Source organism: Fundulus heteroclitus, chromosome 12 (assembly GCF_011125445.2).
Source record: "Fundulus heteroclitus isolate FHET01 chromosome 12, MU-UCD_Fhet_4.1, whole genome shotgun sequence".
Taxonomy (NCBI): domain Eukaryota; kingdom Metazoa; phylum Chordata; class Actinopteri; order Cyprinodontiformes; family Fundulidae; genus Fundulus; species Fundulus heteroclitus.
Window position 1 is genome coordinate 33,074,844 of NC_046372.1, and position 51,209 is coordinate 33,126,052.

A 51,209-nucleotide genomic window follows, 5' to 3' on the forward strand; every position below is an offset into this window, starting at 1 on the left:
ACTCGGTTTTACAGGGTGAATGTGGCTGCGCCTCATCCCCTTCAAAGAATTCTGGAGCAGCATACATCTACAACACGTTAGGTGAATATTGCTGATTCCTCGTGACCTTGTTGACATAAGTCATCCAGTGCTTAAAGCACCGCCTCTGGCGGTCAGTAGGGATGAAATAGAACGAAAGTTACTGCTGTAACTACGGTTCTATGAATCCCGGATGACCGCCAGAGTGCTTGGTCCCTCGGAATCTCTGCTTTTCACGAGAAGATTGAGGGATTGAACGCCGGGTGCCACGTGACTATATAGAGTCACGTGGGTCCCCGGCAGGTCACAGGTGACTTTGTTGTCATTAGTACTCGACCTGCGCATGCGCAAGAATGATCATTCAGTGCTTAAAGCACCGCCTCTGGCGGTCATCCGGGATTCATAGAACCGTAGTTACAGCAGTAACTTTCGTTTTAGATGGAAAGACAGACAGGTGTTGCCGGAGTTGACGCTTTATGATCAGATAAAAAAGATTAAAAAAAAAAAAATGTGCCAAAAAAAATTTAAACTAATATAGCAAACAAAGTAACATAGAATAAAATACATTTAAACTAAACAAAAATTAAATGAAAGAAAAAATAGCTGGATTTTTTTTTTTTTTTTTTTTTTTTTTGCAATAAATGTCGCAAAAATACATCATGCAACATCGGAACATAATTACAATCAAGACACAACAATAACAACAAAACTTTTATTTTTTATATTTACGTGGTGTACCAGTTTATGAATTTTATCTGCATTAGTCATGGGCAAACCTTTTCTTTTATCTTATCTTTCCCAATTATCTTCAGTTCACGGATGTTTGCAGACAATCATTTGCATCCCATATCAAACAACTTTATTTCTAAAGCACCTAAAAAAAACATGACTGCTGACCAAAGTGCCGCATAAAAATGTAAGCGAGAACAGGAATAAAACAACCATAAGTTATTACATGGGAGCTATAGAAAATTTAAGAGTTTAGGTACATATAAAGGGTAAAAGATTAAAACACAAATGCCAACTCACTCTGGGCAGCCCTAGCCAGGAAGACAAATTGTGTTTATAAAAGACTTAAAATGGATTTAAAACTGAAGGGAAAGCTAGTGAAGGGATGCTAAAGCCGGAGTGTTGTGCTTATGTTTACTTGTACCAGCTAAAAATGGTGCAGCAGCATTTGGTCCCCACCCTTTAACAACTCGTGTCACTTTCGATTTGAGTCTTGCTCAAATCAAAAGAGAGTTACAATGGTCCAGGCGTGAAGTTATAAAAGCATGGACCACTGTCTCTAGGTCACCTTAAGACAGGAAAGGGCTTATTTTTTAAAAACTGATAAAAAAAGGATTCAACAATAGCGCTGAAATGTGAGTCAACTTTTTGGTTGGGTGGTCCATTTTTACACCTTAATCAGAGGTGCAAGATTTTGCATGTGGTAGCAAAGAGGAAACATCAAAGGAAGGAATAAGAGCTGGAACCATTGAATTAAAAAAGCACAACCATAGTCCTTTTTTAGTAAAACCAAAGAAATTCAGTGCTAGTCATCCCCTGATGTCAACGAGACAATCAAGGAGGGACTGAACTGAACCATCATGTTTTAAGGGGAAATAGACTGGGCAGCCATCAGCACATAAATGGAACGGCACACAATGCTTCCAAAAAATAGCACAAAAAGGTAGTAAATCAAGACAGAGCAGGAGAGGACCAAGAATGGAGCCCTGAGTACCCGGCCAGCGGAGGGCAGCAGAGGCTGAGGTAAAATCCTCCGTTTGGACACAGAAGCTCCTGTCAGAGAGGCAGGACCCAAACCCCTGCAGAGCTGAGCCAGTGATTCACCCACTGGCAGACTTTATTGATCCCTCAGCCGGAAATTTTACCTGTTAAAGCATCTCACAAACGTGAATAAAGGCCGAGGAAGGCAAACACAAAATGGTCTATAAAAACAAAATTAATCAAATCAAGAGACAGACTATGAACATGCATAAATTTATTGTTCAACAGAAAAGAAAACATCTGAATAATTTCCGATTAGAATCGCTGGCTCGTTTCTTTGCACACACAGATTTACGGGAAATGCCCGCCTCCAGTTGTGGTTTATGAACAATAGGAGGGATTTATGATGGAAATGTTTTTTAAAAGAAGCCATTATCTACAAACGTTTTGCAACAAATCAGCCGCGCACTCATTCAGTCACAAAGACAGATTACATTTAAGTAGGCACACTCCAGTGGGATTCTGAAAGTAATACAGGACAGTTTATTTCAGTTTATAATACCTACTGGTGTAAAGTTATCTATGTAAGCATCCCCATTCCTTCTAACTGCAATACACCTCTGGACGAAACAGGCTTGGGTTGAGCAGCTGCTGCAACTGATCAGAGGTTTGAAAAGACAGAAAAAAAACACCAAAGAGAGCGCTTTTCAGAGGAAATAATATACAAATGTATTTAATTTAATAGGAGCAATTGCTCTGTTAGAAGCCCTGCCTTGGAAAGAAAATATTTAATTAGAGAATGAGTGGGTTAGTAAATCCTTGGGCCAAAAAACAGAGATCAAATATTTAGTCTCAGCAGTAGTTCGTTAGATGACTCTGTGGAGTAATGAGACACGGTCAAAGACACAATCACTGGACAGTGGTAAAGATCTGCCTGATGGGGGCATGTTGACAAAGCCCACGTAGGACACCTTTCTACTGTGGCACATTACTCGACGTTCTCACACAGACCTACTCGTTAGAAACGGGGCGGCTGCTGAACCTCACACGACCCCTGAAAGTATTTTTGTTTCTTTCAGTGCACCGGCACACTTCACTCAGGAGGATCTCATTTCCCACAGTCTGAGGTTGGAAGGCCTGCAGTACGGCAACTCTGAAGCAAAACAAGACGCCTTTATGAGGATATTAACAGATCGTGCCTATCAAATTGACAACAACAACATTAAGGGTGATATAAATCCACAACTTGGCAAACAGACTGTTTTTATTAATACATGTGACTGATTATGCTTTTCTAAGTTGCACAACCATAACCACAGATATAGCTGTAAAACAATATCAATGAAAATTATATTGAAATCCTGTAAATAATTAGCTTTTGTTTGGAGTAGATGACTGCCCCATTGAGCAGATTTAGTTCAGCACCTAATTTCCAATAAATGAAATGAAATGAAGGAAACACATTTCAAGAGCCCTTTAACACTCCCATCTATTAATATATGTGGATAAATATATAACATATTATTTCATACCTTAAAAAAAAGAGAGACGAAATTTGTTCCCAGTTTTCACTGTTTAAGCTCAAACACAAGATGAAAACTCACCATCACACTGCTGCCTGCCTGCCTTTTGTTTCAATGGCTCAGCTTTCATAAAATGGATAAGCTGCATGTTCACTACTGCTATACATCAAACGTAAATATGGCTGCAAAGACTAAAAATAACATTACTTTATCTTGCACTTCAACATGCACACATTTCTCTCACCTCACCATGCTGGACGCTTGCTCGGTTGACTCTTCAGTATGATTGAGCATTTTCATTGACCTTCAAAGTAATGTATCCAGCTGCCAACTCCTGATGCCCGTGGACACTTATCTATTCTACACTGTTCATGTAGGTCTTTTGGTAAAAAGGAGGGAAATGCCGGATGTAGAAATAACGGAGCTGAGGATGTTTGAAGTCGCTGAAGGTGCTTTCTTTTGTGTGTGTGCTGTGGACAATGTTTTTGTTGGTTTTGTTGAAATTTCCACAGTCAAAATACACAACTCAGCAGTGGAAAGAAGAAAGGGTCTGAAGATGTGAAGGATCAGGGAGGGATGATAGGAGCATGTAGAGAAAAGAGGTGAAATAAATAAATGCATTACTTAATAAAAGGTCAAATAAAAAACAACAATATTATTTTATATGTGTCTCTCAACAGAGAGTATTGTAAAGTTGTCTGTCCTATACACAATTGAAGTGGACATGAAAACGCTTTGAAAAGCACATGCTTAGAAAACGTCATTTTCAGTTTCCTCTTTCTAAAAAGAAAAAGAAATTAAACACTTAGGAACAACAGATCCCAAGTAAGGTTATAACAACTGACGGTGTGAGAGGTTGTCACAACAATGATCATCTCTGCAGATCTTTAAATAGCAGTGCAGGATTGCTATCCTATAGAAGCAGCTATGGAGAACATGTTATTGGCACATTTATCCCTCAGAGAACTGTGTATGTTCATTTCTGAGCACCTGCTGGCTGAATTTAATTGTCATTGTAGGGAATATTCATGCATAGTAGCTATGCTGCATTGCTTGTTGTGCAACACCCATTCAAAATGAGAAGATGGGGAAAATACTCTAATGAAACAAACATTTAAATAACCAGCGCTGAAAGGTAACACACACATGATAAAATCAAGAATGACAAGAAGGGGGTGGGGGAGGGATAAAAAAAACAACTTATGAAGCTAATTTTTAAATACCCAGCACTGAAAACCAGAGGTTGGAAGACCTGCAGGCTGAAACAGTTCGGCAACTTCGAAGCAAAACGAGTCGCCTTTATGAGGATATTAACAGATCGTGCCTATCAAATTGACAACAACAACATTAAGGGTGATATAAATCCACAACTTGGCAAACAAACTGTTAGCCTGTTTTTAGTGATAAAAGTGACCGGATCCTGGCAATTAAGGATAGTAAATGCCTTTTCCAAGTTTCACAACCATAACCACAGATATAGCTATAAAACAATATCAATGAAAACAGAAATCCTGTAAATAATTAGCGTTTGTTTGGAGTAGATGAGTGTCATGTTGGGCCACTTTAGTGCAGCAGCTGATTTCTATGAAATGAAATAAAATGAAGGAAACACATTTGAAGAGTCCTTTAACACTCCCTGTCACGGGAGCGACAGGGAGTGTCACTCCGGTGACAGGGAGCGCTTTTAATTTCTTATAAAACATATAACACATATTAATTGACCATTTCTTATTATTCAGACATAAATAAAAGTGAACTGAACCCACACATTCCAAATAGTGGTCAAAAATAATTTTGTTTCCCCTCCTGTTGTCCCACCAGACATTTGTCCAATAAAAAAAACTTCTCTTCCCACCTGGCATGCTCTCCTTCTTAAATAATGGCAGGGTCTAAAAGTTATTAAACTAATCACAGAGTTTCCAAATATAATAATTAATTACAAATTTTGATACCAAACTAATAATTATCTTCTTACCGTTTTAAAGCAAAAACAATAGTGGATAGAACTTAAAGAAAAACCTGTCGAGGAGAACTTTTGTCAACCCTGCATCTGTTCTGAAATTAATCAGGTCTCAGATTTCTCCATCTTTCAAAATAGTCCCAAATCTTTATCTTGTTTTACCCTGCCTTAGATCGGTTGCCCTTTTTGAGGATGCTGATACTTCTTAAGTATTGTTGAGTGTTTCTGGCCCGCTTCACATACTGGCCTCGAGGTTTGCAGGCTGCTGCTCTTTTGAAAACATAAAATGAAAACCAAATGCTGCGCTCTGTTTTTGGAATCGTGGGAACTCTCATATGATTGGCTCAGAAACCAGGAAGTGAACACGGGCTACACACTGCACCAAAGCTGTTCCACATGGTACCTCTATGTTTGAACGAAGAAAAACTTGACTAAGACGTTGTTGATGGAGAGGACCGATTATTTATAGAGAATGTAACTTCATTGGGGTGACATATGAGAATGATTTCGGTTAATGCTACAATAAATTTCTTATTTATTGCTACTTTGAATATCAACTTATACAGCAACCAATTTCATGCAGAAAGCCATGGCAAGGCCACTTTATTTTTATTACACATTTCAGTAACAACATCATTCAAAGTGCTTTACTTGAACAGCATATAAGCAAAGAAAACATACAGAGGAAAGTACATTGCAGTGGAATAGTAGCAGGAGGTCAAGATACATTGGATTACACACTTCATCTAATGATGTTTCAGTTAACTACACAGTTTGAATTCAATATTAACATTTAAAGGCAACTCTAAACAAACAGGTTTCTAACCCTATTTAAAGGACTTTACAGTCTTTAGAGAGCTTGTTCCAGATAAGTGGCGCATAAGAACTAAATGCTGCTTCTCCATGTTTGTTTCTGGTTCTGGGTACGCAGAGTAGACTTGAGCCAGAAGATCTTAGTGGTCTACATGGCTGATACACTGATGACAAGTCTGTAATGTATCAAGGTGATTTATAGACTAATTGAGGTATTTAAAAGTCTATTCTCTGAGATACAGGGAGTGTAGGGACTTTAGAACTTGGGTAATGTGCTCTACTTTCTTAGTCTTAAGGCTGGTTCACACGGCAGGATTTTAAAATAGAGAGACACCACACATAACGATAAAATATTTTAGCTAAAACAGGTAAGGTCATAAAAGTGTGTGGTATCTAGTCAGACGGCAAGATCAACACACCACACACGAACAGATTTCGCTTAAGATCATTCAGATGTCAGATGGGAAATCTTGCGAATCCTCTCAAGATCGAACGTGAGTTCAGAGTAAATAAACATGGACGACCAAGAAGAATAATGGCGAGAGTCAGTGGACTAATTTTAACAGAGAAAAAAACATTACAAACAGAAAAGGCGTTGGTTACAGAAGCGGAGATGAAAGTATGAAAGTTAGTATGAAAGTTTAGTATTGTTTGAAGGTGCTATGAGAAACCTGCTTCCTGGCAGTGATAAAGATAGCAAGAGATCAGTTTTGCTGAGGCTTAGTTTGTGTTCCTGATTTGTAATGAAAGATTTTTTTATGCAATTCATTTTGCACTGAGATTGCTTAGGACCCTGTTTTCCTTCTGTGTGTGTGCTATGGACCATGCTTTTGTTGTTTTTGTAAGAAATGTCCACATTCAAAATACACTCTTTCTAAAAAGAAAAATAAATTAAACACATTGCTTGTCATTGTAGGGAATATTCATGCGAAGTAGCTATGCTGCATTGCTTGCTGTTGTGCAACATCCATTCAAAATGAGAAGATGGGTAAAATACTACAAACATTTAAATAACCAGCGCTGAAAGGAAACACAAACATGATAAAATCAAGAATGCTTCTTTACAGCTGCCTGTGTAATAGACACCAAATTTGTCAAAACAGCTTATAGTGTCAAACAGAAAGTGGATTCAGCTTTTTTCTCAGCACACGTATAGCAAATCAGTAGCCAGTAAATCTTTCATGAAATATTAAACTCTGGATTAAATGAGGGAAACTCCCCGTTCTGGCCGACAGCTCTAGGTGCTGATGCAGATCATTTGTTGTAAAGTCAGCAACATTTGGGCTTCAAGGTTGAACACCTCGTCTGTGTTTTCGGTTAATTCAAACCCGTCTTGTTAATCGTTGACTTTTCAGCCATGATACCACCTGTTTGATAGTGTATCTGGCAAAATAAATGAAAAATAAGACCATAAACATGTCAGAATGAAACTGCCGGTCGGTTTCATTTTGGCCAAAAATCGGCAAAGGACTCCGAACAGTTACAGAGCAGAAGAGCGTTGGACAGGGGCGCCGCTTAATCCAAGATGTGAATGCAAGAAAAATCTTGACCCAGTTCTTTTAAAATGACTTTTCTTACATGACTTAATAGTAAATATTCTCCAAACACTAAACAATAACTAGAATGCACATGGAAATGGAAAGAAGGGGAAAACGGCTTTTCTGTTGAACTTAAGTTTTACTCCCATGCTAGTGCAGCATAACATGACCTTTCTGTAAATCTATCTTCACAGTTGGAGGTAAGGTCAACATTTTGACTGACTTTGTGGATAATGTTAGTTTGTTTCCTAAATGTTCCGCTCCTTTTTGGCGCTTTCTTAAATCGGACCGGCTTCATAATGAAATCTCATCTGCACAAGCACCACTGTGCATAACTCTTTGGTCTTTTAAAATCAACCTTTAAGGGTCTTCTCCACTAGAAGGCTGGTTTTGTCCTTGTACTGGGAAAGATTACGCTATTACAGGAAAGCCTGACTCCACCAAAGGAAAGAAAAACACATATTGTACACTGGGAGTGTGTACAATATGTTTACACCGTAATCCTGATTTTAAAATGTAGCTGTCTGATTTGGCTTTGTGTTGATTTTTTTTTAAATATACATATTCATTTTGTTTTACTGCCATGAATAATGAGGTTGCTGTATTAAAAACTTACTTATTCCTGTTTTATCCACAATTTCTGTTCATTATTTCATGATACATTTTAGTAATAGTGGTCTCTTGTTTTAACGCTCTCAGGATTTTACCCTCTACGCTGCTCAGTGTCTCACCATAATCATCATTACCACAGCTACGTTGTCCCTGTCCTTCAGACCAACTTTATCTCTGTTAAAAACACCTTTATGGACATTTTTCTGCTTTCCCTGCATACTCTTCTTTAGCTCTTTTTTGTTTGGTCATTGTTCTTTGCCTCCTGTTTTTATCTTTTATACGCTGTGATCTCTTCTGTATAGTTTTATCTTACTTCGCCCCCAATAAAAGCAATCTGTTGACACCTATAATCACTGCGCACATAAACTCATTGCTAAGATGAATGCTTTCAGTTTTGCATCCGTCGTCGTATGCCGGCCGTTTTCTCTGTCCAGAAAAAACGTATCAAAGTGCATCAACTTGATATTGATGCAGGTTTTTATTAGTATCATTATTATTATTGATTTAAAGAAATTAATTTATTGGGAATCAAATACATATACTGATATTTTTGTCAGATATTTAGTTGAAATTAGAACACCAAAGTACAAATTTGTGAACTGCAATGTGCTTTATTTTCATGGCCACAGTTTGCCACAATAATACAATTAATATAATTTACCACATACATGTTTTGCCTAAACATGAGTTTCAAAGCGAATAACATTTTTATCATATAAATAATGCAAATGAGTGCAAGTAACACTTACAAATAACAAAAAAATGCAACAACAACTGCATTTTCTTTTTTATACACAATGTAAAAAAACAAAAAAACAACAAAGGATAGTCACATAAGCATCTTAGAACCCTTACTCTTGCCTCATCTTCATGTTTAATTATTGCACAAAAAAAAGCTTCCTGGTTTAAATTCACTCAGGGAAATATTAGCTTTCAAAACTCTCCCTGATTTTTGCCTTTTCCACCAGGATACATTCAGTCAGAGCTGTCGGCGGTGTCACAGTCTCTCAGTCTGCATCAGAGGCTTCTGGCCTCAGCTTTACGGACCAGCCAGCTGAGGAGAGTCGCCTCCTAATAAATCAGGGTTTCCGCTACATGTAATTGATTGTGGCGCACCGCCACAGCAAAATCAGCTTCTCTTTCCTACAGCCAGGGTCACAAATGTATGAACAAATATGCTAAATAGATGATGACTTAATCTAACCCCCCCAAACCCTCCACCACAGTTTAAACAAAATATCCTAAAGGAAACCCTGTATGTTACTGTTTATCTCTTCTCTACACAGCGGGCAGGTACCGAACTGCACCAGGACCCTGTTGGTGCAGCGAACGCAGAGACATCTGTGGCCACAGGGCAGTGTGTATTCAGCCTCTCGTACCATGCACACCACGCAGCCGTCACCTGTGACCAGAGGGGGGGGAAGTTATAAGACGTCGGACTCAATCCACTTTATTAAGAAACAAATCAGACGACGTTGGCAGGAGACATACCTGGGGGGAACTCCATGCTCAGGTCTGAGAGACTGTCGTCAGAGTTTTCACTGAGTTCTGTATAATCGGGATTGATACTGCAGGGACGGCTGATGGGAGGTTCAGGTGCAGGACAGGACGCTTTGTTGAAAAGCGTTCCCTTTTTCTCAGAACCTACAGGAGGGAATCATTCGGAGAACTGTTGGTATTTTTAGAGTACGTTACAGGCTTGGTCAACAGAAAGCAAGAAAAACAGGCTGAGTTACACTTAAAGTAGGTGTGTTAAAGTTACCTAGGAGGAAGATGGAGCACGTCTGCCCGTATACATCAATCATGGCCCAGAGAGGCAGGCTGAGGTCCACTTCGATCAGTAGCTTACGCTTCCTGTCGTTGTGAAATTTCACCCACAAGCAGCCACGAGGAGAGACCCAGAACTCCAGCACCGAACCTTCCTGACAGCAGGACTCGGGCACAGGACAGGCCCAGTGCCCCTGGGTGTTGGTGAGGTTAGGCATGGCCATGCAGGGCAGAGGTAAAGTCCTGGCCGATGGCGGCACGTTGGTGAAGCCTACACGCAGCGCCCCTTTCCAGTGTGCCACCTTCTTCTGCACCAGCACCCGGACCCGCTCGTTGATGCTCACAGGGCGGTTGCTGAACACGACGCCGCCTCTGAAGGTTTCTTCAGTTCTCTCCGCACATCGAAGGCCCTCGCTCAGACGGATCATGTCACCCACAGCTTGAGGATGGAAGGTCAGGGGGCCGAGGCAACGGCGGCCACAGCTGTGCTGCATCTTTGGAGCTGCAGGGGAAGTAAACACCATCATTAGGGTATTTTTTTCCAGTTTAACAAGTATAACTGCAGATAAATCTGTAAACATAACAAACTAGCAGTCATGCTCTCTCTCTCTCTCTGTCTGTCTCTCTCTGTCTCTCTGACGGCATTCTTGGAACTTCCTGACAATATCTTGACCTCCAGAGTTCCTGTTTATCACCATTTCCTTATCTCATTATAAACAGAGGAAACAGGATGGAAGCACATTTATTTTCTTTAAGAAGCTGAATTGTGTCAGCGTTTAGAGCCCGTCCATGCTGCTTGTTGGGACATCTTTGACACACGGCGATTGTTAACGCTTTGAAATACAAATAGGTCAGTTCCGACTGCCTCTGTTTGACTCACCTTTTATTATGCACTCTGCTGCCGCAAGATCTAAGATTACCGGTTTCCTATCAAACACCTGGCTTCTGGTATTCCGCTGCCCTTTATGGTTTATTGCTCCAGACTGACATCATAGTTTGAAGCTAAGTATCATTTTATCACCTGTTTTTCAGCTCAGTCAGGCGGCTTCTGCTTTGTCCTCCTGCCATTCATGCTAAGCCTATAATGGTTATGCTTAAAGTTTTCAGAAAGATACTAAATCTATTTTTTTTTTTTTTTGGTTTGTTGATAAAATAAAATAAAAACATTTTGTCTTATTTGTAATTTTAGCTTTAACTTTTTAATTTTAAAACTTTTCTAAATTGATAGCCCACGATGTGTTTTTTTTTTCAAACCTGAATAAGATATTTTTAATTCATCATCCCAAATCTTCCATGAAAAAAGGTTATAGCAGTCTTACCTAATGTAATCTTCTCTCTTGTCATCTAGCAGAAGTCAGTGATCTTCCTTACGCTCATACAGGAGTTGTGATCTTGTCCGTCTTGTGATTTGGTTATAAGACAAGTGGGAGTGTGTCAGCTGGCTTTAAGGCATAGCGCACGTGGGATTTGGCAAACACAAACATCCAGTGACTCACAGGAAAACCGAAAGGAGGCGGGACAGAGGGAGGGATGAACCAAGCTGGAATTTTACCAACACTTCAGATCAATCTGTGCCAACTTTTCTTTTCCTTATCGTCCTGATGTGTACACTGCTTAGGTTTCAAGTTTGACTCTTGAGCACTGCAAAAACGGAACTAAAAATGAATAAAGTGTTCTTAAGATGAGTGTATTTTTCCTTGATTTGAACAGGTAAATAATATGATCTGCCAATGGAATAAGATTTTTGCACTTAAAATAGGAACAATTCATCTCCATCAACTTATTTCAAGTGCAGTATATCTAATTATCTTATTTTAGGGGTCAAAATACTCATTCCTTTGGCATATAATCTTATTTACCTGCTCAAATCTAGGACACAAACACAAATTTTAAGAAAATTTTACTTATTTTTAGATCTGTTTATGCAGTGAGATTTCTGTCAGAATCTTTTAATAAAGTTTGTAATTTATGAATTTGCCACTATTGGGCGAGTGGTGGATCAGTGGTTAGAGCATGGTGACTTCCTCCCAGGAAGGCTGAAAACTCTCCAGTTCAAATCCCACAGACTGCCACTGTGCGCCCCTGAGCAAGACCCCCTCAGCCCCAGACTGTGGTGATGCAGAGTGGCAGCCCACTGCTCCCTAAGGGATGGATTAAATGCAGGGGACACATTTCTTGGCACATTTCACATTTTTTGCAGTGACAAATAAAGCAGGTTAGCGTCAACATATTGTTTCCTATTTGCCTTCAACTTATTCTTAATATAATATTAAACCAACTTACAGATACATCTCAAAGTTCACCTTTCAGCTGAAATAATGAACTTTGACTTTGCTAACAAAATCATAAGACTTCCCATTTCCTCTAGTTTCAGAAAGTCCCCACATTTTTTTTCCAGTACTTTATATTGGTATACAGGTTTTAATTTAAGCAATTTTTTATAGGTATGAACGTAATAAGGCCTGGATGAAACTAAAGCCAGCTTTCAAATATATTTAAATTGTAACTATATTGAAAACGTTTTGAACTTTGGTATAAATGTTTCCATCAGATCATCTAATGATCTAAAACATTAAGGTTTGAACAAAAAAAACAAAAACAAAAAAAAAGACGGCAAAAACTGAAAGAAATCTGTAAGGGGGCAAATTTGTTCCTAGCACTGTTTATAGTATAGTATCATTCAATAGAATAGAACAGAATAGAATCCAGCACAATAGAAGCATGTTTCAGAGAGTCACATGGTGGAAAATCCCAGTAACACTGTACATAAAAAAACTGAAATAGACTCCATGCAAAGCTGTGTAATAACTGAGGCACATTCATTCTTTTCTTTGTGTGCAGCTGACTCAGAGCCGTTGACCCAGAGAGCATGCGCAGAAACAGCTGTGACTGGCTCAGTCCTGGTCAGGGGACTTACCGAGCAAATGATATGAGATCATAGACTCTTGGAAATTTACTTGCATATAAATGTATGTGCCATCTGCTACAGTATGGAGCATTATTTCCATTATTCCAATCATGCTGCAGGACTAACTCTGCAGCCACCATCATGCATAGCAGCTCTGCGGTGTCTGAACTTGTATAACAGGTGAAAAAGTCTTTCCATGTGTGCTTGTTGTAGGGGTTTGATCTTACGAGGAAACGTAGATTGTCTTCACGAGTTTTACAACTTTTTTATTCAACCACAAATCATCTCAACACTTTTACTGCAGGTGGTTCCGGGAGCAGCGAAAAACACCACCATGTTTATCTAAGTCACATGATTTCCTGTAATAAATGTCACGCGGCGTTGTCACTGTCAATGTTGACAGAAAATCTCTGAGGCCTGACTCAATGTGAAACTGAAAGCTACTTTTGGACTTTGTGCAGGGACAATAAATCGATGGCATATTTCGACATAGACAAACTATGTAATGTGACGGGGATTTATCTACAGTTGCCTGAAGTTGTTGACTTCAATGAAACCCAGCTTTTACTTGCCATTTCGCAGAACTGGACTCTAAACCTTTGATAGTAAATGAAACGGATGTTTTTCTGCAGTTCTTCTCCAACATTATTTATCATTTGACATTTTCAATGCAGATAGAAAGACAAACAATTGATACTGTGTGTTCTTATGTTCAAATAAGAACTTTTTCAAACGCATGATTTTCTTTAAATCTTCTATGTACTTAAGCTATGTACTTGTTTTTTTGACACAAGCTGATTTAAAAGTTTGTTAATTTTTAAAACTCTCAAGTTCTATCTTTCTTCAAAGCAGTTTTTCTTTCTGTTACATTCACAACTTTCTAAATATGGATTGTCAGGTTTTATCACTTTCTCAGAGAAAATTCTCTTTTACTTCCCTGGAAGCACGTTTTCACGTCTAACATGTCTGTACAGGCCCAAAGTGAGCTATACTCAGGCGGCAGGTTGCATTTTTTTCTTGTGAAAAACCCATTTGGGTTGACTTAATACAACTTCTATAGGCAAAACCTGTTTGGCGCCCTATGTAGGTTGTAACTGGTTCACATTTATGGTTTAAGATCTTCAGTTCGTTTTGTGCAACCGCTCTAGGGCCTGTATGCGCTCCCATGTTTTCCTAAGAATTGACCTGCTTCAATATATGCAGTTAACGCGTTTCCAGCACGTCACCAACGAACAAATCTCTGTGACAGTTTGATCTACGTGTGAACTGCTTTCTTAAAACTGTCAGGTACTGGACATAAAATAAAATCACTTTAAAACACTACAAGAATGTCTGCAAGCAAAGGTAAAGAAAAGAGACCCACAACGATCTGGTCAGTTTTAAAGGGGACATATCATGCAAAATCCACTTTTTTGGCCCTTAAATGCATTTTGTTGTGTACTTGGAGTCTCTAGTTGTGGTGAAAATGTGATTGTAGTCTGTCCAGGAGCTTCATAGATATCTTCATATTCTTTATATGTTTCAAGCCATTTAGTTTTCTCTGTTTTCTGAGGTTTTTTTTTGGACAATTAACTCACCGTATTTGCTGTGGAGCTGCTAAACATGGTAATGGACTTCCAGCTTACCAGTCTCGTGAATCAGCCATTTTTATTTGTCGGAGCGATTTTGTAGTCCAACCTTAAAGATGCCAAAGCGGACAAGTCATCGGTTGTTCATTACACTCTCCCCAAGCATACTACAAAATTGGCTGAATGGAGTGAAGTGGAACACTCAGCGACCTGGAGTGGGGTGTCGTGCCTCCTTTAGATTTAAAGAAACGGTGCCAAAACGAGTTGCTCTCAGACGCACCTCAGAACAGGGGAAACAGGGGGTTTCAAAGGGGGAAAACAATGATTTCAGACCAAAGAATTGCAGTTTCCCTTTATATAGACCACAACTGAATGATTTCAATTTGAAAAGGGAATATTTAAAAGCGTATGTCCCCTTTAAGGATGCATTCTAAAACTTTTTAGAGGTGGCATCACTATTTTATAAATAACTTATGACCAACGACTAACTAATGACGTCCAAAAAAATAAAACTGGATGAACAAGTTTAGATTTAGTGGAGATTTTCTCCAATCGACGGACTTTGTATTGTCAGTTTGGGACTTCTTTCGTTTATTAAACACATTTTTTAAATAATTTTACCTTCTCCCTGCCTGTGTTAGGGTCCTCAGGACAGTCTGACCCAAACTGTTGCCCTCAGATGAAAGGAAATGGGTTAGGATGCTCAGGGAACAACTGCAGCACCAGCGTCAACGCCCACAGTGAAGCCAGTTTTTACATTAGCACGGACTGAGAATGCGTCACGCAAGAAGAGATTCCTGCTCCAAAATGTACACCTCCATGTCTGACTGAAGTTTGATAGAGCCCACACATGGATCTTTATAAAGCTGGCTAACATCCAGCACCTGCAATGGGCCCAAACCTCAGCCCTGCTCAAAATGTAGGCACCAAACCTAAAAGTCGGGTCTGCCGAGAAAACCGACCAATAAAATGAGCTCTACCATTTCTGAAAGGTGAGGGGTTAAATGTCCAGAACTCTGTCTGGAGCTTGTTCATAGCTACAAGGAGTGGGAGTGGTGCTTCTGCAGCTTGCTTATAGAGATTAAACTGAATCTTACTGGGAATGAACGTACATGTTTGAATCTGTCCACATCATTTTAACCCAGTGGGAATTAGAGAACATTAGATTTCATATTAAATTCAAACTAGTTCACCCAATTCTCGTTTTTAAATCTCACTGAAGTTGTTTGTTGCATCACCGTTGCCCTTGAAAAAAAACTGAAGTTCTAATGCTTCATTAAAAGCCCATAATGATTATAATATTCATGCCCATAATGAGCCTACACAAATTTCTGGATAAAGCTGTACACATCATGAAATCGCTGTAAAAATATATGATTACTTATTTCGATTGAATCCAGGAGGGGACGCTTTCTCCTTCTCCTCCCCCTCCTGTGCTTGCTCTAGCAGAAACACACTTGGTCAGACATGGCAGGCCATCAAAAAATCTACTTGTTCCCACTCCATCTGTTCAAAAAACTATTAATCTGCTCCGGTCCAATACAAGGCTCGGCCCTCACCGCGGAGCCAATAGAAGCGCATTAAAGCTGTGAGACCCAGGCCAATCCCGGGCTGCATTCTAATGGGGAGCATCTTTATCAAGATGCCACTCCATTTTCACATTCTGCGTATTTATGATTTCTGAGGAGAGAGCCTGCAGGAGGCATGCATCTGTAGGACAATACTAAGGTCTTTATCCAAAGGGCTCAACCAAGACTTCGGATATGGAGCTATCCCGTGCAGAATTGTGGAAAAGAAGCTGGGTGCTGGGTGCTGCATGGTGCATTTTCAAGCAACTTTGAAACACTTCAAGATAAGATTGCCATGTGTGGACTAATTCTTTAAGAACCTAGGTGTGTTCCATAATCTAGACCCCGCTTGCGGCTGTCAAAGCTTTCCTTGCGGCCGCCAGAGGCCTTTCCCAGCTTGGATTTTATTGGATGTGTTCCTGACGCTTGGGGAAAAAATATATTTTGAGAACTTCCCATGGATCCGAACATCCAGGGGTCTTTCCTCTTCAACAACAGCCTGAACCAGTTCCCCGCAGACCTAAAGGCGCCCGTGTGCCAGTACTCCGTCCCCAACTCTTTCTACAAACTCAACCCGGGCCTGAACACCCAGCTGCAGCCGGGGACGCCCCACGGCATCAGCGACATCCTGAGCCGATCCATGGTGGGGGTCGGCTCCACCGGCACCACCACCCTCCTGTCCGGATACTCCCCCATGGGGGGGTTCGGGCCCTCCGTTACCGGTACGTCCATGTACTACAACCGAGACTACAACCCCTCGCTGGGGGGCTTCTCCAAAAGCGCTGCAGAGTGCCCGATGAAGGGTCGCAGCATGAGCTGCTGGGCAGAGAGCAGCTGTGACTGGCGAGGAGGAAGACAGCAGTGCACCAGCGGTGAGTCTGCAGAGGGTTTCAGCACCCACCTCATCAATGCACAGCAACTTTATGGAGTTCGCCACGAGTCAACAAGGCGGACCAGTAGGTTTATACTGTGGGGATGAGGAAGATTCCAAAAGGGTATAAAGATGCCTCAGTTAAAAAAAAAAAGAGATCTTTACTTACAATGCTACTATTTTATTAAAATAGTATCCAATTAAAAATTTTACATCACTTCATCTAAAGAGATATAAGATGGATTATTGGCCTCTATTTTGCATGATACTGGACAGAATGTAAAACTTTACCGAACGAACAAATAGCTAAACCTGCATTATGTTTTTTTTGGTTTTTTTTTACTTTTTAGGCAGCGGTCCACTTGGGGAAATGCCCAGCAGGAAGAAACACACCAGACCCACATTTAGCGGACATCAGATTTTTGCTCTGGAGAAAACCTTCGAGCAGACCAAGTACCTGGCCGGGCCAGAGAGGGCACGCCTGGCTTACTCTCTGGGAATGACCGAGTCACAAGTTAAGGTGGGTTTTATTATTCATATGTGATTAATTTAAGCTTTTGACCGAAGCGCATATGACATGATATTGAGAAACAACCGTTAAACATTCTATGTATTTTTTATTTTTTCTGTTTTTGCTATTCAGTGGTAGTTTTTTTGGGCAGTGAGCCCCCTGTGGCTCACTGCCCATGGGGCCAGTCTGTCAAGTTGCTATAGGCAGAATAATAATTAAAAACAAGTTGTGCCAGTTTTACCCCAATCATACCTGCTGGTTTTTAATAAGAGGAATTTTAAATTATAACTTGTTGTTTTATTGCACAATAATTGGGTTTTCTTATGAAACATACAGTTGTGGGAATTGGCCTGAGGTTGTGCAACGTGAGAGTGATGGGAGAGGGAAACTAAATTCCCTAGAATGCTCCTGACTTCTGTCGTTCTTGCGAAAAACACACACCTGTTGAGCAACATGTCGATGCATGTCAGATTCATGCCTGCAGAGCGCTCGGTAACGACGAGCCTGTCTGTGCGTCAGGTGTGGTTTCAGAACCGACGCACCAAGTGGAGGAAGAAGAGCGCGTCGGAGCCCAGCTCCACGCAGGCCAGCCACGCCGCGCAGAGCGGGGAGGCCTCGGAGAACGAGGTGGAGGACGAGGAGTACAACAAGCCCCTGGACCCCGACTCTGACGACGACAAGATCCGACTGCTGCTGCGCAAACACCGCAGGGCGTTCTCCGTGCTGAGACTGGGACCGCACACCGTCTGACACACGCACGCACGCACGCTCACTCCACGCAACAGACCCGCATGCTGTGATTAAAACATTTGTTTAAAGTTAGATGGGTGGGTGGGGACGGATTCAGCATGAGCAGATCCAGGTCCAGCGGGGGACATTTAAATAGATTTGATCTCATATGAAAGGATCCTTTTATTTAAAAAGTATATATATTATCCATTAAAAAAAGAAATACATTTTTTTAGTACCTCAGGTCTGTTAACTCCCCAATGCAAAGTGTGTGAAAGGAATACACTGTTATTTGCATTAAAACGTGTAAAAAAATAAATAAACGAAAGGTCAAACAATTAAGCCCATCTACTATGAGTTCATTCAAAATATAAATTGTCAAATGCTGATTGTTTTTTCTGTGCATTGATGTTTTGAAGTCATAAGATAATCTGTAAAAAAAAAAAAAAAAAAAAAAAAGTCCACTTAAACCTGTGTAACATGATTGCACAATAAAAGATTACGAGTTCGCTATCAGACTGTGTGGCTCAAATCAGTTTTTCCACTAATAAATAAACACTGTGTCGATGCACTCTTTTGATTCCTTTGTATCCGCTGTCGATTGGCAGTTGAAACGGCGAGCATAAGGGGACGGTGGCTCGGGAGAGGGTCAGAGGTCAAATCTTGTGTGATTTACTCTGCGGGGTGCTTTAATTGAAGACAATGGCCCCTGCAACCCAGCTCAATTGAAAATCAATACCGGCAGTGAAGGTTTGTTCACCACGTCGACCTCGTGTTTGTCCTCCGTGCGCCTCATGAAGCTGACAGCAGAGCAGAAGGAGGAAAGGCCCAGGAACGCCGCGGTGACACTTTCTCAATCGCAGCGCTTGCATTTAAAAGAAGAAAATATGCCGGACCGGGAACAGGGTCACGTATGCTCGTAGCTATGAACGCCAATCCTGCGAGTACATTAATGCATTTTTTTTTTATTAGTTTATTTATCAGGGACAATGCAGCGCACATTATTACATTCATAATTGTAATAGGCAGAGCCATAACAAAATGTGTAGATGTGTTGCATGAAAGGTTTCTAGCCTACAGGCTAATTTGCAACTCCAGTCCCCAGTCAGGCATATTGGGTATGTTTTAAAAATCTCATTCAAAGCCTTTTATTTAAAGATTTTTTTTTGCTTGTTAATCTAAGTCAACAAACCCAGAAACAGTAAACGAGCTGTGAAGTTGGGACTTAGAAGGTAACTCGATTTTTGCCTGGGAGTGTTTCAATCTGAGTAGAGCCCTGGTCTGAAAAGGGATCACCTTCCCCCTTCAGAAGGCCACCTTAAGGAGTCTGTCCTCTATGCCTGCCACTGAAACCATGAAAACCAGACTGTCGGCACATTCCCAGATATAAACTAACAGGAGAACCTTCCCGCTTCAAGGTCAAATTTTTTAGTTCACTTTCACTTTGCTTTACATTTCATCCATTCGATACAGTATGGTCTCTACATCTTATTGAGAAGGTAGCCCAATAATGTGGAATTACAAATGAAATAAAAAATATTTTTTTAATGAGTTATTTTAAATGTCAGACTAATATCGGCTCGGAATGTTCCAAACTGCTTTGTTTTCTTTAAATCAACAATAGTTTGAATGTTTTTATGTTCACAAAAGCAGAACAATGAACCCGCGAGCCATGAAAATAACAGTTTGAGCTCTGATTTAAAAATAAAAACTGAGTTATGTTCAGAGCACTTTATTTTTCCCTGAAGGGTGGCAATAAAATACAAACAACAACAGGGAGTTGAAAAATGCTAAATAAACCAATGAAGCCCCTCTACCTTATTTCATGTTCCTAAAAATAAATGATGTTAACCTTTATGATTGCTCCGGCACAAACAGGATTTGGTATGTGTTTTTTTTCCTGTCTTTTCAACATTTTTTCATATCCCCAAACAGACAGTATAGCACTAAATAATTGACTGAAAGCTTAAGTCGTCTCTGAAAAGGAACCGGATCTCTCCATCATGGGCAACTTTGCGGCGATAAAAAGTTAAGTCTAGATGGTGTTCATACAATCCTGCTCCTAAGAGGGTGAAATGAGCCACTGATTAGGTTGTTTCCTCTCAGAACACGTGCCGATCGTAAAGAGTAAAAAGGCCACTCAAAGGGCCAAGATCTAATTGTTTTACAGCCAAGGCTGAAGGAAAGAGGGAAGGTAAAAGAGTAATAAAGCAATACAAGGAAAAAAAAATATGTAAACAAACAATCTAAAAATTATGATACTGACATGAAAATCCTTAGTTTTGAAAAAAAAAATATGCTTGGGTACTGTAATCTGTTATCCAACGTTGTCAAGATTTAGAAATACTAAAAAACTCATTTCAGATTTTTCATGACTTGAATAGGAACCTTGTTTTTAAAAAAAAAAAAAATCAAAAATATACAAAAAAATATTAATAAAAAAGCTTTCAGTTACTGATATGCTTTTCTAATTATCTTCACATAGTTTCTGTTGTTCAAGTCTTTATTTTCGCCACACAAACTTTCTGACATGTAATCCTCCTCATGGGAATCCCGGCGTTGTCCAGGAAGAGATTCTCGGCGTGAATCTCTAAACATCACAGATGCAAACACAGCACGAGGGGACGACCCAAAAATAGACAGAACCACTTTGCTTTGGGTCTCACTTTATTTCCAAAAGTCCAAGTAAAACATGTAGTGTCTGACTAGAGGTAACTAAAAGTAATACTGGCCTTCCGACCGACTCCACTCCTGTCACAACATTACATTATATTACACACCGGTTCAGACGATGGAGTCGTGTGCATCAGTCTCTGTGCCTTGCTACCGTGCAGCAACAGGCCAACTGTACAAACAACATGAAATCCAAAACTTCGCTTCTGCAAACATGGAGAGAGCGCCGGGTCCCTCGGGCGGCTCCTCTCACACCACACAAAATAAGCAAAAATACGGCAAGCAGTTGTGAGTGGCAGAGTTATTGTTACTAAAGCCAGGTTAAAATGGGAACTGATCATTTAATACATCAAAAAAATATATATCACTGCACTAGAGCTACAGTATAACAACAACATGCATGGTAAAAATAACTTATGAAGAGAGAACATTTAAACAGTGCCTCATGCTCTATATGTATGTGCACGTGTGTGAGTGTGTGGGTGGGTGGGTGTATAAAAATATTCAATAACTCAGTTGTAAGTAAACAGAGGACACTAATAATTTCTTTTGATGAAAGAAGGTAAAGGTAGCGCGTGAGAGTGGACGGATGCGGCGCAGCGCAGACGTAATCAGGACCTTCCCCGGGCAGGACGGCTAAAAAGGAGGACAGGCTGCTGAGAACTGATGACGTGTACGATGGGAGATAAAGCACTTGGTATTTTGTACGGCTCGCACACAGAGAGCGCGCCACTGTCAGTTTAAAAAGGGGAATCCACATTGCATGAGAAAGTATCTGCCCCCCCTCCACAGGTTTCTTCTGTTTCCTCCTCTTCATCTGTTCAACTTAAAGGTTCAAGAGCAATAAAACTAACAGTAATACCAAACCAAGAGAAACCCAGAGGAAATACATAAATCTGTGTTTAAATCACTTATCAATGGAAAACATTACCAACATGGAACCCATCTAAAAAAAAAAAAAACGTATAAAAATGAAGTTTCATCGTGGATTAGCTGTGAATAAAACATCAGCCGCGCTCCGGCCTGATTACAGTGCTATCAGATCTGTAAAACTGAACCAAGATGTTTCTTTGAACAGAACCAGCCTGAGAACATTTAGACGGCTGAATATCTCAAAAACCAGCGTATCTTTCTCCGATCTAAAAACAAAATTAAACAACAGATGAGAAACTAACAGTCTGGAAGTAGATGCAAAGTCATTTGTAAGTCTCTAAGACTCCAGTGGACCAGCACTATGCACAAACAGAGAAACCACAGAACAGTGGAGAACCTTCCCGGGAGCCGTTGGCCGATCAAAATGAATCCAAAAGTGGATGAACGAATCATCCAGGTCATAAAAGAACCCAGACCATTTAAAAGCGCTGCAGGCCTCTCCTCCCTTAGTTAAGGTCAGCATTCACGATTCATCAATAAGAGGCCAGACAAAAATGGCTAAAACCTGCTCACGGTTTTCAGACAGCCCTAAAGCACTAATTCACAGCTTTTTTAGCATTTGCTCTAACTCAAATCAGACTTTCGGTGTTGTCAAATAAGGAAATGGAGTTTTCAAGGCTGGGCCCAGATTCATGTAAGTTTGTGAACTTTGGTTCCTTTCGTTTTTAAATTCCTAAAGACTAAAGCGTAGCGCTCTGTCTGGCATCCTAGAGCCAGTTTAAGAAGTTATCTACAGAACAAACAGATGCCCAGCCCATTATTGATTCGTGAACCGGCATTCAGTCTGAAAGTCAAAACCCAATATACTGGTTTGGAAAATATTAAAATCAAGCTCTGATGAGGAAAATCAAAGATAACGCATGTCAAATTGTTATGAATCAATTGGTAAAACGACTCAATTTCTTAAGCATTAGCTATTTGTCGTTTAAAAAAAGGATACAAAGTGTAGAAAATCAAATAGTTTTCAAAGCATGTTTTTCCCCTTTTCCAACTAATCCAGACATAGAAAATGATAGCAGCCAATTCCACGCTGTCATCTAAAAAGAGACTTTGTCTAATATAAAAAAAAATTATTATAATCCAAAAACCTGTGACTAAAAAAAATAAAAACTATATAAAAAAAACAAAAACAGAGAAATCTGTAGGGGGCCAATACATTTTCACCATTGCAGATAAAAACTACAGCAGCTGGTTTGCTGCTGCTATAAACCTTTCTGTCTGTCTAGTGTTCGGAGACATGCATGCGTATCTCAGGTGTGTGATTCTGAGAAGAACATCGGCCTGAACATTACAACAGGAGGGTGAATAAGACAAGTTGTGCCTCTTGTTTTTAAAATGCTACAGTGGGAGAAAACTACAGATGTCTGAAGTAAGTGGAGCGCGGTAAACAAAGGGAGAGCAGACGCGGCCGGTCTGTGGAGCTGATGTTCAGCACCTGATAATAAAGATGCGATCTGTCTAAAAGATGTCAGATTTTCATGCACATGGTTTCACCACACTTCTGGAGGTTAAAAACAACAACAACAACAAAAAAACAGCCATTCTGGTCATAGTTTTGCAGTAGCTACAATCTTAAGAAACAGTTTTACAACAATAGTGACGGTTGCCGTTAAAATATTAAGAACTAGTAAGAATTAAAAATATCTGTCCACACGGCTGCGAGCAGGAACTCCAGAGACAAGAGGAGAAAATCCAGCGCTGAATCTGAGTAGACCGGCCTGGACGAAGCTGCAGCTGAGAGATCAGATACCGGCGACACGATGGCTCAGGCCCAGCCAAGCCCTGCAGGGGGGACCCGACCCAGTCACAGAGGAGGAGAAGATCTAAGGGGGCCGGGTTATGGGGGGTGTGGCTGAACACCTGGAGAAGACACACAGGGACCCAAATATTAATATTAATACAATGATTGAACATGTCAAAAACATGTTTCTTTTTTCTCCTTCTCCACAATGATGCATTTCTTTGTGTTCCACTTAAAGCTCTCTGAAGGTTGTGGCTTCAGAACGACAAGACGTACAAAAGTTGACCTTAAATACTGAAAGTCCCGTATTACTGCCTCAAAATGTAAAAGGCAAAAACAAACAAGGGATCTTTGTAGGATGTTTTTTGTGTTTGTTTGTTTGTCTGGTTTTTTTCCACTGAGAGGAATTTATTTTTTCAAAGCCCTCAACAGAAAGACCATCATGATAAAGCAGTCCATCCTTAAACAAATAAATTTAAACAGCGGCAAAACAAAATCATGGCCGTAAAAACGCCAATATGCTGTCGGGGCGGGATGAATGCCTCTCCAGCCGACCGTCCAGATTGTAATTAATGAAACAAAGTCGTGCAATGCACTTAATGTGTAGCCGCGGCGAGAGACCAGAGGATTCAATAGACATAGATCAGCGGGAAGGTGCTGATGGCCTGTGCTCCTACTACACTGGACACAAAAGGAGCGCCCGTGTCCCTCTGGTACTTTATCTTAGTTCATATTCTGACTCCGCTGGGCTGGGTCGCTTATGGCTCTCCGGGGAGAAGAGCAAGATTACCCACAATCTCTCTCTAAGTCTACCCTCTGGACGGACTGCATTCTCACACGTGGCGCTTTACTTATATATATTCTTACCATTGAGCAGGATCAGAGTCAATGGTTATTTGTCTTCAGCGAGAAGGACAGAAAGACGGGCTGTAGGAGAACCAAAAAACATGAAGGAGTCACTCTGCAGCTGATTTATTGCCTTAGCACAAACATGTTTTTTTTTTTTAAGGGCTTACCTTATGGTCTCCCATGCAGACATTGGGACCAATTGTGTTGTAAGCAACACTCTGCCCGTCATTATCACCTCTCTGAAACAAACAAAAGCTTTAGGATTATGCACCGGCAAGGAACAACATTCACATTCAGCAATTACCGTCTAAGGTGTCTCCTGGGTAAAGGACTTGATGAATTCCCATATTAAAAATAATCAAATACATTTGAGAATCATGGACACAAGTTTGTGTTTTTTAAAGATGTAAACTGTTGGTTTTTCAGGGAGGACATGCCAAACAACAAACAACTTCCATGCATTTTATGGGCAAGGATTGGGTCCAAGTTTGGGTTTTATTTCAATTTTCTCCAATCCACACAGGGTCAAAATAAAACCCGATCACATACGCAAACCTCCACAGATATCTGGTCAAATGTCTCTTAGCCGAGTGCATCAAAACTACAAACGTCTGCAGAGCCAGGTGGCATTCTGAGGAGGGGATTCACCCATTTGAATCGCCTGCTTTTAACCAAGAACCAGGATACATTTAAAACCCCAGGACACCGGGCCTTAAAGAAGGAAGTTGGTCACCCCTGATTCAAAATGGCTTGCATGGATCTGGCCTTTAAGCGTAGTGCACAAATGTTATGTTTAATAGCTAAATATTATCCATTCCAGTACTAGACATCTGTAGTGTATTGATACCAGTGGCTGTAGGATGCTGCTACCATCACAGTGTTTGATGGCGGGAAACCGTGTTGCTTACTCTGAAATCCTCACATTGACTGCTTCAAGCATTCCTTCCCTCATTTTGGCCAAACAGCTCAATCTGTGTCCTCTATCGGATCCGCCAGACCCAAACTGTCCCCCCTCAAATGATGAAAACATGTCAGAATCATGTGGTATAAGTCCAGGAAACCAAGATTCAAGCATCACATTAGGAGTGCTCTGGAAAACTGTGCCAACTCTTAAACATAGTGGTGGTAGTACCATCATGCTGAGGGGTCAGTTTCACTTCTAGTGGTAGTTTTAGATAAAACAGCGAAGGAGGACTAGAATCAGATTCTTTAACTTCACCTTAAATCCACCACTAGATGATTAAAACTTGACCATATTTGGGTGTTTTAACAGGATAACCATCCCAAACACACATCAGAAGTGAATGGACGAAGCAGGCTAGCCTAACCTGACTCTCACCAGATGGATGTAGCTCCGCAGAGCTCCACATGGCTCCCCACATCCATCTGGACTCGCTGCCATTGGGAGGGATTTCAACACCACATAAAATGGACGAGACAATCAGGATCGCTGGGTGGGATTTTTGTAGATGTGACGTATCAGAGAAAGGACTGTTTGGATTCAGACAACAATGGCGGCTCGCAGTGTGGAAGCAAGCGGTAATATTGATGCTGCTACTTCATCAGTGATGTCCAATTTACCGAACATTAAGTCTTTAAAAGAACACCAGAGAACAGCTTTGAAGGCTTTTGTTAGTGGAAACGATGGTTTTGGTTTGCATGTTGGTCTCATTGTGAATGGTTGAAGTAGCGTGTCAATAAAGATGAAGGACAGGTGGTTTATCCAATCATATGCAAGGATTTTTAATAAGGCCCCTCCTTCTGAAACACATCTCCGATGGAGCGATCCCAGATGGACGTGTGGAGCTCTGTAGAACGGAATCCATCTGGCGAGAGTCAGGTTAGGCTAGCGTTGCGTTTTTTGATGAGCCTCACCTCGTCTACACTAAAACTTTGCAGGCTTGTGGCGGGAATCGGTTTCAAAGAACTCCCCCGGCTCTGCCAGGAACAGTGGACAAACACTCAGACAGCATTATGCCTCAGACAGCTGCAACTGACCCTGTTGATGAAATCGTTGGCGGTGTGAGACATGAGGATGCGATCACACCAGGCGGGACAGCGAGTGTTCATGTACTGCTTCGGCTGACAGCAGTCCTCGCTGTAGGGGTAGCTGAACGGGAGAGGACAAGATCAGATTTGGAGCTTCGGATAGATCCGGAGAGGCTTTTATAGATTGTCAAAATTGTTCGCGGCTATTGTAAAAATGTTCTCACCTGGGTGGAAAAGTGATGTCCTCTTCCCTGATGACGTCCTGAAAGGACGTGACTTCTTTGTCGTATTTCAAAAGCTGAGGGAACACAAACAGGAAGTGTCACAACTTTAAAAAGAGAAACACAAAGTAAATTAAAGGCCAATTCCAGGTATGTTTCTTTTTTTTTCTTTTTTTTTTTTCACCTGTCATTTTCTAAGGGCACAGCTATGCATTAATCTGATAATCGTTGATGACATGCCAGATTATTCAGCAGCAACCTGTATTTCCCGTTAGTGGGACCAGCAGTCTGGAATGTGTTCTCACCGCTCTGCCATTGTCCTTCCTGAAAACAGCCTGATGCACGTAGGCGAACAGCTTCTCCTCGATCTGCAGCAGCACCTGCCGTAAAGACCCGGGTGGGCAGCATTAGAGGCGGTCTGAGACAAATCCGATGATGGCGTGTGTGTTTGTTTGGTTGTTGCGTTTACCTGGTGGTCGTTGTCCTTTTCCTCAAATATGATTTTCTCCACGTCATAATTGCCGTCTTTCACAACATCTGCTTCGATGGTCAGATGCTGGTCACAGCAGCACAAACAGCAGTCGGGGGTAGGGTGTGTGTGTGTGTGTGTGTAAATATTAAGCTGATACACATTTATGACACAGAAGACATTAAAACAAACCTGGACTAATGCAAGTGTGTCCAAACGGAAGTTAAAATCTCCAAAGAGGAAGAAAGGCATGGCGGCGTAGCGGCTGTCCGACACCCTAGAAAGAAAAATACAACGTTCTTCATTTATTTAGTGCTGTCCTAAGATTGTTGTAATTTAGCAAAAGGGCAAAGATCTTTTCATTTTATCTAAAATTCTGTTTGTCATTGAGACAATCTGACACAGTTGCCAATGCAATCATTATTGGTTTGTTTTTATGTTGCAAACATGAACTGCCAAGTGTTTTATTGGGATTTTATGGGACAGACCAACACAAAGTACTGCATGATTTTCAAAGTGGAAGGACGGTGCTACCTTCTTTTCAACATTTATTACAAATTCAAATCTGAAACGTGTATTCAGCCTCCTTTACTCTAAAACCCCTAAAAAAAAAAAAAAAAACAATATATATATATATATATATATATATATATATATATATATATATATATATATATATATATATATATATATAGTAACTCTAGGAAGTTACCCAACTAGCTAATGCAGTCCACCTATGGCTGTACTGTCACCTCATTATAAATCCAGCTGTTCTGTGAAGGCCCCAGAGGTTTGGAAAGCAATAGCAGCTTTGTGAAGACCCTAACCCTAAATAAGCTTGAGACTAAATCGGACGTTAAACTTGGAGCAACACAGCAACCCTAAACACACGGCCAGAGCTGAAACGAAATGGTTTTTAGATCTGTGCACATTAATTAAAGTGTTCGATTGCCCCCCCTCAAATTGCACCACTGTGCACAGCTACTGATCCCACCTGTCAATGACGTATCTGAGGGCGTTCTTGCGGTTGGCTGAATAAATGGACGGACTGGAGTTGACGGCAATGAGGTTGGAGGCATCGTGGAACAGGTGGATGTTGACCAGGTCGAGACCCCTGTGAACAACACACAAGCGACGGCAAAATGTGACGACACGCAGCGGAGGGAGCAGGAAAGCAGGAAGAAGTCTGATATCAGATAAGAGGCCGTGTGTGCGGGCATCAGTGAGTAGATGTGGGTGTGTGAAGTACCGTAACCCAGGTGTCACCTCACAACTTTCTTATCAGCAACTAAGTCACTGCACAGTCCACATGATTATGGACTGTGAGGTAGCATACACAAACACACACATATTATATATACACGTACATATATATATATACATATATATATATAAAAACACATGCCAGTAGACGCAGACCTTGGAACCACCTGCAAAACAACCCAAGATATCTGCGTTTCTTTTAAATGCCGCCACAGTTGTACCATGGTGGCCAACACAGTTCAATGTAATACAACACCCCCAATGGAAGTGACAAAAGAATGGAAGGAGAAAAAAAAATACTGTATGTTTCCTAATACGCACATACGCAATGATGTTTGGGTGTGCTGCTCGGGAAGCGCTTACTTGGCGATTACAGGCAAAGGTAGATGATTCCTGAGAAAGTGACGACATAATGGAGTAGTTGTGCAGCTGCAACAGAGCGTGCGATCATGACTTCACTCAGATAAGAGCTTACCAGGAGCTCCAGTAAAGGTTTCCTGTTCTACTCAGTAACGTGATTATCCTCATATTTGTAATAGATAATAAAGGAAGGAAAAAAATGTTCATTTTAAAAATATCAAATTTCATAATCAATTAGGAAGTGTCGATATTAAATTGAAACCTTTTAAAAATAATGAGCTAAAGTTCAAATTTCTGATCATAGTAAAGCTTCACTAAGTAAAAACGGTGGGTCTACCACGGTATATTGCTTTTTCAGACTTCTGTTTCCAGGTGAAGCATAACTGTCCACAACAATTTCTACGCATACCTTCTCCATTTGCAGCTGCTAGTGACACAGTGCATTACGGGAAACCATGCTTTACCAAGCACGCAGATCGATGTATCACTGCGTCCTCAATAAAATGAGCAGCGCAAGAACACAACTTTGAACAAACTTGCCTCGATACGTACTTAGGAATAAAAAATACGGACAAGTATGCATGAGAAACGGCCAAGATCGTATTAATTAGTTTAACTTCCATCTTATATTACTTTCATTTTGGCTTTTCTCATTGGATTGTGAGTTTTGTATTTTGTTGAACCGTCTGGGCCACGGTACCAGCGAGTAGCAGCCATGACTCTCTTGCTTCTCTTCCAACTATTGAGAATAGCCTAAGTGCTTCAGATGGGAAAGAGGGCAAATTCTCCTCCTGGCTTTAAAACAGTGATCTTTCTTAGCAAGTATGTAAATACATATATAACTAATAACATCAATAATATTCATTAAAGCCATCAATTGTAATATTGCTGTTATTAAAGACCTTAAGTGTTTGTGTCGATTAGCGCCCAAGACTCTTTGGAGCAAAGTTGTTACTGATGGAAGAAGACTCAAAGTTAGAGTCAGAGAGGTGTTTAGAAATGGGATTTTATAAAGGGCCGTGTTAGGTAACAATTCTCAACTCTGACTTTTGAGAAAATTAATCTTGTTTCTTTCTAAATGTTTCATTGTGAAGACAAGCATTAGTTAGTTAGGAAATATGATAGAAACCGTGGTGTCTCTACTTTCAGCGCAGCCTCCCTGTATCAAACGCCGACCTATAAACCGGCCTGTAATTTTAAAACTCCTCCACAAACCGTGATTTATAAAACGACAAGAAACAAGAGAAGCTGAATGTTTCTGGGTTAAGCCCTGCAGCTTGTGATATTAGGCATGCGTTACGTACTGGTTGTGGATTATCCAGCGGGTCCTCATGAAGCCCTTTCTGGACCACTTGAACTGCAACAGAGACAAATGGGAGAGAATCTCTAAATACCAGAGAGCCATATTGTTAAAGAGCCAAACTGATAATTATTGATTCTTGCAGATAATTTGTCTCGTCTCTCTGGCAGACGACCGCAGCAGCCCCAAAGCCCCCCCCCCACCCCCACCCCACCCCACTCTTGCATACATACTTACATCAGGCCAGAAATCCTTTGGGAATTTTTCTTTCTCCACGGTGGCCACGCCGTCCAGTGATCCCACATACTTGGTGTGTCCCGCCACGGCTTTAAAATCCTTAACTGGGAGCAGCGGGAAGGCAGAGCGAGGGCGTTGACGTGGAAAAGAGTGAGAAAACATGAAACCGGCGATCAATAAACTGGTGTTAACCTCATCAGAGCGGCATACGTGATGAGAGAATCTATAAGCGGGAGCCATTAGACTTCGTTTGGCCAACGGCGATCGGTTTGGGCCACACAGCCAGTGGCATCTCCATGTTTATGGCTCTTCCATAAGCTTTTCTGCCGAGCTTTTTCACGCCTAACGTGACTGGACTATACAGCAGCCAAATAACAGCTCAACTTTAAATTGGAGTACTTTGCAAATACCTGCCTGGGCAGTAGAGCCATCAAACTATCATTACACAGAAACATCTTAAAATATCCTATAAAAAAATGACAGGAATTTTGCCAATCATATGCAACAACCTCCCTGTCCCTTATGGGGTGGAAGCAATTAATCAAAACAGCCAGTTATGCTGCTTCCGGATGGATTTTAATCTCTTATAGGAGATTAAAGGCCAGACAGCGAAGACAAAGAAATATTCATCACAACTCGATGCATTATAAGCCAATTAAAATGAAAGCAATTGTCACATTTGAATGTTTTCTTACCATTAAAGTCATACTGATGGATGTTTTTCAGTGACCTGTGGATGAAGTACATGCAGCCCAAAGCCTGCAGAGAAAGAAGAACAAAAGACAGTAAATAACCCGAGAAAAATGTGTAGAAACTGCTTAAGAAAAATATTTATTTTTTAAAATGTCCCAAAAAATTTTATTTGCTGCTATATTTTAATAATTGGTTAGTTACATTTTTGGGCATCTGAGGGAAGGATTTGTAAAAAGCCGTGTTATTACAGTAGCTTGATCTCACACTGGATAAATGAGAAATTAAGAAAAATTGGTACTAAAGAAAATCCCATCAAAAATATTTGTAAATGAAGCATTTTCTTTAGTTTCTGTTATTTGTGAAGTTAAGAGTTTCTAAAAAATGTTTAATCCACTATAAATTATTTTCTGTACTGTAAGGTGTAAATATAATTGTATATATACACACACACACACATTATATATATATATATATATATATATATATATATATATATATATATATATATATATATCACAGTGAATGTAAATAAGACACCATATGCCTATTCCTATTTCTTTTGTATTCTTTTGATCCATTGTATATATGAAGATACACTGTATATAACTGAATGCACCTTTCCTACTCTGCACCTTTTTGTATGAGCCGATATGGCAAGTGAATTTCTCCATTGTGAGATCAATAAAGCCTATCTTATCTTATCTTATCAAAATTTAACACAAAGGTTGAGTTCTTCGAGCAACTAACCATTAGGCACCAAGAGGACTCATGCTTATCTTGAGAGCACACACAGGGAGCAGGACGGTAACAGAGGTAAGAAACTTCATCTAGAAATATTAAGCCACATTGTTTACGCAATAAAAAAAAAAATCATAATAGTGTACCATTTCTCCGTGGAATATTTTAACTCCTTAAGGAATTAAGTGCCGAGTGATGGGAGTTGGGGGTAAGGTGGTGGGGTTACTAATGTCAGGGATTACCCTAGAAAAATTTAACTAAGCCTAACGTTTAGATTTTTGGCACATGGAACATTCTAGTTGTAGCTAATGTGAAATATATGGTGGAGGATCTGCGATGCTTGCGGGCCTGTTTCTGTTTCTCAAAAGCCACTGAAGCATTGGTTGACTCCATGGTGAAAACTTTGGAAATACCAGAGCAAATTAAACAAAAAACCTGGAGCCCCCAAAGCAGTGAACTGAGAAGGTTTGCAATAGGACATTTTAAGGTGTTGACAGTAATTGCCAATGCTGATTTTGTTTATAACTGTTCTTAATATGAGATGTTTTGTCCTTTGAAAAGTTCAAATAAATAAAAGTTGGAGTCTTCCATAATCTTAGTGAGATTTACTGCAGACTGCAGTAAAAGTTACATGTCATTAAGGCTCTTTACAATGTATCCACGTGGTTACATTTTAATGCTTCTGCTGCAGATATCCTAACATTACAAGCTACAAAAAACAAACAGCTGTCAGCTGAACACGTGCCTAACAAATGCAGTTCTGCAGCATTGCTCTTTACAAAACCAAAACTAAAACATAGACACAACCATCTCAAAGGTGAAAATAAAGCACCCCCAGTTATATATTAACTTTCTCTGCCGCGCAAAGAAACAACATGAAAAGTTTAAAGAATAAAAATGTTCAGCACCGACACTTTCAGCCCCTCCGTGCGCACACTTCAGGACCCAATCATCCCTGACACGGGGCTGACAATTTTTAATGTACTAACTGCCTGCTCCACTGATCTGATTAATCATGGCCCGTGAAATCAATAAAGACAGAAAATTAAAACCATTTAAAAGGTATTAAGCAGTAGGTCTGCTGTCTGCCATCGCCGGCGCTCTGAGCAGGGGCCCCGAAAGAAAAATAAGTGCGCGCGTGGAGGGGGGTAAGGGCGTGACGGGGACCTGGGCTACACACAAACAGATGATCAGCCAGAGAGCATGAGAGATCTCTCCCTGAAGAGATCGTTTATCTTGGCTGCCAGAGTCATCCTCGTTTGTTAAAAACAGAGCTGTCTGCATTGACGGCTTCAGTGAACAACAATTAGTGAGCGACTTGCCCGGCGTGCGGTTAGCGAGAGCGGGCTGTGCGAGACCTGGAGAAGGTCCGGAGATTGGCAAAAAGAGCTCCCCTGTAAGGCAAAGCTCCCCTCCAGAGGTTCCTGAAGCGGAGCCTAACTCATGTCGGATTAGTGGCGGCGTTTCATACAGTTAGGTTACACACGCACGCACACGCTCCTTCACATACTCGGCCAAACACCCATCTTCATCAATCAGGTTTGTGCACAGTTTAATAAAAAAATATTGACTTTCGAGTGATTTTTTTATCAAAACACCATTTGTACTGGGGATGGATGCCCCTCTACGTCTGCACCCCCTGAGAAAGCAGACCCCCCCCCCGCAACCCCCCTTTAAGCTCTCTCTCTTGGCTTTATAACTGATGATCCACAGCCAAGGGGAAACAAATTGAAAATCAATGCGGGTGGCACAACTGAAATGAGAATGAGGCATTACGTAGGGGTGGCGGTTGGGGTAGAGGGGCGTATGGAGGGGGGCTGCAACCCTCCCAGGGCAAACAGAGAAGGGTGCAAACACTGGAGTGCAGGGGGAAAACTTAGTCCCAGCTGTCTTCCGCCACCCCTGACACACTTAATTTATCGTGTACAAATAGCCTGGGATCAATAGTTTTAATCTAGAGTTAAATGTATTGACTTTAGCCCGTCTCTCTCGCTCTCTCACACACACCTGGTCATTGACTTTCCCCCCCTTTTGGCTTCACGCACCTCCAGTCTACAGATGTGGGCATTGACCCCTGCTGTCAGGCGCCCTGCGTGAGGGTTTCACCTGGGAGGAGGAAGGGTTAATAGTTGAAGAAAAACGCAGCTACTTTTCTGGAAAGGAGAAGCGTTTCTCCCAACTGAGAGCACAACTCTGACTAACCCTTTATGGCCGACGCAACATTATGCAAACGCATTTCAAAGAACTGTGAGCTGATTAGAGCAAGATTAGTTTTAAAAAAGGTGGATTGTAGTAAGTGATCTGTATGACTAGTGTGTAGGATGACTTCCTGGACCTGAACATCAAACACACAGCAAAAATATAAAAGAAATACTAAAATATAACATATTTATTGATATTTTTGATTAAACATACAATACATATACTTAAGCAAAAATTTACGATAAATATTGCTGAATTTCTAAGTTGATTAAGTGCTTTAAGTAGTATATTGTACTTTTTGGTCATTCGTTTCTTTACAGAGTTACACATCTGCAGGAAACTGAAATGTGGTTGTTAATTAGTCAGGCTCTCTGCTCACGTAGCCAATAGAGATGGGCAATTATTGCATCGGGAAAAATAGATTATCATAGTATTTTGACTGTGATATTTCTAATGACTCACAATCTAACAGTATGGAAGGACTTCCTTTGACTGCTGTAAGTATTTTTCCCCAGTTGTCAGTTTTATGAGAGCATCGATAAAAGTTAAATGTATTATTGAAAGAATATATTTTTTTTATTTCTGTTTGCAGGTATAATTGGAGTACTTAATGGAGCTGGTGTACAGAAGAAGGGTCTTTGAAAATGTGAAAGTATTACTTTTCTCACAGCATTGGTGGGGCTTTGATTGAATGCAGTAATGAATTTATTTTTATAGTTATAGGCACAAACATAGGCACATCCTCCCTTTTATCATGATTGCAACAAATATCCCCAAAATTGGTATTTAGAACGATTCAAAGTTTCATCCACCATCACAGAAACCCCAGTTCTCTTCTAAGAAATGTCTCACTGTGGGCATGTCTAATCCCCAGGATTAGTGCCATTGAAGATGTTTTAAGTATTTAAGTTTTAACTTTTTTTAAACTATGGCATAGCTTGATACGACTAACAGGCCCATATCCGCTCACAGCTACATAATGGCACTTTATAATTTTAGGAGAAATGCTTCAGACTGCAGCTACGGACAGATATTCTCGGTTCAGTAACTGAAAGCGTCACGGCTGACCAAACAAATTTGTCTTTAAAAGCCTCTCATCGCTCTGTGCCTGCACCCTCTTACAGCTCCAACATTGTTTTACACTATATCTATAAGAACCATGTCCCATACAAAAATCTGGGATTTTGAACACTGCTCATATTGCACGGAAGCTTTGATGTATACAGTTCTGCAAAAGCACAAAATGATGAACACAAAGAAAGAACATACATAACAAATCTGCCCTTTTAATGAGGGTGCACCTGCAGTATATAATTAACGAGTAGAGCAAGTAGAAGTTCATTAATGCATTTGATCAATTAGTGCTGTCAGACATTGAATACTGAATACCTAAAAAGCAGCAAATAAAATGTGATTTTAGGGTTTACCAAAATCCCCCCCTCCCCTTACATTGTCTGACGTGACCTTATTATGCAGTGCAATGGGTGCCTTCTGCATTAATATCAGTCAACATGTGCTGCAGATTTACATCAGGCATCAACAGTGCCTAGAGCTGCTGCAGCTGTGGCTACGTTTATCTGGAGGAGAGCTCCACCTTGTGGAAGCAGACTGGAACACCTCTGACTCGTGGGTTTCCTACCGTAAAGTTGTCTTCAGATTGGAACTGGGTGTCCACATAGATGCAAGTCCTGTCAAAATCTTTCATGTCCTCACTGGACTCGATGTTGCTAGGAAGAGCAAGGAAATTGGTTAATTTAGATGCAATGCAGAGTAATCTATTAATAGCTGTAAGGCTGGGGTATTCAACTAAATTGCTAAGGAGGCCACAGTTACTGAAGGCCAATAGCTCAAGGGTCGGACATCCAGCAATTAGAGCCATTATGTAAAGAAAGAAAGGATTACAATGATATGTTACCTTTTAAATAGTTTTTTTCAACTGCATCAAATCAGAAACGTAATTAGCAGAGCCCAAATGTGTAATTCAAAGAAAGATGTCTAGTGTTAAAATGACTTTCATTTTTTATGTGAAACTGAAAAAGAAACATGAGAAAAAATATTAATCCATTTTGTGTACACTTTGCATTTTGTCGTTCTAAATGAACACACAAATAAAGGAAAATGCATGAACCTGGTGTCATTTCAGCCAAAACCTGTGGCAGCTTTGGTTGAAATAACTTTCCTTCTATTTCCACTTTAATTAGTAGCGAGAAAGAAGGGAAGTGAAAAAGATGAGGCAAAACGTTAAAAGGGAGAATAGGTGGAAAAGAACAGAGCGGAAAAAAAAGAGATTACAACAGAACATCCTCGGAGTCTGCTTCTACAACTGCAGAAAGGGATGTAGAAAGAACAGCAAAATCAACCAAAAAACTATCACAGGTACAAATAACCAACACCTTTGATATCACTGAAAAATAATCAGTATTGTTTGATACAAGTTGTATGTAGTGACCAAAGCTAATGATAGGGTTTATCTGTATAGAAGTGTATCTCTAAACATCTGGTTTCAAACACCTGTGGGTGTTTGAGCGTGTGCTGGTATATGTAAGGTTTGTTCATTAGAAAAACACTCAATAGTGGTTGTGAGGAGCCAAAGTCTCACCCCACAAGGTACCGAACCAGACACTGGGGAGACCAGAACCCCAGACGCCCAAAATGTCCCCCAGAGCAAAGGAGCCCAAGAAGGGCCAATGCTGCCTCCCCCATCCCAGGGAAGGGCAGAGGAGAGCCCCAGGAAACCCTCCAGCAGGCACAGTGCAGGGACCATGGGGCCCTCCACCAGCCAGCTACGCCAGAGCGGATCAAGACGTGGGCCAAGAGAACTGAAGCCAAGGGGCACACCGACCCCCCCCCTACACCCAAGGACGCCGACAGAGCCAAGGAGCTCAGGCCCTGCGAAGCAGCTGCCAGGAGTGTATTTTTTCAGTCTGACTGCCTATTTTTCAGTTTCACCTGTTGTTGCTTTTTCTATCTGTTCATTGGTGTGGGGGTGTTGGAGGGGCAGGTTCAGATAGACAGTTCTGCACCATGAGTTAAAGGGTACAGTAGACAATTTTTCACTTTTTGAACAACTGCTCATGCATAAGACCATCGTTCCCCAGGTAGATCGCCTGAAAAAAATCTCCCAAACACACTCTGGTCCTATTTCCTTCTTCTGAGGCCTTCCTCTTCTTCTCCTCATAAACTTGTAAGACAGTTTGCTTCTGGTTACTCACCATTTTCAAAGTATACGGTGAGAGAAGCGGAAGCTACAATGCACGGCTTAACTCAAAGCTCACTGGATACATAAACACTAGATTTCCGTATGCAGAACAAGAGGAAACTAGCGAGGAACGTGTACATACATTCACATTAAGTAAGTGTGTCACAATGATTGGCATGTGGGGTAACCAATAGATAAGCTCCCCGGAAGCCGAAATAAGATTGTCCACTACCTTCAAGTGTCTGTTCTGTGTGGTGAATTGCTGAGTAATTATTGAAGTGCAAAGAAAGACAAAATGTGGCTTGGGTTGGATTTAGCCACATGGTTTGCTACTTTCCAAAGCACAATAATGGAAAAGGCAGTCCCTGTACCAGCTGTAAGACAACCTTGAATGTGGACTGCTTAAGATAATAATGAAACATAATTTACAATTGGCCACTAGGGGGTAGTAAATGATCGCCTGGGGTGATTTTCATGGATTATTTTGAATGTTTTTATTTTTCACAAAGACAACATTTGCTGGCCGGATTGTAATCATCCGCGGGCCGGAAGTGGCCCATGTGCCGCCAGTTGAATAGTCCTGCTGTAAGGTCAGTAGTTAATGTTTTAGTAGTGTTTGTTTAATTTACCAAAAGAAGTTTTCTGCCTTGTCCATGTTGACCATGTAGTCCTTTCCTCCCACCTCCTGGAAGTGCAGGGCGATGAACTGTGGCTTGTATTTCTGGATTGTCTGTTTCAAACCAAATAAAGTGCAGTGTTCAAGCTCACATTTCAGGGCACTGACATGTGAAGAGGGTGACCGGTGGTTTAAGGCTGAAGACTACAGTTCATCAGAGGTCTTACAGAGTATTTCCATGTTTGGAAGAGAGACAAATGTAGGTCAGAATTAGCAAAGATCACCCACAAAACCATCCAACTGATAATAATGAACATATCACATCTAATGCATATAAAAAAAATTCAAACTCACCTTATACAGTTCTTCTAGCCATCCATTTTGGATTTCACCCACCTTTAAAGTGAAAAAAAGAGTAAATGATTTGACTAATACATGTTTTCATCCATTTATTCAATGTTTTCATTTAATCTGAAATAGAGCTTATATGTTTGTTTTTTTCGACATGTCTTTTAAGAATCAGACTTAAAATAATTACACTTGTATCTCTGCTTTGTGCTACCACACAGGATCCTAAAATATCTGGTACGAAAAGAGATCACTGCATCATTTGCTTGAATTGCGTGCAAGAATCATTCTGGTTATGCAACCATATGCATAAGCACTGCAACCAACCCTGTGTGGTTTCGATTTGTGGTTAGGTCTTTGTTTTGTTTTTTTCAACTAAATCAAAATGTAGAATCACATTCTATGACTCAAATGGGTTATAAAAGCTCCTCCAGCAGCAACAGCTAGCAGTTTCTGTACTCTTCATGGCTGTTTCAGGTGAAACTCGTCTTAAAATGTTGCTTCAGCTTACTGAAAAATGTGCTCCTCACATAGAGCTGCCACGGCGTAAATATTCCACTGAGATCTGGATTTTGAACAATAACTGAAGGAACTTAATTTACTTACTGCTGCATTTTTGGGTAGTTGGTGGCATCTTTGAGATCACTGGTGAACTACAGGACCCAATTTAGACTAGCTTTAGTTGTTAGCCAGATGACTTCATATTTGACCCAAGAATACTTTAGTATCCAGCAGTCAATGGTCTTCTTAGCCACTGCAAGGATGCATTCACACTAGCCTTGTTCAGTCCGCTTTAATTGGACTCGGGTTTGTTTGGGGAGGTGTGAATGCACAATCGAACTCTGATGTGGACCAAAAAAGCGAACTCGGGTCTGCCTCAAAACCTAGATCTTGGCTCTGTTGAAGTGAACTCTGGAGTGGTTCAAATATATATGGGAATGCCAAGCGGACCAGAGGCCGCTAAAAAAGCAGAACGCGGACTATAGCGCAGGGCAATCTGGGTAAATACAATTGCAATTGAGCAATACTACTAATGAAGTAAATCATATATTGCAAATAACTTGCTCAACATCTGAGCCCACTGTTAAATTGTGATTGTCTGGCACACAAAAGACAGCATTACAATTGCAGCTAAAATATGTTGCCATTCCACTTTGTTTACATTTTTTGCGGAAAAGGAATTTGTTCTGTGTTACTGACCAACCTCTTTCGTTATTTGTTTCTTGGTGCAGTGCCACCACAGGCGAGGGGTTGAACAGGTTTGGCAAAATGTTTGGTTTGTTTGACAAAGTGCATCTTGAAAGCAAACCGCACCAATTGAACATTAGCAACTTGTAGTGTTGCACCGATACCGATACCAGTATCGGCCGGGGCGCTGATACCACACTAAAATGGTGGTATCGGTATCGGCAAGTACCAACAAATAGGTCACAGATACCATTTTGATGTTTTTATGTCACTTGAACGCAGCCTTCTCTCTCCTGACACTCACTAGTTCTACTGGATTCACTTTGTATTAGTCTTTTTCCTGCTTTAATAAGGTCGCAGCTTGACAAAGTCATGATAGCAATTATTTTACATCCAAGTAGTATGCTGTTCTTCATATATACACACACACATAAATTTCAAAGTAATTGTATCGGTATGGTATCGGTATCGGCCGATACTGCACAGCCAGGTATCAGGTATCGGTATCGGGGCCAAAAAATGGCATCGGCGCAACACTAGCAACTTGGTCCCCAAACAAATCAAGTCTACCGGTCTATCAGGTGCAAAAACAACCTTGATGACCAAGCCCAAATCATCAGGCTTCAAACGCTGTGCTTGATCGTTGGAAATGATCTTTTCCATTGTTATGTACTAGGTTTTTCACCAAAAAAAACAAAACAACAATCTACTTTGCTCTGATCTCTTCTGTTCTGGATGTGCTGAAGTTGTTTTGGTCTTTTTCCGATGCAACTTTCCAAAACTAATTTTAGCAACACTTTCAAAACTATGGATGGGCATTTCAAGTAAAGATACATCTAATAAGTAGTTATTTTATTATTGTTCAAATAATACAGTTTTGTTTGTGCACTTTGACAGCGCTCTCTCATCTTCAGAATCTCTCTCTCCATCTCTGTTATCTCTCTCTCTCTCTCTACTCATCTCACTCACTGGTTGTGTTTTTGTTAAATGCATCTTTTAGCAACATATTGCACAAACCATTACACCCATCCACTCACTTCCATGTTACCAATTTTGAGCCAAGTTGGAAACAAATGTGGACTCATTCAGAGATTAATATTTTTGGAAGGCAATGCGGTGCTCTCTCAGTTCCTCAGAGGTTGTTGTTTTTTGTTTTGTTTTTTTACATTAGTACATTCAAATGCAGTGGGGAGAAACTATTTAGTGAGCCATTTGCATAATTAGTGGCTGACTAAATATATGTCCTACTTAGAAAGATGAAAGAGATCTGTGATCTTCATAGGTACACTTCAGCTATGAGAGACAAAATGAGAAAAGAAACCCCAGGAAATCACATAGTACGATTTTCAAAGAATGTATTTGTAAATGATGGTGGAAATAATTATTTGGTCAATAACAAAACTTCAACTCAATACTTTGTAGCATAACCTTTGTTGGCAATGACAGAGGTCAAACGTTTCCTCTAAGTCTTCACCAGGTTTGTAAGGCAAGGCAAATTTATTTGTATAGCACATTTCAGTACAAAGACAATGCAAAGTGCTTTACATGATTAAAATATAGAAAAATAAAACAGAATAAAAGCAAGTTGGAATAAAATGTAGAAACATATTAAGCAAAAGAAAACAAAAATGTTAAAAAATGTTGGACTACTAAGTTGAACTAATGATGTTTCAGTAAAACAGTTTAACTAAAACAGTCGAAGGCAATCCTAAACAAATGTGTTTTTAATCTTGATTTAAAGGAACTCAGGCTTTCCGCACTTTTAGAGTTTTCTGGAAGTTTGTTTCAGATAAGTGGAGCATAGGAACTAAATGCTGCTTCTCCTTGTTTGGTTCTGATTCTAGGTATGCAGAGTAGGCTGGAGCCAGAAGACCTTAGTGGTCTGGCGATACATGGCCCCGTTCATTCTTCCCTTGACACGGATTAGTCGTCCTGTCCCCTTTGCAGCAAAACAGCCCTGTGGTGTTTCCACCCTCATGCTTCAAAGTAGGTTTGGTGTTCTTGGGATGCAACTCAGCATCCTTCTTCCTCCAAACACGATGAGTTGATTTTGTGCCAAAAAGTCCTATTCTGGTTTCATCTGACCACATAGTATTCTCCCAGTCCTCTTCTAGATCCTCCATATGGTCTGGCAAACTTCAGACAGGCCTGGACATATACTGGCTTAAGGAGAGGGACACGCCTGGCACAGAGGATTTGAGTCCCTCTCTTATTTTCTTACAATTGCTCCCACATTTGATTTATTCCCACCAACCTACTTGCCTATTGTAGATTCACTTTTCCCAGCTTGGTGCAGGTCTACAATTTTCTTCCTGGTGTCTTCTGACAGCTCTTTGGTCTAGGCCATGGTTGAGTTGGAGTCTGACTGACTTTGAGGCTGTGGACAGGTGTCTCTCATACAGGTAACGACTTCCAACAGGTGACCTTAATACAGGTAACGAGTGGAGGACAGAAGAGCTTCTTAAAGTAGAAGTTACAGGTCTGTGAGGGCCAGACAGCTTGCTTGTTTGTGGATAACCAAATACTTATTTCTACCATAATTCACAAGTACATTATTTGAAAATCCTACAGTGTGATTTCCTGGATATTTTTTCTCTCATTCTGTCTCTCATAGTTGAAGTGTACCTATGATGAAAATTACAGACCTCTCTAATCTTTCTAAGTAGGAGAACTTGTCCAATCAGTGGCGGACTAAATACTTTTTTGCCCCAGTGTAGATATAGTGGGGCTATTTTTACCAGCAGTCTTCAGAAACATGCTCTGGGTAACAAAACATGTATTTTTGTTGGTTTAGTTTATTTTTATTCATTAAAAGTGATTTGGGCAACTTGTCTCACATACACTTTAGTAACTTCCTGAGTAAGTCACCAACTAGCTGGTTGCTTAGCCGAGTTACCTGGCTGTGTGTTTCTGTGGTCCAGTCCCAGAAGCATGAACTGTATATTTAATGCTGTTTTTGTGTCGCAATACCTTCTGTACGTGACTATTTTCAAAGTCCCAATGAATAGTTGTGAGCTGCTTTGAAAAAAAGAGTCGCTGTTAGAAGTGTCAGAGCATTTTGGCACTTATTGTGCAAGACAACCTAAAAAAAAGGACAGTTTTTTCTATTGTAAAAGAAAAAGCTTATTGAGAAGGGTGTGTTGATGGTAGAAGGTGGCCGCGAGAAAATGTGATCTGTGAGCAAACAACTAATGAAATTCCATCTGGGCTAGGGTACCGTTGTCAAGTTTTGCCTGGAGTAAGTTCAACAGTTGAGGGAGGTTATTTTGCTTAAGCAATTTGAGTCTGCTCTGCCTGACAAATAGCTACCTACTTGAATAAGCAGAAAGTGAAAAGTGCTTATGAAGTTTAAGGTGGAGAGATTATCCGACCACTCACGGGTAAGTGGTAACGGTACCAAAGAATTCAATCTACAAACAAAACAAGAAGCAAGACTGACATTGGGCATGTGTATGAAAAGGTTAATGGAAAAAATTGTGTCTTGTGTTACAGACTAAGGCTATATCTAATCAAGGAAGTTGTTCACTGAAACCTACCGCCCTTCCCGTCTTTGCAGCTCTTACAAAAAGAGTTATAAACTCCATTCGAAAACGTCTAATTATAGCTCCTGTTCCTTGACCTTTCATGGAGTCAACAGTAAAAACTATCGTTGGAGGAAAGCAGCTTCTGACTGCTGTGCCGATTTCGGACAGCCTTTAAACTCATACGCTATTATGTGACGGAAATGGACATGGATGATTCCATTCCAGTCTGTTGACCCAGGTTACAAACCATGCATATATTTAAAGGGTTTCTCTCATTGGTAGGTAGTGCCCAGAAGAAACCTGTAAACATTCTTAGAGACACGGGTTTTTGATTAATTTGCTTTTTAAATAAGTGTCGCTCTTTTCCTTCAGCAAGATATTGGTCATTGTTCGAAAGGTCAGGGTGAGACTGAATGAGATGACTATACGTCGTCATTTTTTGTCATCTGCGCTAGTGCAGAGTATAGTTGCTCTTGCAGTGTGCCCTCAAGAAACTCATTCAAGGAATTCAGGTCATTAAGGGTAATTATTTAGTTAGGAATAAAGTGTGTTAAAAGGTTTCAGCTTCTCAAAAGAAGCTGCTAAGTAACCAAGACAAGTAAGGCCGGACACAGCCGGCTTCTATAATCATGTGGGTCAGGAGTAAAGACTCTCCTGAATATTTTCCTTCAGCAGCTTCTAGTAATAAAAAGACAACCGCCACTTTAAATGTTGTTCCTTCTACCAGAAGATGCTTAGTCATTCACATGCAGTGACCTAATCAAGGAACAGAGATGACCAGTCTTTACAAGAACCGTTTCAGCTGGTCCGCCCTACAGGTGAGATGGAGACAGCGGTCATTCAGGCCTGTTTTTCAGGTACATATTCTGCATTTCAACATGGTTCTGATCAAAATGATCGCCACTCGTTTTAGCCATCAGAAGGTTAGCCTGGCCAGCCAGACTAACTTTTGCCTCTCTTCAACACGGATGAAGAAACTGCGGATGTGACGTGAAAAAGGCACAATCAGACTTCTCCTCTCAACATCTCCTCTCAGCCGTGGTCGAGCGGAGACTACGGTGAATGATTGTAAAACAGAAGAAAGCACACTAGCAAACGAACGCTCCGTAGCAGCAGCCATCTTGTTTGTTTTGGCTGAGGGATTCTCGGGGCTGCACGTCACTCAACATATAAAGCCCTTTCACGCCTGTGATTGGTCGGTATCAGGAAAGAGGGGTGCAGTTCCAGACTGTTCACTGTATAGCAAAGCAAAAGCGAAACTGCTATAAGAGAAAATAGAAGAGTTGAAGAAGCTAACCCTATTTGTCAGCTTTTTTAGTGCACTTCACCAGAGAAACCGGAACAACTGGAATGTAAATTTGATTTAATCAAGCATTACTGGCACGTGCCACAATCTGAACATGCTCGGGAAATCGCCTCATTTATCACTTGAACTGGGATGTACTGTTGCAGTTACGCCCTTTGGTTCAAAGAATGCACTAGCACCCTTAAGATTGAGCATTAAAGTAGTTGAGGGCCAAGTGTAAGTTTACAGGACAGTAGTCGCTCACTTGGGCAAAGTGGTGATTCAAGGGACAGACCCTCCAGCGCAAGATAAAATTCAGGTTATAGAACAGTTCTCACCTCAATCTACCAAAAAAAGAGCTCATGAGCTTTTTTGGGAATTGTTGACTACTACAGTAAGATGACGGTCTACCCGAAAAGAAAGTCAAGCTCGTTGGATATTTTGGAGAATGTGTGATTATAAACATATAACAGAAAATATCTGCAACTATGTTTACAGCCGTCATTTCCCTTGCACAGTCCTGATGAGGCTGTTTTAGTTCAGCTAATTTCTAACTAAAACAGCCTTATCAGGGGAAATTACTGTAATGTTCCCAAACTTTTGTCAGAGTCCTTATCTAATAATGTCTTCCTTAGATAAATGTGTGCAGAGATAAAGTCTGAGTGGAAAAACCAATGGCTGTGTTGGGTTCCCTTATGTTCCCTTGTGGTCCTGGGCCCTATCCTTTGGGTCCAAACTAGTACATTTTAGGAAAATCATGTCCTGCTCGGAACGATAAACCTTCTCAGACATATCATTCATTGTTGTTGACGGCAGGTGTGTAGCCAAAGTGACGGAATGCTATAATTGATTCATAAGGTCTTTTAGCAATAAAACATTAATTGTTTTCATTTTTTCTTCCATCATCTGTGAAGCTCTAATTTGTTTGCCTAGAAAACAGAGGACAGGGTTCAGCATTAAAAAGAGAGAAGAAGGTGGAAAAATTAAGACAGAGGAACTTAAACCAAGATCTTGTGCACACAACATTTGTACCTAGCGCAGGGTGAAGTTGCTCTCACAGTTTTATTTTCGTAAATGCAAAAAAGTTTTGATGCATTTGAACTCTTTGTTGACACCATTAAGGCACAAAGAACATGCCGCCAACCAGTGGTGCGGCAGAAAAATTACACCATTTTTGATATTCCTACTATTTTGTGCACAGAAATCACAATTAAAATGTCATGTTGATGTGTTAACAGAAACAGAGAAACAATCCCACTTTCCATGGCTTGTTGACGTGTGCACAGGGCCCCAGAAGCACTTCCCAAGATCAAGGTTAGACAGACTGAAAATACATACTGTATGTTGCTGTGATTCTCCCTCTACATTAACTTTTTCTTCTTTTAGGCTAATAAAACTAAGCTTTTAGAGTTAACCTTGTACCTTACAGATAAAACTGTGTTTTTAAAAGGGGGATTTCAGTGAAGGATCTCTTTGGATTGGAGAAGTGTAAACAAACTTCACTCTGACTTCTTTTTCCATACTGGTGCAGAATGTGTGTTTTGGTGGCGCAGATCAATTCTTCTGCTGTCAGGTGCAATCACATGACTGTAGAAAGGGCTTTGCATAGTGTATTTGCATGACAGGGGTGACTACCGCCCAGGCTTAGTGACTGGTGCAAGACCTCATCACAGTTCACAGCACACGCTAAAGAAGACAAACACTGGACAAGTAAATTTGTACCCAAACCCTTCTTCTTATTGAAAATAAGGCCCACAAAAAGGTTCTTATTGCTTTACAAACAAGAACAAGAAAAATCGCCCCTTGCATTCTACTATTAGACAGGCTAGTCCTGTCTCCACATGAGCAACAAAGATTGTTTTTCGCAGTGCTACTGAAACGTAAAAGCAGATAGTGTCTCCGGTCCTAAAGTCCAGTTCTGTAGAGCGTTAGGATTTAATCTGTGGTCTGTTTAACATCCTTCTCTTACCCCGAGTCAACGTTTCAGACTGCTTGTTTATATGAGCAGAATGGGCCAAAGTTATGTAGATAGGCTCAACTCCCCTCAGGGCGAGTAGATATTCATCTGTTTATGCATTTCCCACTCTGGGATCTCACATGGAATCGTTGGAAGTAAATTTGCTAAACGGAAATATGGTCCCGAGCCAAATTTCCATGACTGCAAGCGCCGTCCTCCCTGCAAAGTCTCAACGTTTCACCCAGCCAGCCCAGGCAAAAACAAGGGAAAGTAATGGATAAGTAGGTACATTTTATAACAGACTGGACCCATTAAGTTGATCTAAATGTGATGTTATTATAAGACTTAACTACAATTGGTAAGCTACGCCACATTATAGAAATATAATATTGTCTAAGAAACATAAGTAAAAGATTGCATTTAAGCAAGAGCGGGGCAATATGGCTTAAAAATGAAATCTCAGACTTTATTATACCAAATCCGATTAATCGGTGTTTTCCTCCTTTTCGTTTAACACACAAACATTTTTTATTCTTAAAACTTGCTTTTATTTCAAGCATTTTGTCTGAGAGTTGACCTGAATTCATAGTGCAACTAAATACAAGCTGTGAAACAGACTTGTAAAACAAAATGGCAGCCCAGCCTTTGTAAACAATGAAAATACAACAAAATATTTGCTGCTAGTGGTTTTACACAATGAACTAAGAACAGGCTTCACTTCACTTGTGTAACTTGAAACTTACTTAAAAAAAGAAAAGTAAATGAGTAAATTAAGAAAGTAATGTGAGTAAATTAAAGTGCCTCGTATTATGGTAAAAAAGTATTATGATAAAAAGTTTAATCTTTACAATATTTAAACACTTATTGTTTAGGTAAATATAATATATGCTTTTTATTGTCTTCATGGAAGTCCAATGAGTTCATTGGGAAAATAAAATCCCAATTTTCCAAAAATTAAATCTTAACAAAAATTGTAAAATGCGAATTTATCGATTAAATCTTTTTATCGCCCAGCACTAATTTAAAGTTATCCTATTTTCTGTTGAGATGTGGAGACATAACTGAGAAATTCATACTTGCAAAGGGAGAACATACAGGTTTGTTCAACATAATAGCGGTGTGTTTAAAAAGTATCCCAAAGCTCAAAACTCTTAGAATACCTTTTATTTCCATATATTCAAATGCATTTGGAACGCTGACAATTCTATTGGTAATCAAAATATAAAGAACAATTTATCAAATTCATCACCCCTCAGAAAGATCAGATAAAAAATGCATACGAGGCTAGCTATATAGCAGCGTCTAGCGTTTTCTCAACCAACTCAAATCTTAACTGTATGATCAGAAAGCTGCTTGAGGATTTAACTTTCCCTGTGGAATCCCTTGAATTATATTTAGCTGCATAGCCTGATTCTGAAAAGTGCTTCACATCTGGGTAGCACAGACTTGATCGCACATTCTAGCCCAGGCCCCCTGGGCTACATTTCAAAGTTCCTTTGCATTCCTTGGTTTCTCTTCAGAAACCAAGGCATGTTTGATGTCACCGCAGTAGTTTTCTATAAGATTAAGATTCGGGTATTGGCCTGATGACCCCCATAATGTTAATCTATCTACCACCCAGATGCTGCTGGCTGTCAAAACACCCAATACAAAGGCCTGTTCTGTTCAGTGTAAGGCAGCACGGTCTCTACGGGTACTCTGATGTATTCACACTGATCCGTGATCACTGGTATGTGATAAATGGGCCTAAAAACACGATATAAGAAACATTGCCAAAGCACGATGCTTTGAAGCACAACAGCGTACTGTGGCTTGAGCTCACAGGGAGCTGTGAACCTTCACTGATCCCTCATCATTGGACGAGTCTTTATTTCATCTTTATCTTAGCTTTGGTTTCCATTAATAAGCAAGATGATTTTAGCTGAGAAGCCAATCGATTTCTGCACTGCTTTATATGTCACCTTCATCAAATCCCCAGTTTAAGCAACACAAACTGTATGTCGATCATCTTTTACATAGATTTTCATGGAGGGTTGCAAAATACCAGGCATGTAGAACATTTGTTGCCTTCATCATCCAATGACGGGACACCTGTTGATTTTCCAGAGATTGAATGACCTCCTTTTCCAAACAATGTTTCAATTATACGGAATCAGCCAGCTTGAATGTCATGGCTGTTGGATCTGCCTGTTTTCTACAACTCCACCACACCTACTAGTAAAACGCTTTCCAGGAAGAATAATTGCTTCCAGCATAAACAGCGATGGTGTTTGATGGCGGTTGCAATTATTTTTAATAAAATTATTGTTTTTAATAAAACTGTAGGTCTATAGACTCTTAAATCAGGTGAAATTTGACCTGCCGCCTCTTTTATTGACCTAGACAGTAAAGCTCAGGGAGAGTGGTTAAGATGTTGTGACGATGGAAAAGAACGAGACAAGGGAGGAAACTGTTGGTCATTTAAAATTCGAGATTTTCATTAAATATTTATGAAGAATACCACAATATCGGGTTTTGCAAAATATTGTGCATCCCTATTTGTAATCTACACAAACTGCTTAGCATAGTCCAACACTAGACTAAACTCTGTGTATTTAGTGAACCACCGAGGTGCTTTTTTTTTAAATACACTGGCATTAAAATATAATCGAACAGGAATTTATTCCAGAAACTCCATTCAAAAAATAAAACACATGTACACCTCACACGCTCCGCAAGCAGGGCAAGTCACAAAAGGTCACATTTGAAGAAGCTGTTCACAGAGGGCTTTATCCAACCGTATTAACAGAAAGTTTAGTGGAAGGAGAATATGCGGTGGAAAAAGTTGCACAATCATTGAGGATAAACTGCGAAGCAGCAAAGACCTCTCAAAAGCCGCAGCACAGAAACATATGGCTTTCAGCCGCTTCATTCTTTATGTTAAGCGACTCGTAAACCTCTCACCACGAAACAAACAGTCCTCAACTCAGCCAACTTTACGCTAAAAAAAAACAACAGAAGTTGACCTATGTCCAAACTTCTCACTAACTATTATTTCCAACTAAGGTAAAAACATGGCTCACTCACTATATTTGATTGGACATCGTGTAACAGCCGTTATAGCTGGAGATTTGTTGCTCCAAATAAACTCAAACAGTACAGCTTCTCTGCTCTTTCAAGAGGAAGATGAAAGACACCAGATCCCACACTGCAGACATGCTGAAGGCCACTGTTAAAGCATTCTGGAATTCCTTCCCAACCACATATTGAGTGCAATATGAACATCTTTTTCATTATAAAACATCCTCTTTATATGTAAAATTAAAATTTTCTGTGTTTAGGGCTGTCATGACCTGTAACCCATAATCTAAATTAAGACATAAAAGGTCAAAACACATCACTGTGTTTATTACATAATGAATCAGAACTCGATTTCCACTTTTTCGAACTGAATCGCCAAGATTAACGTTTAAGTGATATTCTAATTTGTTGAAAGGCGCCTTCTAATTATGGAAAGAACCAATAGAAACAGCTTCAGGTTTATGAGTTTAACTTCAATACGTCTCTTTACATTTTTATGTCACATTTATAAGGAAATATGAAGAAGAATATTAAAGTTTTAGTTCCTGGCAACTGCATTTGTGGCATTTCAGGAATTATCTCCCCATATTTGGTCATATCCCGTTCAATCGAACGAGCGTCTGCGAGTTGACAAGGATCGGGTCACGTGACTCGTCAACAGGTAACGACGGATGAGCTCCTGCGCTATTGATCACATAGCGGAAGAACACCTCCGCTGCGACGAACCCGATTCACCCGCACAAGACACGTGAATTACACAACTTTACAACCGGATAAGAACAATTCAGGACCCGTTATATCCTCACCCAACACAATAGTCTCCCTTTTAGTGCAAAAACTTAGTGCTGCCTGCCTGTAAGTCGCTTCTGAGTGAGCCCTAATCCTCCGCTGTGGCTGCCTCTGCGTGTTTATTGCTGCAGTTTTTACCTGTCCGCAGGCCACTTACGTTGTCGAAGAGCGAGCCGACGTTTGCGGTGACGAGCAGCACATCGGTGAACGTCTCCATGTTTGAGCGACCACTTTCAGAAACGGCCCCCGGTTAAGTGGCGGTGGTGGTGGGGGGAAACTCGGGACTCGTCGGTAGCGCCTCTGTCGGGAGCTTTAAAACGAGCTTACCATACAAAAGCCAAGCCCCGAGTCTTTTATATGAGCTGCGGCTGGAAGTACGCCACTGTCATCTCACTGTGTGCGCGCCGCACGCGGTCCAACTCTGTCGCTGCGGATGGCGGGCTGTCGGTTCAGGTCGTCGGCGCACGGCACCTCGGCAGGGCTCATACTCATCGCCGAGTCCCCGCTGGCGGAGAGTTTAGCTGCTGCGTGGATTCCTCCCCCCACCCCGCCACCTCCGGGGCTAATTGGACTAGTAGAGCTTCTTAAGGGACTAAAACTGTCTGGACGGGGCGAGCGCGCTTGCACCGCCGCTGCTGCTGCCGCTTTCAGAAGCGCTCAAACAAAACAACCCGGAGGAAGCTGGCAGATTGTTGTGACAGGACTCTCCGCCCGCCCTCTAGTCGCGGGAACTTTTAGTTTGAATTTAAAAAAAATTAAAAGCAAACGGCACGACAAACCCTTGAAGACACCTATTCCTACTTAGCTTTTCCATATTTTCTCCATGTTATAGCCACACACTTCCGTGTATTTCAACACAATGCAAAACGGAAGGGAGGGAGAACATAGTCAGCAGTATAAATGCAGCCTCCCCCAAATTCTTTAAATGGCACATATATATATTATATATATATATATATATATATATATATATATATATATATATATATATAATATATATATATATATATATAATCATTGTAGGTCAAAGGTCAACCATCCTCACTTACTTGAGTAAAAAAACAATGTCGTCAGGTGTTTATGTTGATGTTTTGCATCCATCATTCTAAACATATAAAACTATAAATGTCATCAACGGCCAGTTTGAGACTAAAAGGCTTCTCCGATACCAAAACTCTAACCAACCTTTTCCCTCCTGAATTTTCTCAGATGGAAAATTGTATCAACAGGTGGTTTTGTTCGGCCTGAGTTGGAGTTTAGACGTTTTGTTTTCTTAAGGAAACCCTTTTTTTTTTTTTTCCGCGGCACCTGATAGTTGGAGTTGGTAGAGCTATAAAGCACTCTGTGAAGTAGATGGATCCGTGCCATCCGGTGGGTCCGCGTAAAAGCTGTAAAAGCAAAGGCCAGGTGGTGTCAGACTTTGTCTCTCCATAGTGCCGTTATGAGCTGTAAACCATGGCAAGAGTACACAACCAACCT

At 40.6% G+C, this 51,209-nt stretch overlaps 3 protein-coding genes across 3 annotated transcripts; 1 reads left to right on the plus strand and 2 right to left on the minus strand.

Moving 5' to 3' along the window:
* Positions 1–8,779: 8,779 nt before the first annotated feature.
* On the minus strand, positions 8,780–11,447 carry LOC105926834 (E3 ubiquitin-protein ligase NEURL3). Its single transcript, XM_012863299.3, has 4 exons — positions 11,261–11,447; positions 9,937–10,443; positions 9,666–9,818; positions 8,780–9,576 (listed from the first exon to the last, which is right to left on the minus strand). Exons 1-4 carry the CDS (start codon positions 11,283–11,285, stop codon positions 9,416–9,418), a joined length of 846 nt encoding a protein of 281 aa, XP_012718753.2. The 5' UTR covers positions 11,286–11,447; the 3' UTR covers positions 8,780–9,415.
* Positions 11,448–15,472: 4,025 nt separating this feature from the next.
* On the plus strand, positions 15,473–18,438 carry nkx6.3 (NK6 homeobox 3). Its single transcript, XM_012863275.3, has 3 exons — positions 15,473–16,857; positions 17,207–17,376; positions 17,887–18,438. The coding sequence occupies exons 1-3, from the start codon at positions 16,443–16,445 to the stop codon at positions 18,115–18,117; spliced, it is 816 nt and encodes a 271-aa protein (XP_012718729.2). The 5' UTR covers positions 15,473–16,442; the 3' UTR covers positions 18,118–18,438.
* Positions 18,439–20,745: 2,307 nt separating this feature from the next.
* inpp5l (inositol polyphosphate-5-phosphatase L) lies at positions 20,746–50,444 on the minus strand. Its single transcript, XM_012863358.3, has 16 exons — positions 49,888–50,444; positions 37,934–37,975; positions 37,593–37,693; positions 35,404–35,491; positions 30,827–30,890; positions 30,132–30,235; positions 29,899–29,951; positions 27,966–28,085; positions 27,164–27,248; positions 26,972–27,058; positions 26,808–26,882; positions 26,506–26,579; positions 26,291–26,402; positions 24,460–24,531; positions 24,311–24,370; positions 20,746–23,562 (listed from the first exon to the last, which is right to left on the minus strand). Exons 1-15 carry the CDS (start codon positions 49,945–49,947, stop codon positions 24,329–24,331), a joined length of 1,179 nt encoding a protein of 392 aa, XP_012718812.2. The 5' UTR covers positions 49,948–50,444; the 3' UTR covers positions 20,746–23,562; positions 24,311–24,328.
* Between the last annotated feature and the right edge of the window lie 765 nt (positions 50,445–51,209).

Excerpts from the sequence above, each read along its gene's own strand:
- LOC105926834 (XM_012863299.3), bottom strand. The coding sequence starts at position 11,285 with ATGACAAGAGAGAAGATTACATTAG. Across the intron at positions 10,444-11,260 it reads AAGAGAGAAGATTACATTAG|CTCCAAAGATGCAGCACAGC; the intron begins GTAAGACTGCTA and ends CTTCCCCTGCAG. Across the intron at positions 9,819-9,936 it reads GTGCTCCATCTTCCTCCTAG|GTTCTGAGAAAAAGGGAACG; the intron begins GTAACTTTAACA and ends TCCCTCCTGTAG.
- nkx6.3 (XM_012863275.3), top strand. The coding sequence starts at position 16,443 with ATGGATCCGAACATCCAGGGGTCTTTCCTCTTCAACAACAGCCTGAAC. Across the intron at positions 16,858-17,206 it reads AAGACAGCAGTGCACCAGCG|GCAGCGGTCCACTTGGGGAA; the intron begins GTGAGTCTGCAG and ends TTTACTTTTTAG. Across the intron at positions 17,377-17,886 it reads TGACCGAGTCACAAGTTAAG|GTGTGGTTTCAGAACCGACG; the intron begins GTGGGTTTTATT and ends TCTGTGCGTCAG.
- inpp5l (XM_012863358.3), bottom strand. The coding sequence starts at position 49,947 with ATGGAGACGTTCACCGATGTGCTGCTCGTCACCGCAAACGTCGGCTCG. Across the intron at positions 27,059-27,163 it reads ACACACTTGCATTAGTCCAG|CATCTGACCATCGAAGCAGA; the intron begins GTTTGTTTTAAT and ends TGCTGTGACCAG. Across the intron at positions 26,883-26,971 it reads AAAAGGACAACGACCACCAG|GTGCTGCTGCAGATCGAGGA; the intron begins GTAAACGCAACA and ends TCTTTACGGCAG.